At 49.6% G+C, this 71,166-nt stretch overlaps 1 long non-coding RNA gene and 1 other non-coding gene across 2 annotated transcripts; both read right to left on the minus strand.

Annotated features, from left to right (window-relative positions):
* Positions 1–5,042: 5,042 nt before the first annotated feature.
* Positions 5,043–5,145, minus strand: LOC117803221. The gene has a single exon (XR_004626914.1). It is a non-coding gene; the product is annotated as a small nucleolar RNA U13 (small nucleolar RNA).
* A 47,780-nt stretch (positions 5,146–52,925) lies between these two features.
* LOC117803072 lies at positions 52,926–60,261 on the minus strand. The gene is made up of 3 exons (XR_004626688.1): positions 57,406–60,261; positions 53,987–54,170; positions 52,926–53,281 (listed from the first exon to the last, which is right to left on the minus strand). It is a non-coding gene; the product is annotated as an uncharacterized LOC117803072 (long non-coding RNA).
* Positions 60,262–71,166: the final 10,905 nt, after the last annotated feature.

Genomic DNA, 71,166 nt, shown 5'->3' on the forward strand with positions numbered 1-71,166 from the left:
ACCTGTCCCCCCGACCCAGGACAGTGATTGGCTCAACTCTTCGGCCCTCTTGCTTTTTTTTTTTTTCTTCTCTCCCAGGAGGTTTTACTGTAAACTTGTAATTTGATCATTGTGTGTGTGTGTGTGTGTAGGGGCGACGCTAGATTCCCTTTACTTCTAGAACTTTCTTCCATGGTTCCCAGGAATATTAAGATAAGCTAAAATTGTGTGGAATCTAAGGGGGGAGAACAACAGTGTCCAAATAAAAACTGACCAAGAATTCTGTCTGTGCTGACAATGGACTATTTATTAAATATCAGCTTTTTGACAGTGATAGTAACTACATGTGAATAATATTTGTTTTAAGAATCTTGAAAAAAACACCGAGACTTCTTCTAAAGGTTAAAAACAGAAAGGCCCCTTGTGCTCCCATTCCATAAGTTCTATTATGAATGAGGCTGTATGTTTCACATTTAATAAACAGTCACTGGTTTGGAAGGATTTCTTTTCTGGATCTAGTGGACTGAAGGCCAGAGTTGTTGTGTTTTTTTTTTTCCCCTGTTCTCATTTACACCACTACTTATAGACCTACCACTTTCCATACTTAGAATACTTTCCAGAATGCAGGAAAGAGGCCAAGTGAAGTTGCTACAGGTCTTCTACCTTCTGATTATTCGCAAGAGGGGAACCATCCTGACAAGAAGGCCAAGTCCCTGAAGCAATGGTCTTTGATCCGGGCCATGTCAGCTGTCTCCTCCTTTTGTCCATACAAGATCTTCTTGGGCAGCCTGTTTTAGGGCTGCCAGATCAAATTACAGGACAGCCACTTAAATTTGAATTTAAGGTTTTAGAAAAATGAGTCATTTTTTAAGATCAATAGGTCCCAAGCTTTATATGGACAGATAGTGGTCGTTTATTTGAAATTCAAATGGAACGGGGCATCCTGTGTTTTTATTTCCTAAGGTGGCAGCCCTAGCCCCGGTCGGGGATGGGTGTGAAGGCTCCTCTGCCATGGGGGCCACTAACACCGCACATCTGCTATCTCCTTGGGCCTGCCCATCTCCGGTCACCTGCTTCCCTCAACCCATTTGGATCGCAAGTGGGCATTGTCACTGGAGGGAACAGCTCTCTCTTTACTTACCTTCCTGTATCTCAGTTAGACTCCATGGCTGTATTTAGGACATTCTCTCCTTCCCCTACAGTAGGAACCCTATAGCAGAAGCTATTTTCCACCCATTCATCCGTCCATCCATCCATCCATCCATCCATCCATCCATCCATCCATCCAAAAGGTATTTACAGAACACCTTTTAAGTCCCAGACACCAGGCAGCAAATCCACGATCTCCCTGGGAACATGTCATGTGGACAACTCATGTTCTGTCTTGGATCCAGCTTCCTGGAATTCCTCCAGAGCCTAGGAAGCAGCTGTTACAATGAATAAAACAGCTCTGAGCCCAGCATCTCTGGGCTTGTCCAGCTGAGCCTGTGTATCTCGGATGCCACCCGTCACCCTGGAACTAGCCCTGACCTGTGACATGTGCTACAGAGAAGCTGAAAGCCAGATAGGACGGTCCTGTTGTATCAATTAGGGAAGGCTACTTGTAACAGACTTCCACACGTATAATCACACTAGAAGTCTAGTACTTCTGGGCAGGTGTAAAGATTTGTGGGGCAACCCCCTCAGCACACTCATTTGGGGACTTGGACTGGCAGAGGCTCTGTCACCTTCACCAGGTCACTGGTCACTTCCAAGGTTGCCCAGGGCTCATCATCAATCCAGCCAGCCATGAGAGGACCAGAGCATGGAGGTGTGCATGGGAGATTTGACCAGGCCTGTAATGGCCCACATCACCTCCTCTCAGATCCCTTGGATAGCCACATGGTCACGCCTAGTTGCAAGGGCGGCCAGGCAGCGTGTGCCCGGAAAGAAGAAATGAACATGGATTCGGTTAACTTCTCTGAGCCTCAGTTCTCTCTTTTGCGAAATACTCCACTGATTGCCTTCCAAGGCCAGTTGGTAGAATCTCTGCTGGGACCCACCACTGGCAGGGGGCAACATTCCCTAGCTCCCCTTTCCCAGCATCAGACTTCCCACCCCCACCCTCGGGAGAAAGGAGACCTGATCCCTCTTCCGTTTTCCCATCTGCCTGCTTCTTGGTTCTTGCTCTTCTTAAACCAGCTGCCTAGAGCAAAGCCAACAGGTTGTGTTCCAATAGTTCACTTACTGCTGGTTACTTTGCAACTTGGAGTGCATTTCTCCATAAAAGCAGCTGTATGTGGATCGCTGCTGAAGTCCGGCCCCCGTCTTCTGGCTCAAGGCAACTCGAAGAGGGGGAGGTGCTGGAGGGAGGCTCTGGCACCTGGGCAGTTCCCCCAGTAGCTTCTGAGAAGGCTCTGCAGTGGGGAGTGCGGGTGGAGTTCCTCGGGCCCCAGAGGCTCTGTGAGTGGCTGGTTCCCATGGCAACCATGGGGTGGCCTCCACAGCAGTGGGGACTGAGTAGTCTTAGTTCAAAGCTGATGGAAAGCTTAGTGCTTATAAACCTGGAATTGCCTGTGGCTGCTAACCTGGAGCAGAGCGCCTTTCCAGTTGGGATACTTCGTTACCAGCATGCCCTATGCACTGTGGTGTCCATTTCATTGAAACAAACACTTAATTGATCATCTGCTTGCCAAACACTGGGGTGGGTACTGGGAACCCCAGGAATAAGACGCAGTCATGGGCCCTTGCATGCCAGCCTGGAGGGTGAGATGAACATAGATGTACAACAGAAGGGGACAGTGACCTGGGCAGGGAGGAGGTAGTCGGGAAGGCTCTGGGAGGAGAGACTTGGTCTGAGCCTTGGCCACAGCATGTGCAGAAACGTGGAGTGAAACTGCAAAGTACTTTGACAAGGTCAAGTGCAGAGTGAGTGTGTGTGTGTGTGTGTGTGTGTGTGTGCTTGTGTGTGTGTGGGGGTGGGGGCTATGGCATGGTTGCTGTTGGCAGGCACGGGATCAGGAGCATCGTAAGGACCTTGGTCATGACCTGAAGGCATGCGGACCTGGAAGTCTTCTCAGAGATGAGCATTTGAGTTGGGTGAGTCCACTGAATCCATGAATATTTTCAAAATTTTTTGTCTAGTTTTCGCTTCCTTGAATTCATATAAATGGAAGAAAAACGTGGGGATGTTTATCCAATGTTTGGTGTGTCTAACCCACTGACAAGTCCCATCTCTACCCTCCAGAGGATCCTGACTGTATTCTGGCCTGGAGACTGAAGCTGTAACCCTCTGCAACATTGGCAGACTTGTCATTACAGTGTCTGCCCTGCAGGGGGCGTCTTTGCACATAGGGAGCGTTCTTTCCCTTGGCTCAGCTCTCCCTGGCATCTACCTTCTACACCCGAGGCCCACCTTAAGGTCCAAGTGTCCCACTCCCCAGATGGCCAACTGTCCCGGTTTTAGCCCCAAAAATCCCACGTCCCATGAAACTTCTCAGTCTCAGGGTTAACCTCCAGGACAGAGACGAAAGTCTGAGCCCAGACCTCAGGTTTATAGGATATTGACTGGCAGGGAGGCCACCGAAAGAAGGGTTGGCTTTGGAGCCAGTCCTGCCCAACTGAAGCTTGCTTTCTCTGCTCAGTCTTTCTTTGTGTGATCTTGGAGAAGTTACTTCATCTTTTGGAACATTAGTTTCCTCACCTGTTTATAGTATAAAGAATACTTATCTGAAGGGAATGGAAATAATGTATGTCAAACACGGAGGAAGTGCTCAGTGACTGACGTTATTTTCTAGGGTGAAGGCATATCAAACAGTCATCATAGAATGTGAAAAAGTGTAGTGAGCTTTTATATTGAAGGTCGAGGACACAAAGGAGGAGCATATAAGTGCCTCTGGGGGTCAGGGAGGTCCTACAATTACTACCAATTGCTGACAAGACTGGGGGTAGAGGTTCTCCTGCCTCTCACACAACCACTGTGGACTGTGATTGAAAGTCAGAGAAAAAGGAAATGCAGTATAGTGAGAACATACTGAGTAGCAAAAAAACCTGAGTGGTGAGGTAACAGACATAAGTACAAGCAGTCTCTAAATTTCAGTTTAGTTCATGGTGGGGGAAGAATCTGTAGGTGGGACAGTCTAAAGTCTGCAAGGGCTCTGGAGGAGAGAGCTGGGTAGGCTTGGTCAGAGAGTACAGGCATTCCAGAATTCTCGGAAAGTTCTAGAACATTCTAGTATATTCTGGAATGCACGTCCTGTGGGTGAAGCCAGAGGGCAGGGAGAAGTTCACACGATTCTGTTTGTGAGTAAGAGATTGGGTTTGTTGACTCAGCCTGTGGGGTGCCCCAGAGAGGACCACAGCAGCATTGTATTCATGTCTGGAGAGTTCTGCCCCTTTAAAAAGCCCAGAACTCCAGACAGTGAAGCAAACTTCCTCCAAGAGTGTAGCCAGATCTAAACTGTACTGTGATTTTTTTTTTCAAAAATCCTGAATAATATTAACTGTGGAAAATCACTACCTTCCTCCTATGCCCCTCCACGCATGGATGTCTCCTCTCCAAGGTCGTCTTTTGTGCTAAAGCTGTGGAGAAGGCACTTTTCTTTCTTGTTCAGGAATCACAGCTCCTTGACACTCGAGAATGTCATTGACAATGACATGAAGCAAGATTAGTGATGTGCAGGTCTCCAATCTCTCAAGAACGCTTCATCTCTCAGGACCAATGGCTCCAGTAATGGTGATGGGCAAGATGATGTTGGAAGGAACAGCTGGATCTGGTGCGTTGCCTCATATACCATCCAAAATGGTGGAGAATTAATTACCAGCCTTATTTCCCACCCAGAGCTGTGTGAGGAGGCAGCTTATTATCAAGGTCAAGTCTGGATCTGCTGTCCTGTGGGGACCGGAACAAATGTTCTGCCCTGACTTCTCTGTTAAGCCCTCTTTCTTTCTTTCTTTTTCTTTCTTTCTTTCTTTCTTTCTTTCTTTCTTTCTTTCTTTCTTTCTTTCTTTCTTTTTTCTTTTCTTTTCTTTTTCTTTTTTTCTTTTCTTTTCTTTTCTTTTCTTTCATTTTTCCTCCGAGTTCATGTCAGATGGATAATGTGCCGAGGTTGTAACAAGGTTGGAGGGAGGCATGTGGCCCACAACTGTGTGAACACCCAATCATTACGCTTGTAGCTACAAAAGGATCCATTAAGCCATCTTTCTACCCTTCACTCTGCAAGGACTAAACATCATTACCGGGACCGTGTGCACCCTGTTAAATGTTGAGCTGCTACCTGGGGGACCACTGAGAGGTGACAGTGACCCATGGGCATTTAAAATGTGAGTTCCTGGGGTGCCTGGGGGGCACAGTGGTTAAGCGTCTGCCTTCGGCTCAGGGCGTGATCCCGGCGTTCTGGGATCAAGCCCCACATCAGGCTCCTCCTCTATGAGCCTGCTTCTTCCTCTCCCACTCCCCCTGCTTGTGTTCCCTCTCTCGCTGGCTGTCTATCCCTGTTAAATAAATAAATAAATAAATAAATAAATAAAATGTGAGCTCCTGGGGCATCTGGGTGGCTCAGTTGGTTGAGCGTCTGCATTTGGCTCGAGTCATGAGCCCAGGGCTCTGGATCAAGCTTCTCCCTCTCCCTCTACCTGCTGCTCCTGTCTGTGTTCTCTCTCTCTCTCTCTCTCTCTCCATCAAATAAATAAAATCTTAATAAAAATAAAATAAAATAAAATGTAAGCCCCTTCAGGTATAAATGTCCTTGACAGCAGCATCTCACTAGGGCTGTCTCTTACCAAAGTGGCTGTGGCAGCAGGTAGAGGGGCCTTCTGTATGCTTGGTGTTTCTCTATGCGTGATTTGGGCTACTAAAAAAACACAGTAAATTCCTAAGTAGGGCCCCCAGAATTTGGTCTCATAAAACGTGGGCTTGTGTTATAATGAGGTAGGTGGAAATGACCAGGGAGCAGGGAGCAATCACCCTCCCTGTATTTTCATCCAATCTTACGTGATTGTGAGTGCATTATCATGGGGCTTCATTATGTAGCAAACAGAAACATCATTTCCACCAAGTGCCAAGAGAGCACACTTTACCTGCATTTCCAGATATAGTTGAGAGATTTGCAGGCAGATACAGGTTATGGTTCAAGCTGGGGAAGAGGTCCAGGAATAGCTCTGTCTGGATGCTCTGACCCCAGTACCACAACCCCTTCCTGTTACCCAAGCAAGGAGTTGATGGGTGGGAGGGGGCTGACCTGGTGCACACCCGTTGAGCCCGGGAGCTGGGCAAGGAGCCCTTCAGAGCAGCGCCTGGTGCCCTCCCCTGAGCATGGCGGGGCTTCTGGATCTCATTAGGCCACAGCTGTCCCAGCCTGGACACCATGAGCAAAGCGTGGGCCTGGTTTCCATCACTCGAGTGTTGATTTGGCCTGTGATCATCATCAGAGGGCACATTCCAGGTTTGTGGTTTAAGAAAAAGCGTACTTTTGTCTGTCGTCGAGGAGCCATTTCGTCCCGAGCCTTTAATGCCTCTCCTGGCTCCGCCCGCTCCCTCTCTTATAGGAATCTGACCATCCAGCTTTGATTGCAGACGCAGGCCTGCATGAGGCTTGGCAAGGCACACAGGCCGCTTCTCTGGATCTTCCTAAGTGCTGAAGAGTGCCAATGTGGCCAGATAAATGTGTGCTGTGTTCCTGGGCTAGGGATTCCTCAGGGATGTGTTGGGCTCTGCAGCTTTGTTGGAAACACCCAATAAACCACGGGTCTCAAGGCTCTGCTGCTTTCGTGCTGGGCTTCCATGCCGTCTCCTCTGGGCTGCCAAGATACCTCTGACCAAATTGCTGCTTGAAGTCCCATACCAAGCGAGGCTTCCTGAAGCCCTGGCCCGCTCCCACAGAGACGGCTGGTTGGCTCTCACATGCAGGGATGAGATACGGTTCTCAACGCGGTAACTCACTCTCTTCTGCATCAGGTGACATCTGGGGCCGCCTATCATCAGGGACGGGGGAAGTGAGCGAGCCCTGCTCGGCCAGGCACCCATTCACCCCCGTGAGACTCTCAAAGCCAGCTGGCTTTGGCTCAGGGTGTATCCCGAGGGCAAAGGGACAGAGTTTGTCTCTGGGTGCAATGAACCCATCTTCAACATTTTTTTCTTTTTTTAAGTAGGCTCCATGCCCAACGTGGGGCCTGAACTCATGACCCTGAAGTCAAGAGTCAGATGCTCCCCATTGCTTTAAGTTATAACTAGCCCAGGCAGTAACAGCCAGCTCTCTGTTAATCAAGGACGGACAGGATTTCTATTGGCCAGATAATCAGAAAATTCAGGCTTTTGTTTTAAATAGCTTTACAGAAGAAAAAAAAATGCAAAGTTTAGCTACAGGCAGGTTCTGTTGTTGCTGAGCCCCCAAGGAGGTCGGCCTGCTGGCTGTGGGCTTGGCGGACTCACGGTGAGAGGGTGGCCTTCAAGGCTGAGCTCAGTGGCACACAGCAGATGACATGTGCGCAGAAAGCCAGCGCCAGCTGTGGGGGCCAAGGACGAGCAGGTCAGGGCTAGCGCCCTATGCTCAGGCACCTGGGGTCAATTAGGGATCCATGGTGTCAGACGATTTAAAACAATTGCAGCCAGCAGGGCAGGCTCTGGTGGCATCGACAGTGGAACACAGTAGGTGCAGCTATAATTGTACCAGCCCTCGGGGTACCTGGGTGGTGCAGTCATTAAGCATCTGCCTTCGGCTCAGGGCTCAGGGCGTGATCCCAGCGTTCTGGGATCAAGCCCCACATCAGGCTTCTCCGCTAGGAGCCTGCTTCTTCCTCTCCCACTCCCCCTGCTTGTGCTCCCTCTCTTGCTGGCTGTCTCTGTCAAATAAATAAATAAAATCTTAAAAAAAAAATAATTGTACCAACCCTAAATAAAGTCAACATTTCGCCCCTGGCAAGGCCTTTTTCTCAACAAGTGGGATCGTCCACCGCTAAGGTTTAACCACCTGTCAGGGCAATGACCAATGACTTGGTTGGTCACTTAGCCTTTGCTGTGGATGTCAAATTCACAGTCATTACGGGAGGTATGTGCCAACTTCTGGTGAATAATCTGTAGCCAAGCTACTCTGATTTCACCCCCACCTTACATTTTGAAGTTGTAGGTTCTCCCGAGTCTTTGACAACAATGTTAGGTCTTTTATATATAGTCTCTCTCATTGTTGTGCCTGCCTGATACAAGGTTAACTTCATGGCAAAGTTGGATTTTTCACTACAGGTGTTGGGGACTTCAGAAGACCCAGCGTGGAGGGCAAGTGGGGAGAAAGCCGAGGCTGACTCCAGGGGCGGAGGGGTAAGTGAGGTCTCTCGGCTGGCAGGAATCAGAGGCGCATAATCAGAGGCCAGACGGGATGGCCTGGAAAGATAACAGACCCTTCCCGGGCCTAACTTCACCACAAGCTGTGTGCAGATCCTGAAGCTTGTTTCTGGCCCAGGATGGTTCCTTAGTGTTCTTGCTGCCCAAGATCTTCTTTGATGACACTACCTTTTGTCCCCCAATTCCAGCCACGTGGACCAAAAGGGGGTTGTCATCCCTTTCCGTGTCTCTGCCTCCCTGGCCTCAGTCCCCTTGAGAGGAGGACATTGGAGACAGTCCCTCCCTGAGGTTGATTGGAACTGCAGCGGGTGGGGGAGAGGTGTTCCTTATTGGGAGGGGGAGAAGAGCCTGGAAACTGCTGGTGGTCATGTTCCCCACCTCTGGAGGAAAAAGGGTCCACTACCTTTTGGTGAGAATGAAGCTAACATTCTGGCAGCTTCTGTCTGAACTTGAGTCTCTGTTCCAGCAATTCCCGAGGTTAGGGTGTGTCTGCCATCATTTGGTTAGAAGAATCCATGTGCTCTTCCTTTCGCCCAAGCTCAAGTTGTGTTCCTTGCTGTGATGCGTGCTGACGGTTTCTTAGCATGCTCCATGTCGTGTCGCTACTATTATTTCTGGTGCACAGTTTCTGGCACGTTTTGGCAGCTGAGGCCCCATTCCCTTCAGCAACTCCCAACATGCAGGGTTGGCGTGGGCAGCAGTCACGCTATGCTAAGGCTTAGAAGCCAGAGAAGACTTTGCTTCTTACCATCGGAATCTGGCACTGAAATCACACTTCCAGCTCCTGGTTTATAACTGAGTCAATACTCAGTTACACTCAGTTATAAATAGTCAATACCCGGATATAAAACAGAAGCTAAAGGGTATCATTTCAACCTGCACTTGGCGGGACTTTTAGTATACACCAGGGAAGGTCAAAGGCAACAAGACTTCAGTCTGGGATGACTTACAACCTTCCGTGAATGTGAGGGTTTGTGGGGTCTGTGCAGGTGGCAACATTAGCTTCCGCCTCCAACGGGGCGTGAGCAAGGAGGATTTAGATCAGAAGCCAGATTTTGCCGTTCTTTCCAATCCATCCTACAAATGTCAGTTCAGCTCAACAAGTAACAACAGAACACGCACCCTGCTGGGGTCATAAAGGTAAGTCCCGGTCTCCTAGGCAGACCCACGAGTAGTTCTAAGGCACTGTTTCATCCTGTTACTCAAAGACCCTTCAGCAGACTCCCCAGACAGACTCAGAATACAGTGTTGACTGGGACGAGATGTCAAGGCCCTGCGTGACTTTCTACTGCTCGCCTGTCATCCCTACCTTCTGGATTTCTGTGGCTGCTCCCCATGCTCACCCAGCAGCCTGCCTCCCCTGCCTCCCGGAGGCCCAGCCTCCACGCTGAGAAGGTTCTTCTCCCTTCACTCCCTACCCACCTGCAGGGTTCGACTCATGTTCTTCCCTCTTTAAATCTTCCCAAGCCCAGTTCTTTTACATCTTTCTGGTGGAATTTCCCCACCATTTATTATTAAACTCTCTCAAATAGGGACTTCTATGGTTGTTTTAAATTGTGTCCTTACCCTGTATCCAGTTGTCCATATACTCTTTGAGGCCTGCCAGCGGCTAGGTCACGTGCGTGCAGAGTACCCCCAGAGCAGCAGCCAGGGTGAGGGCAGAGAGTCTAGGTTTGCGTCTCGGTTGTGGGGTCTTGGGCACCTGCTCCCTCCCTTCTTCTCTAGAGGGTTCCCTCTGTTCCCTCTGCCTGCAGCACACCTCCCCTTGCCAGCCTGGTGGTCTCTGCTGTCTGCAGTTCCTACCTCAAGGCTTCCCTCGTTAGAGGTACCTCCCCAGTCAGCCCCCTTCCCACCCGAGATCCTTCCCCCGGACTCCCAATCCCAGGCGGACCCCTCACTGAGTCTCGTCACCCCGAGCTGGCCTTCCTTGTTGAGATGTCTGCCTCCCTGACCTGCCAGCCCAGCCCTGGGCTCAGAAAGGCCATTCAATTCCTCTCGAGTTCCCAGAGTTACTGAGGACATGGTGTCTAACAAGGACTGAACACAGGCCCATTCAATGAAGATAAAGGAGGCCTGCCTACCCCACAGGGTAAGGTCTCCAAATAAATAACAATAAAATAATAATTCTGTGATAATGATGACCAACCAAACGGCCATGCGCCTGGCACTGCTCTGGACCATTGTCACCTGTCACCTAGCAGCACAGCCCATGAGGTAAGGACGTGTGTATTAGTTTCCTTATGTGTTGGTAATAAATGACCACAAACCAGAAGTCTGAAATCGAGGTGTCAGCGGGGCCACAGTCCTTCTGGAGTTTCTGGGAGAGCATCCTTGCCTTTGTGAGCTCCCGGGGGCTGCCTGCATTCTTCAGCTCCTGGACACATGGTTCCAACCATTTGCTTCCCTTGTCTCATCTACGACGGATTCTGACCCTCTTCCTTCCCTCTTATAAGGACCCTGCTGATGACACTGGGTCCGCCCAGATAAGCAGGAAAATCTCCACATCTCTGGACCCTTCCCTTAATCCCATCTGCAAAGTCCCTCATACCATGTGAGGTCACATATTGGCAGGTGCCAGGGATTAGACCCTGGGCGTCTTCCCCCGCCATTATTCTGCACACCGAGTGAAGACGCCGAGAAACACAGAAGCAATTCTGTGAAATGTGCTGAGGGCCATAAAGCACTTTATATGTACAGATCTTAATAACTTTCCCCGTAGCATCAAGCACTTGGGAGGTACTCAATGAACGCTTCTGAGTTGTTGAAGTGATTCTTTAAAAAGTGAAATAAATTGTCCCCGTATCTACTAAAATGCTGGCTCGGAAATGTAAAAATACGGTTTTCCAGCGTTGCTTATTGTCATTGTTTAGTTACTGGTTATTCCTTAGAAATTCTCCACGAGGCAGTGCAACCTTGTTTACCGTCTGAGGGAACAGGGTCAGACTGACTGACGATCTCTGAATGAGAAAGTACTGCACTCAGGTTGCAATGAAAACAATGACCGCATGATGCTCCTGTCCTCAAATATGGATTGGAGACACAAAGTTTCTATTCCCAGGCCACGATCCATTCATTCAGTCTGCCAGCTAGCATTCGTCTGGTGCCTTCCATGTGCCAAGCCCGGGACAACATCCCGGGGGGCCACAGACGGGCACAGCATCCTCTGAAGAGCCTGCCGTTCACAGAAGGGAAAAATGTATCAGCGCAGTTATGGTGTGGGGGAGTGGGACCCCGGCGAGAAGGAGAAGGCTGTGCCAGTCTTCTGGTGGCGTCTAGCGGGCCGAGGCACCGACTTGGGTAAGAAGGGGTTGCTGGGCATCCATGCGGCTGCCAGCAATCCAGGGAACAGAGGGTGGAAGGGCCTGCCATGGCTGGTGGGCGCCGAGGTCTGTGTGAGAAGCGGAGGGAGAATGCAAACGGGAGGTGGTTGGAGCTGAACGTGGGGCGGCCTCCCTCTCTCTCAGCGTGTGGCTTCCTGGCTTCTGTTCACCGCAGGTGGCACGGCACCTTAATCCTGCACCTGTTTGCTTTTGTCTCTGATGTCTTTCCATTCCCTTGAGTCTTAATATATGTTTTGAGATAAGACAGAACCGATTTACCCAGTGGGCATCCGCGAAGGGTTGGGAAGCGCGTTAGCATCTCCATAGTAGTGAAGCGTTAAGGCATCTCTGTAAACAGGAGACTCCTCCCTGCTCTCGAGGATACGCAGTCTCGGAGGGCATGTGACTGGCAAGGTTTCAGGGTCCAGAAGAGCGCTACTGGTCCCTTCTCCACAGTTACGGTTCCCACCCCTGGCTCCGTCCCCTTGCTCTGACACCGAGTAGCTCGAAGACTCCGAGGAGATAAGTTAACCTCTCTGAGCCTCTGTTTCTTGGTGACGATCACAGTCCCTTCTTTGGCTGTTGTAAGGATCAAAAGATTCAATATACATAAAGTTCCTAGCCTAGCGCCTGGAGCTTAATGGGCACACAAGATACAGGCCAATTCCCTTCCCTGGGAAACTCTGCCCAAGGAAAGCTTTAATTACAGTTGCTTTCTCTTTCTCCCAATTCAAGAATTTGTTTCCAAGACAATGAATAGACCACAGAATTCTGCTCCCTGTCAGCCACTGGTAGCCGACAGACTCCCCGTAGCGGCATCAGCACTGTCTCTCAAAGCTGGGACTTTTCGGCAGGTGTCCGTGTGTTGCTCCATGGCCCCTGGCGCATCCAGATCCGTGACCGCTATACAAGACACTTGCTTAAGTATTTACCACACTCGGAGCCACCCCGGCGCGGCAGGGCTCAGAAGAAAATCTGAGGAGCAAGACAGCTGTGGCATCATCCATCCCTAGCTTGGTAGAGCATATGTCTTGATGGGAGGTCTCATCACCAGACCGGGTAACCAGTTGCTTTCAAAAATGAATGATAATTATCTCCACTCAAACTCAGGCATATCAGGCATGACGGATCACTTGTCAACTGAGGCCGTTGGAATGGTTCCCTGGTTCCATCTCTCCCAGTGTCCAGGCACATGCCTGAGTTCCTGGCGTGGCCACACAGTAAGAGTGCTAGCGGCGGGCGGGGGAGGAGTAGATCTGTTTCAGCCCCTGCTGAGCACCTGGTGTGAGCTTTCATCTCACCCATGCCGCAGGAACATGAGGACTACTATTTTTTCTAATTTACAGATAAGGCCACCTATGGCTGAGAGACGGACAGGAATGTACCCAAGGTCACACAGCTGTGAAAGGCACGGCCAGGGTCTGGCTCCTGGCTCCTTGCCTCCAAAGGCATGGCACAGAGGCAAGAGGAACACAAGAAGATCTTTCCCAGCGTCTTTGAAAGGCTCCCCGAGGAGGCGGGTCCCAGTGGGTGCTGCAGGGGCCAGCATGCCCTGGCTTCATTTGATCGTCCGAGGTTGGGAATTCCTTTTGCCAAAGGCAGCCCTGATCCCCGTGCCTGTCTGTAAATTTCTTCCACCGAATATGGCTCACGCAGTGTCTCTCTAGGAATGTGAATAGGATAGGGCCAGACCCACATGCCAAACAGGCAGCCAGGGGGATGAAGGCCATCTCCAGGGTAACTGAAATCCACGCTCTCAAGCCGGAGACTCTAATGCTGTCTTGGATTCTACCCAGGAGCATTGAGGTGAAAACACCGACACACACAAGAAGGTTTCAGAGTCCGGAAGGCTGGCAGGCACAGTCTGCCAACCGTTCCATGGGGAGAGCAAGACTTGGGGGTCCCCTGTAGCCTCCAGGCAGTGTCCCCTCCCATGGGAGCCCGGCATTTCCACACCTGGAGGGAAAGCCTTCTGGGACCATCATGGGAGGCCAGGAGGGCTGTGTGCCTCAGGGGCCCCAAGACAGGTGCAGGAGGCCTTGTCTTCCCTGCCATTCCCCCCGACCTTCCTGAGAAATTCTGAGCTTGTAGGGGACAGTGCTGGTAGTGGGGGAGTGCCTGCATTTTTAACAAGTTTTGCCGGTGATTTTGGTGTGGGAGTTCTGCGGGCATATTTTGAAAACTGCTGCTTCCCCTGCCAACACAGCTGCTATTGGATTCTCCCCTGGCCACAGGGACACTTCTTATAGCCATTGGAGTCTCTAGAAAATGATTCTGTGCTGAAGTCAATAGGAGTTGGGGCGCTTGGGTGGCTTAGATGGTTGGACATCTGCCTTTAGTTCGGAGTCCTGGGATCAAGCCCCACATTGGGCTCCCTGCTCAGCGGAGGGCCTGCTTCTCCATCTTCCCCCTGCTCCTGCTCTCTCTCTCTCTCAATCTTTCTCAAATAAATAAAATCTTAAAAAAAAAAAAAAGACGTCTTTACCGAACTCATCGTGGAGTTTTGGAGAGCCCCATTAAGGCCCCAGGGACAGGGCTGTGCCAGAGCAATGCCCTGACTAGGAAGAGTGTCCCCTCTCCTTCCCCCAGAACCCAGGGTAGGTAGCCTGGGCTTGCCCAGAGGTGGACAAGCAAGGGCTCAGAGCAGGAGGGGGTCCCTGCAGGGTTAAGGCCCTGAAAGGGTTAACAGTCTCCCCAAGGAGTAATTTGAGCACTGAGCCTTTCAGCCTGGTCCTCTGGGCACACCAGCCAGCTCCTTGGTCATGGTGCCTGCCCCTGAGGGTGAGGGGGAATGCTGAGATCCTGGGCCTCCCCTTCCTCCCTTCCCCCCACACTGGGTGCTCCGCACCGACACAATTATCCTGACCTCTCAAGACAAAGAAGCTTTCCTTCGAGAAACAAACGCATGGAGGAGGAATGGATCTGTGTCTGCACACTTCTCAGTGTTCTGAAAAGGAGAACAAATAAACAAATGTGTGAGGTAGCGATTAAGGTATTCAAAATATTTCCCTTTACTGCCGGATAAATCTGACGGCTAAGAAAGAGAACCAATTTTGTTGTCCCCCCCCATCTCAGACCCCCTTCAATTGAGGTTCCTTATTGCTTTCTGGATCTTTCAGAGTTATAACCGCTATCTCAATGACTAATAGAAAACTCCATTAGGCCCTTTCTTTATGAAGGGAATTAATGACTTCGAAAATTTAGTGCTTTGTAAACATAGAAGGGAAAGCATTTCCCCAGGCTCGTCGATTCCTTGGCAGGGAGGGAAGCTGGTAAGAAAAGTAAATGTTTCCAGCTTGCCTAGAGGCCCCCTCACCAAGCACTGTCTGCTTCTTGTAAAGCCTGGCCTCACAACACTGGAGTGTTTCAAAGTCCTAAGAAAGGAGTTAAAGTAAAAGCAAAAGAAATAGGAGCCAGGGAGATTGAGACACATCCGTGGAGCTGAAAAAATACCAACTGGTGAAATTTTCTAATATAAATGCGTTTTTTTTCCCCATAAAAATGTGTGTCCCTGGTAAGTCCAGCTTTTGACCTGAATTAGAGAAATCAGTTGTTTACACAGCCTAAACCCACAGACTAATTACCCTCTTTGTTCTTTTAAACTTTTAGGCCTGGCCGATGACCTAAAATCCTCAGAAATGAAAAACGTCTCAGAAAAAAAATAAATAAAAATTTAAAAACATAAAAAAAACCTCTCAGAACAAACATTCAGAAGTAAGCTCAGGAAGGAAGGGGCTGTGGGATCAGGGCGTTGGGGTTTCATTGCTAGCATTCATGTGGCAAGTGGCTAATACTTGAGGGAGGCGAGGTGGTGGGACAGAGAAGGGAAGGGGCTCATTTTATTAAAAAAATGACATTCCAGGCATTTCCGCAAAGCTTTCCTAGTCCATCAAGTCTTTCTCCTTCAAAGCGGCCTTTTCCAGCGACCAGTCTTTTCCGGCCCGGTCCCTTCCTTCTCAAGAAAACCATAGCAATAGCTGTTCAGCAGATCCACACATCTTTGAGAGTCAGTCGGTCCCACTGAAGGACCCGAGTAGTGGAACTACCGAGGCCCAACTGAGGGGATTCATTCATTCTTCCCCAGCATCTTGGTTGGGTTGTGTTAACTCATTTCTTCATTTAACAAACAGTGTTGGGCATGTACCGTGTTCAGATTTGGGGTCGAATCTTTGAGATTCAGGAATTGAGGACTTCAAAACGTGTATCACTACTTGTCATAGCAACAGCAGCAAAAAAGTATATTGTGTTGGGGATATCTGAGCTTCCGAGTCAACCCACCATGACTTCCTCTCTGTTTCTTTAATAGATTTCCAAGGCACGGGCCAGATTGGTGAGACAATATTGCTGGTTTGCAGTACTTAGGTCTTCTGAGAGAAAAAACGTTTAAATTTGTAAACCGACTTAAAATTTTTTTTAAAAAAATCTGTGGATGACATGAGAAGTTAGAATATACTTTCTGAAATCAGAAAATCAGAAAAATAAGGCTTTGTGAATTACATACAAAAGAGAAAAGTCCAGAAGACACAACTTGGAGGTGTTCAAATCAACGGTTAAGCAAAATTAAGGGTGATGGGAAGTAGAGAGTATTGGCAAATGTCGCCACTCAGGAGTCTGGCAGAGAACTTTAAAATTCCTTCCTAGGATTACAGGTACCGAATAGTCATGAACCCCTTGGCCTAATACTGTGCCACAGAAAGAATGTATCTGATGTCTGTTTTATTTTATTTGCATTTTGCTCTGTTCCACAAAGGATTTAGGCAGTTTACAAAGAAGAGACAAAATATAATATACACTAAAAACCAGAGCAAGAGCAAGAGCAAAGATAAGAGTGGAGACATCACACGGAGCCAGGAGTGCGGTGAGGAAAAATACAAAGTTTACGGTGCAGGTTGGTACACCTCCTTTCAAAGGGCCACAAGCTGGGACCAGGAGTAAACGAAAAAGAGAAACAGATGAGTGTTGAAATAAAAGCAGATCAACTGCTTAGAAAATCATGATTTCTGGAACCAAGGAAAGATGGGCATTTCTCCTGAGGGCCTTTCGGACCTAGCCCTCTGCGTAATGTACTAAGCCACAACCTCAATAGCACCTTGGGTCTGACCATCCCCTCCAGCAGCTCAGAATTCACAACCGTGGCTCTTGCTTAAGATTTCAGTTCGCTTTTTCTTGGTGTGTTGTCTGCTCCTGAAAACCCCACCCAGGGACTTACTTATTCAATGAGGACCTGCTTTGGTCCAGATAATGGCACCTTCCAGAATCTAAGTAGACAGCATAGAAAATATCACCAGTGGCCCTATTTTTCAACCCCCACGCTGTAACCACATCCGGATAAATATGAGTGTCCATGTGGGGCTGATACAGAAAATTTGTATGAAGCCAGGTTACCTGCGGTGTCTGGAGTAGCTGTACACGGTACCTAGGCAAGCCCCCGACCTTCAGCCTGTCTGGGGAGGGGACAGCACTCCGCGGCATAGAGGCAAACTTGAGACCTATCCCAGGACCAGTCTACACACACCAAGGAGATGGGAATGGGTGGTTTGTTGTTTTTAAATGGTAGCAGCTCTACATTCCATCCTTCAGATGTTTTCCCACTCTGGTCACATTAAACGTGTTTAAGGGATGCTGTATGGAAGTTCCTTCACGTTACAGGATGAAGAAGCTGTTCCCTTTAATAGAAGCCTGGAGCTTGCCCTGGGAGGAGGGCAGGTCGGGAGCAGCCTGCTCCTTAAAGGGCAACGAGAAGACCGGTTTCATCACCCGCGCCCTCTCTGGCGCTGGGGGAGTAGGGAAGGGCGGACGCGCCCTCTAGTGGCCGCTTTCAGAACGTCCCCCACGGGCGCGCTCTGACGCTGCGGCCGCCCTGGGATGAGACGCCCGCATTAGAGGTTAACCGAGAGCTTTCGGGATGTCGCCTTCACTCCCTCCAGCCTGGCTGAGCCTTTCCCCGAGGGTGATCGCAGAGGCACCCGGGCTGATGGCAGGCAGGAAACCCGGTTAGTAAAGGGGCGGCATAACCTCCTTGTACAGGGCAGCGTGCCTTTGCCGAGGGGTCCCCTTGCCGCAGATCCCTGGGGTCCCCGCATCCCTGTGCGCTATGTCTCTCTATAACTAAGCCCCTCTCCCTTCGCTGCGGAAGTCCTGGGATGCCCTTGCACGCCTGGATTCTCTCCCACTGCTTCCGGCCGGCCGGCTGACGGCTGACTGATGCTGACAGATTTTCCTTGTCCTCGGCGCTGCAGGGGTCCCTGCACTACTCCGAGGAGCTCGGTATGGGGGGGTCTTCCGGCCTCCGATTCAGGATGACCCTTGAACCTCGCTGTGAATTTAATAGGTGTTCACAGATAAGCCCGGGAACCATTTCTAATAGGATTTCCATGAGAAAATGTATTCCAATGTTTAAACAACCATCGTGTATACAATCCATTCATAAGATAAAGACTTCCCTTTCTACCACTTGCTTCTCCTGCCCAGCATCCCCCTAGCTCTCTTCCTGAGGTCAAGTTCAGGGCCCGGGTCTCTGGGACTCCTATGTATGTAGGTCAAGGGTGAGGGGTCCCTGGCCTGGTTTAGGCTGGGCCACTTGTAGGATTGGGATCTGCCTGGGCAAGTCTGATGGACTGTGAGGTGGCCCAGCCAGGGGCTGTGTGCCGTGGCTACCCAGGGTACCCAGCCGGCACAGAGATGCACCACCCAGACCCGCTTCCAGAAATAGCTCAGGCCCCAGTTACAATGAGCATGGCCTGCGGACAGCCTCCAGCTGTTAGCTCCTTCATAGCATACCTCAGCTTTCAAACCCAGCCCTCTACTTAGGGCTGCCCAGGCCACTGTGAGAGCAACGCTGTGGTCTGGGGCCCAGCACTTCTGCCCAGTGCGGGACTCCTCTACTGGTGGTCTGTGCTCCAGAATTCCAGGGCGCTGCTCTGGGTTGGGTTTCTCGCCTGCCTGACTGCCCCCACCTTCTGCTTTTCCCGCCTGTCTCTCCCACAGGAGTTTCTCAGCTACCCCCTCATGCCCAGCTCCAGCTTAGGGCCTTTCCCAGAGAGCCCAACCCAGTAGATGGACTTATCCTGTGGAAGCCAGGGTCCCTGACATTGGGGGGATCATAAACCCCATTTGAGAGCATGCCAATAACCGTGGAAGTCTTCCCAGGAAATGCCCACACATACACGCTCCGTTTCAGACTTCAGACCTCCCAGGCATCCCAGGGGCCTTTTAAATCGGGTTTAAGAACCCCTGACTTGAGGAAGGTGGGGAGGGTGTGGGGGCTGGAGGTCTGGGGGAGGGGGAAAGGGAAAGGGGAGGGGAAGGGGAGAGATGATGACAGAGCTTCAAGCATTTGGAGAGGACTTAATTCTAATTTCTGCCTCAGATCTGACCCTCAGCCCAGCCTCCCATGAGCTCATGGATTCTGTGAGAAAAAATTGGAAGCCAATTCCCTTAAGTGTTCGGCAAGGCCCTGAAGGCAGGCTGCCCGGCTTGGCCCCATATGGCTCTGGCACAATGAGGGCTCAGAGAGCAGAGCTGGCTCAGCTTTGGAGTGCCAGGGCCCAGTTGCCCATCTGGCAGGGGTGGGGGAGGGCCACCGTGCCCACCAGCCCTGGAGGAGGCGGGGCTTTAGGCACCTTCATAGGAGTCGGCTTTGAAAGTGGGTGTCACTGAACAATGTCCAGCTAGAGAGATAGAGGAGGCAGCTAGGAAGTGGCATCTTCCAGGACCTCCTCCAGAAAGTCCCCCGTCCTGAAATAATTCACTTGGGTTTGCAGGGAATTAGATGTCTGCCGTTAACAGGTGGAGAAAGGAGCCAGCAACACAGGATTGTGCACGAATAGGAAGTGGCATCATGGGACCTAGAACAGACACACGGCACTTAACATACCAGGCACCGTGAAGGACTCGCATGCAGTAAGGGATTAAGTGCACACACAATCCTGCGTGATAGGTCCTATCAGTATTCTCAAAGCAACTGATGCACAGAGAAGTTTAGCAATCTGCTAAAATCACACAGCCAAAAAGCAGCAGAGGTGGGATTCGAGCCCAGGAAGTACAGACTTGTGGGTTTTTTTATCCCTATCTGTGCTGGCTCTAGGCTTGCTAGTGGTCAAGAACATAGACACGGGTGTCAAATGGCTTTGGGTACATTCCCGTTCCTCCTCGGACTGGTGGTGTGAGCTCAGTAGGCTTCCTACCCCTGTGACTCAGCCTCTTCCACAGAGCAGAAAATGATATTAATCCTACTTACAGAGAGGTGTGAGGCGTACGTGAGCCAGTCATGGAAAGGCTTTTTGCTGGCCCGCAGAGAAGCGCTCAGGATGAGTTGGCATGTATATAAGAAGGCCTCGGACTCAGGCCATCCACAGGACCCAAAGTGCCTTCTTTCAAGCAATTTGGGCCCAGCCTCCCCCGGCCAGCCCAGCCCAGCCCAGCCCAGCCCAGCCACATCAGGCCTTGAGGTAGCAGGCCTGAGTCCAGCCCTAGAGCGAAGGAAACCAGGCGGGGTTTTTTTCCACGGATTCCTTGCTGGGCGCAGAGCTTTCAGCTCTCCTGGCTGCCTCAGTGCTCTATCTTCAAAGAGTTCCAGGGCCAGAAGCCGGCCCCAGCCCCTGCACATTCCCACCAGCGCCTGAATTAATAATGCTGTTGTTCTCCTCGGAGATGAGGGACGTGTGGGAGAAGGCTGAGGGTACGCTGTCAGCCAGCCAGGCTGTCTGGGAAGCTGGGGGGAGCGCGGAGGAAGGGGAGGCCCAGCTGGGGAGCCCCGCGTGGGCACTCGCCACCCAACAGTTCTGGGCTGTGTCGCTTGCTTTGTGGAAGGATTCCCTTCCAGTGAGTTCGGAAGCATCGCATTCATACAGATTTTAATTAATACGGAACTTTTCTCCTCCACAGGTTCTGTGTGAGGCCGTACGCACTCACACTCGGGAACACTGGCCACCGGTCCCACAGAAGCGCGGCTACAGGCCCGTGAAAGCCAGAGTCTCGGTTCTAGGGCCGGTTGGGAAGGCAGGTTCGATGAAAGGGACTGAGAGTAGGGGCTCTGGACACAGCAGTGTGTGGGGGTGCAGGACTGCGGAGAAAGGAGGATTTTTTGGGAATGGATTTTCACCAATTGAAAAACATTACGTTTTTAAAGTATGTTTTTACAGGTTTGTTTTAAAACATGCTGTGGAATTTCGAGAAGCGCGACGTGATTTCCCTTCAGAAGCTGCGTTCCGTCAAACAGGACCCCAAATACTCAGGGGCCTGCAATGGAGGCTTTTCTTAAACGAGCTAAATGTCTATCTTTTACTTCTCATTTCAGAATTCATTAATCCTGCCTCCTTAGAGGCTTTTCTTTTCCTCTGGCATGACATGGCATTAAGAGCCGGAGAGTAGGGGCTTCTCATCTCAGGCTAGCCACCCCCCCCCCCACGTTAGCTGGGGCAGGAACTACTTCTAAGGACTAAAAATAGTCATTTCCTCCCAGACTTCTCTTTCTCTGTTTGCAGAATCAGAACTCAGCTCACTCAGGATCTTTCACGGATGCCAGTGTCTTTGCGCTGCGAGAGGTTTTGTGCCCCCCCCCCACCCCTGCAAATACATTTGTACGCATGTATTTTTCCTAACAAATGAGGTTTCATTAAATCAGTGAATTTAAAGATAAGTACACCAGGAAAGTTTATTTTAAAAAACTGCCCTGAAGTTAATACTTTTCATTTTTCTTCTTCTTCTTCTACTTTCTCGTTTGCTTTTTAAACTTGACAAATAGTCAGTGCTTATTACATGCCAAGCACCGGATGGGGAAATAACATGGAACAAAACAGACGAGGTTTCTGCTTTATGAAGCTTTGAGTTTAGGCCAAGCACATTTTTGACACGAATGGACTGATTGCAGTGTGTTTTGGGGAGAGCGGCTAGAGGCGGAGGGCTACCAGGGATGGGCCCACTGGGAAGAGCTTTCGGAGAGAGTGGGGCATCTGAGTTGGGATGTGAATGCTGGGGTAGAGCGGGCCTCATAGATGTAGGGCGTAGGCTGTCTAGGGGGCAGGATGGCAAGTGTAAAGGCCCGGGGGTAAGATCTGCTCAGTGGGTCCAGAGCACGGAAGGGCCACGGCAGCTGGAGCAGAGTGAGGAGACGCCAGCAGAGTGGTTAGCGGGCTTCTGGGTGCCACGGTGAGTGCAGGCTGTCCCTGCAGACACCTTGGGAAGCTGCGGGAGGTTTTGAAACTAGGAAGTGACTTGATCTGATTTGTTTTGAAAAACCCTCTGTTGTCAAGGGTTTGCTGCGAAACAGCGTGGGGAGAGGGCAGCAGTGGGTCGGAGGATAGTTACAACAGGACTGGCCAGGTGATGGCTGTGGCAGGGGGGATATTATGTGGGCCTTTGTTCTGCGTGTGCTTGAAAATGGCTATTAAAAAATTTATAAAAGAGCTCTTTCAACTGCAAAAGAAACAAAATGGAAAAAGAAGGCTCGAAACTGCAAACAGACAAAACAAAACAATAGCAAAATGCCCTCTCTGGCTGCCCTGTGGACAACAGATGACGTGCAGAGGGGCTGCGTGGGAGGAGGACACCCAGTGCGAGGACTTTAGCAATAGTAGTTCGGGCAGGCCACCGCGGGCCTCCGGAGGAGGACCAGGCTGTTTTGGAGCTAGAACGAGTAGGACTGGTTGGTGGACAGGATGCGGGGATGAAGGCGAGGGAGGGGTCCCGGCAAAGTCATGATCTCCAAGTGCACCTTTGCCGCTAGACAGGACTGTCGTCCACGGAACTGCATCAGCTGGCGTATGAGTTGGAGAAAGTGTATTAATCATGACTTTTATTTTCTGATGCTTTGATCCGCGGGGCCTCGCTGGCCCTGGAGGATGAGCCAATTCCTAGAAATAGTCAATGGCTTGCCCGTGAGCCTGCTTTTCAAATACAAGCCAACCCAATCCAGAGCCCACACCCCACCCACCTCTTTTATCTCTCAGGCCCTCGCACCCTGGGCCACTGCTCCCCTGTCCTGATGAATCAATCACCCCAGGGCCGGTATCAGACAACTAGGAACAGCCTGTGTTCCAGAGCCCACCAAAATGATTCAAAGGAGCCCATGCTAAGCCTGCTTACCCTGTCTTGCCCATCCCGCCCTGTGGAAAAACCACAGTGCTTCCCTGGGGGGCCTTCCTCTTGGGAACTGAGAGTCACAGACAGTCTTTCCAATGCGGCGGTCTCCTGGTCTGCTGGCCTCACCATACCGGAATAGTGACACAACTTCTATTTTAAAGCAAGGACAACTACCTGTTGCTATTTGAGGGACCTCCTCACCACAGTGGATGACTGTCCCCGCTGGCAGCCTGAAGGGGTTCCCTCGGGCTTGGCGAGCTTCCTGCCGTTCTGTCTGTGCATGTCTGTCTGCCACCGACCTCCTGCTTCAAAGGCAAGTGTCACAGAGGGTGTGCTGTCCATCCTTTATGACTGAGAGTAGATCTAGGAGGACTGCTCTCTTCCTGGCACCCAGTTAGAAGCCAAGTTAAGAAAGGAGAGAGAGAGAGAGAAGGATCATTTACTAAAGGGAGCTCTCTTGGGGACGATAGGCCTGGACATTAGGATCTGTCCAAATCGGAAGGCTAGGCTAGGCTAAGGTGCTGAGTGAGGGAGGCAGGGCCACGTGGGGTCACTATGGCCTGCCAGGGCCTTACAGAGAAGGGCCAGGAAGAGTGACACAGAGGACAAGGGAAACAGAAGGTATGTGAAATGTCCTTCTGGTGCTCTTAAACAGGGCCAGCACCCAGCACAGCTCTGCGGGTGGTCCTCTGGAATTTGTCATGCACTTGGTTCTTCCAACAGGGCATGGGGGGGGTGATGTGGACGCATTGGGGTATTCTTTCCGATGGCCCACCGCCTACTGCTGTGGCAGGGACCCTCATGCTCCCTTTGCGAGAGCTGTTGCCAGGAGAGGCTGCCCACCAGGGGTTCCATCTCCCGTCCGCCATGCCAGACCCCGTGTCACTGTGGGGCCGTGTGACTGTCCGGTGAATGACTGAGTGTAAGCTCTGTGTGTCACTACTGACCAAGGTGGGAGGTGTCCAGGTGTCTCCCCTGCTCTCCTGCCCACCAGGTGTTGAAGATGAAATGTCACACGACAAAAGGATCCTTGAATCACTCCTTGGAGGAGGACTGTGCAATCCAGAACATTCATATTGGGCTCTGCGTTGATTTAAGCTTCTGAGATTTGGGGGCTATTCGTACAATTAGCCTATTTGGACCCATGCAAATGTCTGCTCTGAGTGGACGGAAATCTCGTGGATAATTGAAACATTGAATAATCTCCAAATAGTTTAGTCCATAATTAGAACTCTGGTCAGACCAAGTCTTGGGTGGGATCCGTTAAAAAAAATCAAATGACTCCTTGTTGGTTTGTAACCTGCTGGGGGCGGGGGCTTCCCAGGTGACATCGGAACTGGCCTCCAAACACGGACGGCAGGGAGAGACTGACTGCAGGTCAGAGGGACAGTTTAAGAAGCAAAGGGAACCTACATCCGAGGCTTGTCTTGGGCAGCAGCGAGATGAGTGGATCCCTGCAGCCGCAAACCTTTAAAGTTTCTCGAGAGGCCTTCACTGGGTTCAGACACCTGTGCTATGCAGGGGCGCTCATCACCCCACCGCTCTCTCAAGGCTGTGTCCCTGGGGCGGCCTCTGGGAACGGGGAAGGCAGGCAGAGCCCACATTCCAAGGACAGGGAGCGAGGTGGGTGCTCAGGCCCAGCTCACAGGGCAACTGACCATTTCGAGGACCTTCCCCACCACTCCTTCTGCCCACTCTACGGTACGTATTGTTCATAAGCATCAAAACGACCAGAAGACCAAGCACAAGAAGGAGGGAGAGGAGAAACGAAAGGGCTTGGAAAATGCACAGGAGGAACAACTGAACCCTGAGAACATCACTTAGACAATCTATAGAGGGAACCAAGAACACGAAGGAAAACCCACCGAATCCGTCATCCGCTCATTTAGTAAACGTTTAGTGAGCACCTACTCTGTCCAGGCACACTGTACTAGGTCTGGGTATACTGTGGAAAACAAGTTAGACATGGTATTTGTCCCAAAGGGAATTAGTCTGGTTGTGACAGAAACAAAAATGAGTCAGTAGAATAATAAGTGAGAAAACTGTTAAGTTGTATCGGAGGCTCTGATGGAGTAAAACTACAACAACAAAAAGGCTGAGACAGAATATCTGAGGGGGGTGTAAGGAGCAGGCCAGGGGTGCTCTCCCCTGAGGCTCAGTGGAAGAGAAGGGGTGGGCTACAAGCAGGGTCAGGGTGGAGGTTAGGACTGGAAGAGAGCAGAGCATGCAGAAGGAGAGCATGAAGCACTCCAGGCAGCGGGGGCAGCACGTGCAAAGGCCCTGAGGCCGTGAGGCTGTATATGCCTGAGGCTTGAGCCACCACACAAGCCAGTATGAGACAAGTATGAGAGAAAGTGCCATGATGCGAGGTAGGAGGAAACAGGCGGCATGAAGCGGGGCCTGGGCCATGGTGAGAATTTTGACTTTTATTCTCATTTCAGTCTCTCACTGCTTCCTGGCCTTTTTGAATGAAAGGGCCCACCTCCAGCTTCACCCAGACATTATGGACATTTTCTAGATAGCCTCTTTCCAGTTCTGCCCTACGTCTGCTCAAGGCTGAGCAGAGCCCGCGGGCTTCGTGTTCTCCATCCCCTCTACTTCCCCGCGGAGGGAAGCTGGCAGCAGACGCAGACCATAGCTTCCCGACACACCATGGGCGGGAGCCAGGCTTGCTGGGTAACTGGACCTGCTCGTGGCTGCTGGAGCTTTCCATCCTCATTCCCCAATGAGCCAAGGCAGCCAGGGGCTGCCAGGAACCTTCACAGCCCGTGCTTCTGGGCTCAGAGGGAGCACAGGCACACACACACACACACCAGCACCAGCCTCCCAGGGCGTGGGCGTGAGGCCAGCGACCGTGGGGAGGAACCTACTGGGGAAAACAATCCAGTGATTCCCTGGGCGCAGTGCAGAGCGGCCGTGGAACCTCCCGCCTCGGGCGTGCTGCCAGGTGAGCGGGCCCTGCCAGGGGGTGACAGAGGCCATGCCAGGGCACCACCCAGGCCTGCCCCGACATTCCCTCTGACACCAGCTGGCAGCAGCCGCGCTCTGCCCTTAGGAGCACTCACACAGCAGTCCAAACCATTCCCTGCCGCGAGAGCCACATCGCTGGTGACAGGAGGCCGCCCCAGGGCACGCGCCGGCCACCAGGCAGGTGTGCAGGGCTCCATCCTGCGGCTCTTTTCTGAAGCACAGCATTTCTCTTCCCCACCCAATTAACTTCCCAGAGCCCCATCCTGAAGGATTGGATTTGTCATGAGCACCGACAAGAAGGATTTGTGGAGCCGGCCGTGGAGCAGAGGCTGGAATCCGAGGCGGGGTATCCTATCGGGTCATTTGCCTAGTTTGCCTGACTTCAGCAGAAACGCGTGGCAGCTACCCCGGAGCCGCGCAGGCACCTGCAATGGAAGAATTCAGAATCACAAGTAATGGGTCTAAATTGGCAGGCTTTCACGAGAGTCCCACCAATCTTCCAGTATACAGCTGCCATGGGTCACGTAAAATGTACGTAGCTTTAATATACAGTTTCATTTGCTTGAATATCAGCCTGGGTGCAGATCATCAAAGAATGGCTTGGGGTAGAGAATTTAATATGAGAATCCAGCCGGGGCTGCCAAGCCATATATGTGCTAATGCTGCAATTTCGACACCGTACTTAAGGTCAAGATTAATTCAGTGAAAAATATTATTTCACGATGTAATAGACACCTTCTGAGTGGCAGAGCAGGAAGCATCCAGGAGGACAGATGAGGCATGGGGTGTGTTTCGCCAAATGGCCAAAGTGGGGAGTTCTTTGAGAAAAGATTCGTTGGACAGCCATATTTTCCTTTGCGTCTATAACTCAGCTCGGCTGTTACAGCACAAGGGCAGCCGTGGACAGCGCGTAAATGGTGACACTGTGGTGTCCAAATAGAACTTGATCTGTGGACACTAACATTTGAGTTTCATCTCATTTTCACATCTTATGATATGTCCTTCTTTTAATTTTTCTCTAACATGTCAAGGTCACCTCTGACACTGTCAGGCATTCTCTGCTAAAATGTCAAGGTCACTCTCTGCTCATCAGCAGGGCAAAAAGAGTTGGTTTTCTGACCCTGCAATGATGTAAGGATTCCCTGCAGCCATCATGCACCCATTTTCCCCCAAAACTAACACCCAGTTGATCCTGTTTTACCTATCCTCCTATCCCTTTTTCCTCCCCGCTGCGGTCTTGGAAGCGAACCTCTAATCAACAAATTATTTCATCCATATCCATACTTCAGTATTTATTTCTAGAAGAGGACTCTGATTTGAAATGCAAACACACAATGCCATTATCACATCTGAAAATATTGACGATAACTCCTTAATATCATAAAATATCCAATTAGTATTCAGTTTTTCCAGCTGTCTCATAAAGATGTATGATTACAGGTTTTGTGTTTTCTTCCCTACAGTTTGTTTGGCTGGGATCTAGACGACATCCTTAAATGGCAATTGCTTGATCGGTCCCCTAAGCCTCTTTATCTACGAGTTCTTTTCTATCTGTCTTGTTTTTCTTTACAAGCGATTTGTTGAAGAAATTGTGTTTTGTTCTGCAGGGTTTCCTATAGTCTGTATTTCTGATTGCACCCCTGTGTCGTTATTGGACATATTTCTTTGTTCCAATTTCCTACAATGCAGTGGTGTTTTCTGCCATTGGGAAGTGAGAGGTAAGAGCTTGATGAGATTCAAGTTTTCTTTTGTTTTTGGTTCGTTTTGTTCGCTAAGGTTACTCTGTGGGCGGTATTGTGTTCTTCCGTCCGGGGGTACGTAACGTGTGGCGGTTTCTTATTTTGTGTGTTAGCAACTATTGACGATTATTGCCTAGATCAATTCTTATTTTTTAAAAAAGACTATGTTTTGAAAAAAGGTTTAGATTTACAGAATAATTGAGCCATTAGTATAGAGAGTTCCCATACGCCCCCTACTTGCCCCTCACCCCCCAGTTTCCTTATTATTAACATCTTGCTTTAGTGTCATATGTTTGTTACCATTGATGAACCAGTATTGATATATTCCTATTTTGTCCACAATTTACATTAAGAGTCACTCTTCGTTTTGTACAATTCTATGCTTTTGACAAATGCGGTGATGACATGGACCCACCATTAGAGGGTCATGCAGAATAGTTTCACTGCCTTAAAAATCCTCGGGGCTGCACCTCTCTATCCACCCCTGCCCCTCTGCACCCCTAGCAACCACTTGTCTTTTTACCGTCTCCATAGTTTGGTCTTTTCCAGAATGTCACACAGTTGGAATCATACAGTATGTAATCTTTTCAGATTGGCTTATTTCACCTAGCAACATGCATGTGTTTTTTCCATGTCTCTCTGCAGTTCGATCGCTCATTCCTTTTATGGCTTCCTAATATTCTGTTGTATGGATGTACCACAGTTTGTTTACCCACTCAACTACTAAAGATTCCGGTTTGGGGTGATTATGAAGGAAAATGCTATCAATATTTGTGCGTAGGTTTTTGTGTGGATGTAAGTGTCAACTCACGTGGGCAGATACCAAGGAGCACATGGGTGAGTCATGTGGTAAGAATACGCTTAACTTTTTAAGTAAGTGCCAAGCCGTCTTCCCAAGTGCCGGCCCATTTTCACATTCCCACCGGCAGTGAATGAGAGTGCCTGCTGTCCCATCCGCTGGCTAGCTTTTGATCTCGTCAGTTGTTTGGATTTGGGTCATTCTAGTAGAAGTGTAGTGAAATCTCACTGTTGGTTTAGTTTGTGATTCTCGAATGAGATGGCGTAGAGCACCTCTGCGAACCCTTGTCTGCCGTCCCTGTCTCTTTTTTGGTGTGGTGTCTGTTCAGATCTTTTGCCCATTTTTAAAGCAGATTGTTTGTTTTCTTACTGTTGTGTTTTAAGAGTTCTTTATGTGTTTTACATACGAGTCCTTTATCAGATACATATTTTGCAAATATTTCTTCCCAGCGTATGGCTTATGTTTTCATTCTCTTAACAATGTCTTTCTTGCAGAGCTGAAGTTTTTAATTTAATAAAGTCCTGCTTATTGACTTTCCCCCCATGGAGCATGCTTTTAGCGTTGTATCTAAAAACTCATCATCAAACCCGAGGTTGTTTAGATTTTCTCCCTTGTCGTCTTCTAGGAGTTTCATAATTCCGCATCTTACATTTGGAATTAGAATCCAATTTGAGCTCATTTCTATGACAGGTGTAAGTTCTGGGCTCATTCTTTTGCATGTGGATGTCCAGTCATTTCTCAGTGTAATTTGGGGAAAAGACTCCACTCTTCACAGAGTTGTTTTTGCCCCTTTGTCAAAGATCAACTAGCTGTATTTACATGCTTCTATTTCTGGACACTGTGTTCTGTTTTATCGATCTGTTTGTCTATTTTCTCCCCGGTATTGCACCATCTTGATTACTGTGGCTTTCTAGTACATCTTGAAATCAGGGCACATCCGTCCTCCCACTTTGCTCCTCTACAGGACTCTGTTATCTACTCTGGGCCTTTCACCTTTGCACACAACCTTGAGCATCAGTTTTCGATATCCACAGAATAACGTGCTGAAATTTTTATTGGGATCACACTGAATGTATAGATCAGGCTGGGAAGAATTGACTTAATATTATTTGATTCTTCTCACCTGTGGACCTACATTATCTCTCATTTATTTAGATTTTCTTTGATTTCCGCCATCGGAGTTCTGTAGCTTTCCTCATATGGCTCCTGTGCATATTACGTTAGATTTGTTTCTATTACATTTTCCTGGCTGCTAACGTAAATGGTATTGTGTGTTTGTTTCAAATTCCAGTTGTTCATTCAGCCATTCTTTTTTTTTTTTTTTAGAAGTTGGAGAATGGTGGTATTCTGTCATTCTTCATTTGTTAACTGACACAGCTGTATAGAAAAAAATTCCTCTCATCGACCCTTTCGTTATTCAGGGGTATTGGTCATTAAAAGGATAAATGCTGATTCTTTCACTTGATTTACCAAATTATTCTAAAGTTTTGGATTGGTTCCCTAACACCTCCAGTGTGAACCAATGAGTTTTTCTTTAAGCACTATTATGAAAAAAAATTTATGTGTTTCAATCTGTTACATTTAGTACTCTTACTGGTGCTCAAAATGTTCCCTTACGGCAGGGGCGGGGGCGTGTCAATGGACTATATGACTTGATACCTTGGTCTCTGATAGTTCTCTAGTTCCTCATGTGACAAGATGGTCCTGGCTTCTCTCATACATGTCCTTCCTCTGACGTGTTACTTGCCGTTTCTCCAAGGAACTCAGGTTCCTTTTACTAGGAGACGGTGTTTAGAAGCTACCAAGATATGTGTTCCTGCCTTTTCAGTGGTCAAGGCCAGGAATTACACATTTTATTTGTTTAAGATAAAATGTGTCATGAGTTTATACTGATACATTCATATTAGAACGATGAGGTTTTAATCTCATTGGTTTGTAGATGACTTTCCTTTCTTCCATGCTGAAGTTGCCTTATCCCACAATACACATGCTTAATCTCAGAACAGCAGGGTTTATTGAAAACGGTTTGGGTTGCTCTTTTCTTTTCCAGTCCTTGCGCTCAGGGTATATCCCATCAGAGATCTACAAGAAAATAATAGTGGCTCAAAGTTTGCTGGTATAGTTTCTCTTTGTGTGGTTATGCCATCAAGTGGGTATGGAGTTAAGTTTGTTTCAATATGGTTTTGTTTTTAAAAAATTCAGGTATTTAAAAAGTAGTTACGTGCATTTGTCTATTCATATTTTTTTAAAAATATTTTTGCCAACTGATCTTTGGAATGAATTCCTAGAGTGGGATTGCAGCTCCAAAGGGCAAATACATACGTAATTTTGCTCAATACTGCCAAACTCCCCTCCGCAGGGGTTGTACCATTTTGCATTTTACTGGCCAAAAGAAACGATTTCCCACCTTCAAGTTTCATCCTTTACGTTTGGAAAGTGTGTTAGGGCACATTACGTGTTTCCTTATAACATATTTTCTTTTATCCTGGCAACAACTCTCGGAGTTAGGTATTACTCTCACCCTGACTTTATAGATGGGGAAACTGAGGCTCAAGAGTGCTGAAGTGTCCTGTACACCCCCAAAAGGAGCTCATCATAGCCTTGATCATGTGTGTAGCCACAACGGACCCTTGGGCAAGACACAGGGTCCTGCTGTCTACTCGCCTGCCTCCTGGAAGCTGTGGGAATTTGCCAAATATGTTCCAGCACAGTTTAGCCCTGTGGCGTGCCTCAGCCAATGGGAGCCCCGCATCTTTCAGAGGCACGACTGGGACACCCATCCATTATTCCTTGGGGGCCAGCTGTCATAGCGGTAACCTGCAATACCTCACCTTTAGTGGCGTTGCCTTCCTTCCTGTCTCCCTCCCTCCTTGTTCTTGGGACCGCCTTCCAAATCAGTGAACTGGACCCAACTCTCTGATGTAGGCTTTCTTCTTACCAACAGTAAGGCCATCTATCCAGCTCTGAGCTGTGCTGAGCTGTGCTTCTGGCACTCAGAGGTCTTGGCGTGTCGACTGTAGCTTCGGCTACCCTGGGATGCAGCCTACCAGTCCTATGGGGCCACCCCATACCCAATCCGTGGTCCTCTCCCCTTTACTATGGTCAGAGGTATAGTCACGGTCTCATCTTAGATGGCCTGGCCTGCTTGGTTCCCTCTTGGCCATATACCCAGGGCCCTTCATACTGGCAGGGTCTTTTGGTGATTTAATTTGTTTCTTCATGTATTTCCCAAATGGCACTATGCAAGAGGCATAGACCGTGTGGTCCCATGGGGGGCTGACCCAGACCTTTCGGCATAGAGGGGATACACTGAAGTTAGAACACATTCACAATGAAGTGTACGTTAGGACGAGGGGAGTGGAGGGTACCATGGAAACAGTGTGGGAGGAGCTTTAAAGAATGAGGGGGCCCAAGAGAGGTTCGGGAAAGTGAGAGCTGAGGCTGGAGGAGTAAGATTGAATTCCAACAAGAGGAAAGACAAGGGGAAAGAGAATCCTGGACAGAGAAGCAGATGACACATCTGGAGATAAGAGAGGAACCACAGGGCATTGAAGAAATCGAAAGGATTTCCGAAGGACTGTAAATTGTAGTCTGTGTAAATCTAGTTATCAGGATTGCAGATGGCTTCCTTGGAAGTCCAGCAGCAACTTCTGGGCTACCAGGTTTTGGAAATTCAAATCCACGATGTGATTGTAAATATCTTCTGTTCCACCACTTTCGGCGCAGTGTTACCCACTGGGATGCTCTGATTTAGGGAGCAATATCTGTCTCTTCACATCTTTTCCACTCCCAGCCTGATGTGAACCCCTACGGGCCAAAATTTGGTAGTGACTGGTGCACTGGGAATTCTGACTACTGCTCTACCGGTTAGAAACATGCAGATTACACAGCAGTCTGATGATAGAAAACTCTATCTGGGAAGAGAGAGGAAGGTAGAAATGCTTTTCAAGAGTGTTCAAGAACCTGAATTTGCATTTGTTTACTAGAACAAAAAGTTGGCTGGTGAGTTAATGGACTGATAATTATACTGTACCTCGATCAACATGTTCTCAGGGGGCTGATAAATAAAAATAAAGATCTTTGCCCCAAGATCACATGTATCCTGGACTTGCTTGATAGAGGTTAATAAAATTAGTGAGCAAGATAAATGAGCAGAGAGACTGGAGCATGCTTCTTTGATTTTGTATAAGAGAGCCATGAAAATAAAACTCTGGGGTCCATTCCATCTTAATCACAGCAGACACTGAGCCGGCCTCCTACTTCGCCACGTCAGCCTGATTGCTCAGAATGGCTCAGGGCACGAGTAAGCATATTTGACCAAAACTTTGTGATGAATGACTTTCAAAAAACTGGAATCCTGTGTGATTGGTGGTCTGCCATAACTAAGCCCTTTTCGTAAGGTTTCTCCAATGAAGAAATAGCAATGACCCTTAAATTTAGCTGTGAAAATCATAGACGGATTGTGTAGACCAACGAATTGGTGTGAATATTAAATTTAGGAAGGTTGATTTGAAGTTCATGACTCATATCATTTCTACATTGCAGAATCATTTTTCCAGAAACCCTAGGTTCCTTCTATTCTCTCTCGGCTTACTTGTTCATGCCCATGACGTCAGTGATCAGCTAGATAATGAATTCCAAGTGTCTTCTGGTCCACATCTCTCTTCTGAGTGTCTCCAAGTGGCTGTCCAACATCACCACTCAGATGCTTCACTGCCACCCCATCCCTCAAGTCTGGTCCACTTCTAGCCAAGGACACCCCGTCCCTCACATTATGCAAGTCAAGAGTGTAGGAGTTGTTAGTGACCCCCCACTCCTGACATCTGATTATTCCCAGTGCCTGTTCTACCTCCTGTATAACTCTTGCATCGGTCCCCTTATTTCCAGCTGCCCTTCACCCCATTTTCTAGTCGGATACCAACTGCTCATAGCTAAGCTGCCTCCCTAAGTAGTCTCCCTGTCTTCCTCTGCTTTTGTACTTCTTCGGTGGTTTCCTCACATTGCCACCTAAACATTCTTCCTGTGTGTAAATCCGATTGTGTCACCCCTTCTTAGAATGTTCAATAGGTTCCAGTTGCATTTTTTAAAAAAGATTTTTATTTATTTGAGAGAGAGAGCGCACAAGCAGGGGGAGCAGCAGAGGGAGAGGGAGAAGCAGGCTCCCTGCTGAACAGGGACCCTGACGCAGGACTCCATCCCAGGACCCTGGGATCACGACCTGAGCCAAAGGCAGCCGCTTAACTGACTGAGCCACCAAGGCACCCCTTCAGTTGTTTTTTGGATAAAGATGGAGTGCTTGAAGGGGGCTCGCAAGGCTCCATCCCATGAGATCCCCAGCTGCACCTGTCCTGGCAGCCCCTGCTCGGGCCACACCTGTCTTCTTTGCCTATCACATCGCAGGGCCGTGTCCCTACCCCACCTGCTCTTTGCCCATGCCGCTCCTATGGCTTTCCTGATCCTGTCCGTCCCCCGTGTCTGAGCTCAGGCACAGCCCTGTCTTGTTCACACCTTCCCGGACCCTCAGCCTAGGCCAGGTGTCCTGTCGCCTGGCTCAGAGAGCAGCTCATTTGTGCTGATACTTAGCACAACTTCTGGTCATACAGGCATCTGGCATTACTTGATTTTCCTGAGTCTCCCTTGCTAGCCTGGGCCTTCATGGGACTAGGAACCATGTACCCTCAGCCACTTGCAAGGTTCCCCGCACAATGTGCCTACTCAATACATGCTCATTGAGTGAATAAAGCCACCAAGTCACCTCCAGAAAGGGCCTCTGATGTCTGTGCCAACTCATCAGAATGATCTAGCATAGGCAGCTCTGGAAAAAAAGTCTATATTTGATGCCACAAAGAAGAATTCTAACAGAAAAGAATGCTCTGAACCTTCTAAGGCACATATATGAGGGAGACGGAGTCTAGCTTGTCAGTTTAATGATGAGTTTGATGTTTCTTCTCCTGTAGGATTGTGACTAATGTAACCTGACTGTAGATATAATTAGACCTGGTGTTTGTGCCTTACCTTTTGCACTTATCAGTTTTTGTGGAAGTAAATCTTGAATCCTAGTCTATCATTAAAGTAGATGCTAAAATTGCAATGACATCATAGCGATAATGATGTGGGATATTCACGGTTGAGGTTTTTGGTGTGTGTGCTTGCAACGTCTCCTCTGTTCTGTGTTACTCTAACTCCGCGATACTCATCGGGCTGGTTATTTGTTAAAACAATGTAGAGACAAATTCCAGGCAAGAATTGGGTGCCATCGCATGATAACCTGCTCTAAGCAGAAAATAATGAATACATTGAGATTTGCTCCCAGCGATTCAGAACTAATCCTGAACGCATAATAAACTAGGTCATACAGTTAGGTCTACAGAGAATAAGTACATCCTCTGAGCCATTAAGACCTCTGAAACCAGTACTGCTGCAGAATGGGAGAAACTAGTTAATTTCCACATGCAGGGATGACCTCGGGGAACCTCAGTCAGATTTTAGAAATGTCATAAATAAATTGAACGCTGGTGTCTTGGATTAAGCAAGGGTTAAGAACACAGTGGGAAGAGGAGGATTGTGTGTGTGTGTGTGTGTGTGTGTGTGTGTGTGTGGTGTGCATACGTGTGTCGGCCAAGAAAAAATTTGCAGGTAGATTTTAAGCCTTCAATTTGAGCACATAACTCCCGTTGATAGCAACAGGAATTGAACAGCCAGACAAAGAAAGAAAAATGCAAACCAACCCCCAATGCAGAGTATAAATTAGCTACATAAAAAAGAGAACCAGGGATTTGCTAGGTGATCTAAGAGGAGGAACACATCTTGAAACATTCATAAGCATCGCCTATTAAAGAATGGGGAGACGGAGACACGGAACACGGCAGACGAGGGCCGAAATCATCCTCTCAACACTCCTAATGCTGACAGATGCGGCACCGTTCTCCACGCAGTGCGTGTGACCAAAGAGAGACGCTGCTCCTGATTTTTAGGCTTGGAACACTTTTCTGGAATTGGAGACACACCAGTGGACACACCAATGGACATTTTTCTGGAGTTGGAGGCACAAACTGACATAGCCAAATAAGGAAAGTGAGCACATTAATCTCCCATTTGCTCACAGCTTCATCCTCCTAATATTTTAAATAAAAAGAAAATCTCTCATTTTCCTTCATCAGGCTGTGCCTCTGCCATACAAGCAACACGTAATTCATTTTAGCCACATGTTGACCATTTGGACTCATTTAGGAGGTCAAGGATGTAGAATGTGTCGGACTGAGTTCTTTCCCCTGTTACTTCCCCAGGCCGCCTATTACAAGGTTTCGCAGATAGAAGTCGTATCTATTTCCCGGGCTATTAGACGCCTTCCCTTTTATCCTGAAAGGGAATGTCTTTGAAATAAATCTAAGAGAGTAGTTCCTAAACCAAGCTGATGAATAGAATCACCTGGGGGAACTTTAAAAACATACCTGGATCTCATCCCAGAGTTACTGAAGCAGAGACTGGGGCGGTGGGGGGTGGGGGGTGGTCAGGAAAGAAAATCCCAGGTGGTTCAGCCTGGGCCCGCAATTGGAGGAGGCCTCTAGCTTCTCCCCCAGCAGAGTGGCCTGAAGGAAATAACCAAAGGGTCGTGTTCTGGCATTTTAGAGGAGGGAAAATTAGCCTCGGTAGCAGCAACTGACTATTGTCTCTAGGTCCACTTCAAGCTCTACTAAACCCTTAGAACATTTTCCAGCTCTTTAACTGGCAGCGATTCCGGTCCAGTGTATAACTGATGTTCAAGGCTTCAGTTTCCTTGGGTGGCTACCAGGTTGCTAGCTCCTGATAGGAACATTCCACTCTAGCCACTTGGCTCTGCTTCCCAAATCCAGAGTGTTCTTCAAGGCCCAGCCAAAGACCCACCTCTTCCATGAAAACAGCAATGACTGCATTAGTGTCTTCTCCCTCTGAGAATACCCTGGGCTGGTCAGAGGCATATAATTTAACACTTAATTGTTTTCTAATTGCTTCTGATCTGCTCTGTTCCCTCACCCTATTATAAGCAGCTCAAGGGTGGAGACCATGGTTCTCAGTGACTTTAACAAGGCTGGTTGCCTGCCTGGCTCACCACTGTGGCCCCAGAATCCCAGATTGGCATGAAGCAGATTCTCCATGAATATTTGTTGAATTAATGAATTTGGTGATGGAATGATTACTGGAACATTTAGTCAGAAAACCAAGGCCTGTAAGCAAATTACCCCATGACATGCTCTGTTCTGTTTCATTAAATCAACTTTTAATAGATATGTACCAAATGCCTCCGGTGTGCCCAGCACTGTCCTAGGTGCTGGGGATACAGCAAGGAATGTCCTTTATCATGCAGTATGTGCTACCGTTTAAAAGAGGGCAAATTAAAAGCTTTTGAAAATGGAATTGTGCTTCCAGCTGCTGGAAGTTGTGAGAAACAGGGCTGAGATCAGCTCAATAATAATTAAACGCCCCTCGGGAGTCTGTGGTCATTAAAGTTTATGGAAATACTGACAGAAAGCCAAGGGAGTTGGGGCCTGGAATGGTGGGCATTCTGGGTTTGAGGGGCTTGGGAAAATCGGAGTTGTTCTGACCACAGGAAACAAGGGGAAAAAACCCCAGGCGTGTATAGGGCAGCCAAGTAGCATGAATGTGGTCAATTTTTAACTATCCATTTGGAGGATTTAGGGGTCCTTTAATTCCTGTGTTCTCACTGAAACTCAGTTATGATATCACAAGATCCCAAAGGCTTTCTGGCTGGACATTGGCATTTCTCTCGCAACATTTCCCCTAGTTCTTTCTGAGAGCTGCCAGGGCTTCCTTGGTGGCCTTGTGGAGAGGGCTCAGGTCCCCCACCCCATTTCCTCATCCGGCCACGGCGCTGCCACCTGTTGCTGGGGCCCCCTGTGGGACCACTGTTCCATGGCCCGGTAGTTACCTTACTCTGACCACAGAGTGGGTGAAGGGACATTGTTCTCCTGGGTGTGGAGCAAGTCCTTGCCTTAATGCCTCTTTGTAGAGCAGAGACTAGGCTGAAATTATAAACAGGGCTCTGCCGAAGGTTGTGGGACAAATGGAAGGGAAGCACAACACAGAAAATATCACCTTGTCTTACGGACCCAGACCTACCCTGGCATTTCTTACTGGGCAGGCTTCCTGCCTTCTTCCAGACTTGCCTCCGAGGGACCATCATAAATGTCCCCCAGATCTCTGTGCCTCGGAATGAGGGCCAAAGTGGACCTCTGGCTTGGAAGCGAGGCGGACGTTTCCTTTCTTGTCCGGGGTTGTGTTGAGGTGTTCTGAGAAGCAGATGCCAGGACAGGAGGAGATGTGCAAGAGATGTGTTAGGGGAAATGTGTGTGAAGCACAAGGGGGAAGGAGTGAAAGTGGCCAGAGCCTGCAGATGGAGACTCAGGTCTGACACCTGCGGAGAGACAGGGAAGGAAGATTGGCTGCAGGGTCTCCAATTGCTGTGCAGTTTTGAGAGAGTCTTTTCCAGGCTTCTGGGGAGATGTCAAGCACGGGAGATCTGTTGGAAGAGTCCTATGATGAGCTGCAATGGCCTGGCCCTAGTAGCCACTATGCTTCGGCATTGGCTAGACGCATCCAAGGGAAGTGAAGGCCCTGGAGGAGCCAAAGGTGCAGGGAGCCCGCCATGCTCCCTGCAGTGGGCTCTCTCCAAGGCCGAGAGCACTCCATAGTCGCCACAGTCCATCCCTTGTGCCAGTCTGAATTCCTTCTCCAAGCAGGTGTGGGGAATATGGTTCTTGTGGGCCTTTCTACCCAAGGAGAAACTTGGGAGAAGGAGCTTAGTGGGAAGAACTACCTCTGCATTCATTGCATTGGGTCTTGAACACTACCCCTGTCAATGTCTTCCTTCTTTGCTCTGTTTTTTTAAGTTCCCCTCTTGCTAAGCTATCACCCCAACAGGTCTTGTGGCCCATACCCTCATTCCTAAGGCTCTGAGCTCCTGATGACCATATCCTCTTGGGTCAGGATGGACGCTGCATGTGTTCATTCACAGTTGCGATTGGGCAAGGGAGTAGTAAGAGACACCCCAGGGGCTCATCTGCGTTCCTCACATATTCCAGCCCACCCGTGCTGAATAAAAGCAGTCCCATCTCCTCCTGCTGATCAAGGTTCGTTAGCCTTGCCAAGATGGCGACTCTTCTTGCCTATTGGGCAGTGGACACAAAGGGTCCAAAGTGCCCTGGCTACAGCCTTATCTTGTACTTCAAAGGGACCCTTGTGGGGTACCCTGGCAAGAGTGCATTCCCTTTAGGATCCAGGATCTCTAACCCCGCAGAGCCCAGAGTGGTAGGGACAGGAAGCACAAAGTCTCTTCTATGACCTGAATGTGTCCCCTCAAACTTCGTGTGCTGAAGTCTGCTAGGGGAAAACACTCCCGGGTCTCCTCTACTCTCAGTACTCAACAGTGTTACTTCACCTCTGACCCCAGACATGTGGGGTTCCCACACATGAAGCAATTCTGCAACACCAGCTGGGGGTCCTACAATTTAACTCGATTCTGACGCCGTCCCCCTGGAGCTGGCGTCCGATCCCACAGGTTGTGGGCGTAGTCCCACATGACTGCCCCCGCCTTCAGACGTCCATCACAAGTCCAAGTTGCTGCCTGTGTTTCTGACCAGTGAGCTGGAAGTGAGAGGTTTTCACGACTCCCTCCTTGGGTTTGATTAATTTGCTAGAGCCGCTCCCAGAACTCAGAAAAAAGTTTATTTAGTAGATTACCAGTCTAGTACAAAGGATATTAAGGAATACAAATGTACCACGTAGGGACCAAGGTCAGGGTGCCCCTAAATGTGCCCCCTTTTGGCATATCAACTATATTTTTAAAGATTTTATTTATTTGAGACACACAGAGAGAGAGATAAGATGAGGGGTGGTGGGGAAGGGCAGAAGGGGGGGAGAGAGAGAATCTTAAGCAGGCTCCACACTTGAAGCCCAACATGGGGCTTGATCCCAGGACTCCAAGATCACAACCTGAGCTGAAGCCAAGAGTCAGACACTTAACTGACTGAGCCACCCAGGCGCCCCAGGATTTTGACTGTTTTAAATAAATGTTACTTAAGAGACAGCCATGCAAAAAGGACACCCACCCTCTTCAGTCCCCCAAAAAACAGGAAATAAATCCCCCATGTGAAAGGTTCCTTTCCTGTACCAGGAGGGACAAGATACCCTTATCACCAGAGGTGAGAAATTTAGAGCAGAGAAAGTTATATAAACAACTCCTGTTACTCTTACTAGTTTACTGCCCCAACCCGAATTCTGTCTAGCATTCCTTACTAATTGAAGCCCCCAAAGTTAACTTTTCTTTGTCCTGTCAATTCCTCGCAGATTTATTGTCTCATTGTCTAAAACATGTAAAAACTGCCTGCTTTGGTCATTTCTTTGGGTCTCCATTTCATTCTTGGGCTTCCTTGTGCATGTAATAAAACTTTGGTTTTTTTTCTCGTGTTACCCTGTCCCATGTCAGTTTAATTCTTAGTCCAGCTGGAAGACCTTGAGGGCAGAGGAAGGATTTTTCCTTCCCTTCAACACCCAGGTGAAGAAATACACAGGGTAAGAGCCAGAAGGGTCCATGGGGCACCTGGGTGGCTCAGTCAGTTAAGCGTCCGCCTTCGGCTCAGGTCATGATCCCAGGGTTCTGGGATCAAGCCCCACATCTGGCTCCCTGCTCAGTGGGAAGCCTGCTTCTCCTTCTCCCACTCCCCCTGCTTGGGTACCCTCTCTCACTGTCTCTCTCTCTGTCAAATAAAAAAATAAAAACTTTAAAAAAAAAAAGAGCCAAGAGGGTCCAAAGCACCTGAGCTTCTGAGTTGGGGTGCACCACCCTCCTGACACGTGGGTACAGTCTTCTTGCTCACCAGCCCAGAAGCTCCCTGAGCCCCATTTGTTTGGGGTTTTATGAAGGCTTGTTGCATGGGCGTGATTGATTAAACCATTGGCCATTGGAGACTGAACACAATTTTTAACCCTCTAATCCCCTGGCACCAACCCCCTCCTTAGGGGCTTCCCAAAAGTCACCTCATTCACGTAAGCTCAGGTGCGGTGGAAAGGGGCTTGTTTTAAAGAGCAAAGACACCCATTTGAACATTATCTCTTTGGAGCTATTTTAGGAGCTGGGGACAAAGATGCCCTTACTGCTCTTATCACTCAGGAAATTACAAAGCTGCTAGGAGCCATGGAAGAAGACCACACATATATTTCTTATAATAAATTACAATATCATAAAAACCTAATGCCCAAGCTAGGTGTTAGGAGGTGAGGTCTTCGGGGGATCATTGGTCATGAGGCTGGAGCCTCATATATGAGATTAAAGCCCTAATAAAAGAGGCTCCAGAGAAATCCTTGCCCCTCCTGCCACATAGGAACACAATAAATAGTCTGTGAGCCAGAAGAGGGCCCTCACCTGACCATGCTGGCACCTTGGACTTCCGGCCTCCAGAACTATGAGAAAGAAGCCTCTGTGGTTTATAAGCCACCCAGTTTCTGGTATTTTGTTCCAGCCCCTGAGACGACTAAGGCAGTCCCTGCATGGATCATTGGGAGTAATGTAAGCGGATTTTCTATTTGCCATGACTAATTACAGCAAACTTAGTGGCCGAGAGCAACTCAAATTTATTATCTTACGGTTCTGTCAGTTAGAAACTCAACACAGGTCTCACTGGGCTGAGATCAAGATGCTCGCAGGGCCGCACATCTTTCTGAAGGTCCTAAGGAAGAATCTCTTTCCTTGACTTTTTCACCTTCTAGAGGCCACTCACATCCCTTGGCTTGTGGCCCCTTCCTCCATCTCTAAAGTAAGCGACACAGCTCTCTCAGACAATTCTTCCACAGTCACATCGCCCTCTGACCGTAGCTGGGAACCACCGTTCAGCTGTAAGGACCCAGGCGACCACGTGATTATCAACTAACCCAGGACAATCTCCCCATCTCAAGGCTCTTGATTGAATCACATCTGCAAAGTCCCTTTTGCTATTTAAGATAACCTATTCACAGGTCCTGGAAATTGGGGCAGGGACATTTTGGGGGGACCCTCTCTCTGCCTGCCACAGCGGCGTGACTGTGAGTCCTGCTCAGCGTCCTGCCCCTGGGGGGATGTGCCAGTTCTCACTACAGAGAGCTGTAAGCACAGAGCATTCGGGGGTCTGCTGAGCTGAAACCCTAGAGGACATCCCAAGTTTCAAGATCCCATATTTTTCCAAGCATGGCCCCCCAATTAGCATAACAAACCCACTTTGGCTGAGCAGGCTGACCTCACTCTCTGTTCTCTGATCTGCCAGGGCTCTCAGTGACCACACCCAACCAAAGACCAGAGGGTAAGGGAGCCCCTGCTGGGGTCAGACAGGTGAGCTTCCCAGGACAGGGAGCGGGGTGCTGAGCGGTTTGGGGGTGGGGACAGCAGCTGGCACGTCCCCTGATTGTAAGTCAGGTGCAGCCCAAGGTCACACAAACAGCTGAAGAAAGGAGATAAATAACAATTCATCTTTCATTGGTCGACTCAGCAAATTGTTTTTGGAGTCAGCATAGCACTAGTGCTGGAGATATAAAGATAAGCAAGTAGTAACTTTGTTCCTCGTTGGGCATTCGGAAGAGTTAAAGCCATGGAATGAAGGAAGGTCCGGAAGCTGCTGCAGTGTTACCCTGGCCCCCAACTGCTGACAGATAACTGAGATAGAAGTTGCAGGTGCTATTTTGAGTAAGAACCTGCCTACTATGTATAATGATTGAGAGATGCTGGGAAGGGTCTACTGACCCACTGGAGACCGACTCCCATAATTTGAGGTCAGAAATGGGTCTTAAAGGATTTTTTGCCTTTAAGTATCCACTACGAAAATGCAAATCCAGCCCCAGGAATAAGTCATTCCTTTAATCCTTGGCTCTTAACCCTGGCTGCGCTTGACAATCACCAGGAGAGCCTTTAAAAACACAGACACCTGGGGGGCCCCGTGAGTGGCTCAGTCAGTTGAGCGTCTGACTTTTGATTTTGGCTCAGGTCATGGTCTCCGGGTTGTGAGGATCAAGCCCTGTGTTGGGGGGAAAGTGCTCAGCAGGGAATCTGCTTGAGATTCTTTCTCTCCCTCTGCCCCTCTGAGGGCTCACACACTATCTCTTTAAAATAAATAAATAAATCTTAAAAGAAAAAAAAAAAGAACGCAGATAAGTGCGCAACACCCAGAGCTCCTGTTCGATTGACCAGTAAGGCCCAGATTGCTGCGTGTTTAGTGTCCTAGGTGCAGTTGGGGCTGAGAGCCGTGAGCGCCACTGCCTGAAACTTTCCTAGGCTGCCTCTGTTCGTGGAGAGCCAGCTACGTGCAAACCTGGTGTCGGGGGAGAGGCAGACATTCGAATTGAGAGGGGTGCTAAATGCCAAAGATCTTATGGTTTTGTCCAGTGCTGGCCACACTGGAGTGGAGGAGGCTCGAGAACTTGCAACAGGTCTTATGAGCTAACGGGCGTGAGAGGTGCGGTGAAGGGATCCCTGTCTGTTGGGATGAAGTTGTTCTGGACGATGTGTATCCGAGGGTGCACGTTGTTCCACCTGGGAGGAGCCACCTTCTGGGGCAGGGCCAGTATAGGGGGAGGTGAGGGGGAGTGACCCTCCGGCTGCACACATGTATGCTGGATCCTGTCTTTAGTGACAGTTTTGGTATTTTGTGCAACATAGATATTTTGCATTAATTTTTATTTTTTTAAACATATTGCATTAAAGGGGTGCCTGGGTGGCTCAGTTGGTTAAGTGTCTGCCTTCAGCTCAGGTCATGATTTTGGGGTCCTGGGGTCCGCTGCTTAGCGGGGAGTCTGCTTCTCCCTCTCCCTGTGTTTCCTCCCCACCCCCTGCGTTGTGCACACACGCCCTCTCTCTCTCTCTCAAATAAATAAAATATTTTTAAAAAGAAAAAAAATATTGCATTAAAATATTATTTATCCTGATTACTACGTTTTTTGGCGTTCTGTTCCATTTCGCCCCAGATGCCAGGGAGACTCACTCTTTTTCTCACCTGGCCCAGCTCTGGGGAAGGGAAGTGGCATTCATTGCAGCATTAGTGGGTGTGGCTTGTGGCCACGCGAACAGGCTCTCCGGTGGGGGTGGGGAAGACTTGGAAGGGAATCTCTGCCTCAACTGTGTGACCTTGGCCAGGTCATTAACCTCTCTGAGCCTCCGGTTCATTCTCTGTAACCCGGGGCTAATAAATTGCTGTTGGTACGGTTTGCAGTGAGGGCGAAATTAGCTAATGCGCTGTGATCGCGAGGGCTCACCAGGGCCTCGCGCAGGGCCCATGGTCAATAAAGGGCTGCTGTTTCCCGACGCGGGGGCTGTGCCAGAGAAATGGGCTAACACATCAGGCTCAAAGGGCAGACAGACAGGGCTACCGCGCCAGGGTCCCTGCCCTGGGCCTTTGGTTCCCTGTGGCTCCCATTCTGCTTCTCCTCTTTTCAGGTGTGAAGGATGCTTCGCAGCCCAAGGACGGCTCCGGGTTTCCCCTTTCATTGGCCTGGGGTGAGGGAGGGTGAGGGTGAGGGCGAAGGTTCCGCCTCCCCCGCCCCCTCTCCCTGCCCCCTCTGCTCCCCGGGCCGCCTCCCCCAGGCTTCTGCACACCATTGTCTGGCTCCTCAGGCATTCTTGTCCCCGCAGCACACAGAAGGCCCCTTTGTCTGGGCCGCACCTGACTGCAGCCAGCGGAGGTGGTGACTGGCGCTCCTGGCGCGCAGCCAGGGCACTTTCAGCAATAACAACATTAGTCATGCCTCTTCCAGAAACCTCCTCGTAAACCGTTTCTGGGTCTGGGTGGCCCTGGGCAAGTGTTTTTCATTTCCTTTCCATGTTGATTTTTAAATGCAGGCGGCTTCATGGTCCCAGAGACTCTCCGGGTCAGTCTTGGGTCTGCTCGGTGAAGCTCTGGTTCTTTGGGAGGGTCACCACGTTGGCCTCTGGGCAGAGCTGAACCTGAGCTGCCACAGCCACCCTGGGGGAACCGAAGACTCCACACGAATGCAAATCTCCAGGGTCCCCCTTGGGTTCTTTGGAGAATCAGCTTGGAGCCAGCTCCTTTGTTCCAGGAGCAGGCTGCCCCCTCCGCTGGCGCTGGCAGCTCTCCCTAGCTGCAAGGGCGCTCGGTGCCCCCGGGGCCCCTGGTCATCTCTAGGCTACCACCAGGAGCTACTGGCCCAGCATGTCTGAATGTGACAGCCCAGGGAGCTAGCCTGGGGAGGGGAGTTGCTCTTGGCATTGGGTACAGGGGCGGGGTGGGGGGTGGCAGGAGCATTTGAAGCCAGGCTGTCAGTAGGACTGGAAATTGGAGCACGCTGACTGAGAGCGTCCTTAGGGTTGTTCCCAGAGATCTGTGTTTTCCTCTTCTCCCAGGCATGTGGTGGGGTGGTGCTTTCTTGTCTCCTTGAGCTCCGGCATTTGCATGAAAGTGAGTGTGTCGCTTCTAAGCCTAAGTTTTAAAAGCCTATGCTTTGCTTTGCAACATTCTTTCCCTTTGCCATGGCAACTGGCAATGTCCTAGATAGTGGCCTCCCCCTCCTGCCTCCCCCTCCTCCATCAGCCTGGGTCTTGAAGAGAGGACATGAGAGGCTGATGCTGGGGTTGTTGGCTACCTCAGCATGACCCAGCCCTTCGGGACTGCTGCACCAACCTGCCCCTCCCAGCAACTTGCGGGCCATGGTGACAGGCAGCAGAAACAAAATTTCCTGTCCTCTTGTAAACCCGCAGAGCTTCCCTTTGCGAGTGTGCTGAAGGAAGTCTCTGCAGTGGGTCAGTGGGCATCCTGAATGTGTGGCAGGTGTGGCTTGCCACACGTCCCCGTCTTGCCCATGTTTGCAAACTTAGATGAAATATTATTTACACCATGAAGTCTTCCATAAATAGGGGAGACGGGTTTAGCACATAAAAACCCAAGACACACAGTTAAATCTGATTTTCAGATAAACAATGCTAAACAAGGCATAATTTTTTAGCATAAGTATGTCCCAAGCAATATTTGTGACGTACTTATGCTAAAAAAAAGCATTATTTATATGAAATGCAAATTTAACTGGGCATCTTGATTTTTATCTGGCAATCCTATCTAGAAACCTTTCTTTCCTCTAAACCACATACTATTTTAGCTCTATTTATCACTTTCTATCTGTGGTAATCACAGCCCCATTTTATCTGTCCCATTGGACTTTGGGCTTCTTGAAGGCACACCCATGTCTGAGGACCCGTTGTTTCTCCCACAGCCCCACACCCCAAACCTCTCACACACAGCACAGGGATTAACTCAATGAAAAAGTGGCTTTGATGTGGCAAAAGGCTCTTAGAGGTACTGAAAGAAAAAAAAAATCAAAAGTACAAAGTATTAGACATTGGTGTCCTTTTCCATTTTCCTGCTTCCTTTCAAATGTTAGCCGAATCTAGCATTTAACATCTTGCTGTGACCGTGGTTCGAGCATCTGGAATGAAAAACCTAACTTTTTTTTGACGTGGCGCTCATCGTTTCCAAGCAGACCCAATGCAGGAACTGGACTCTTTCCTGCAGGGTCCTTACACTGCTCTGGGAAGGTGCCCTGCAAACCCCGTGTCCCTGGGGGTGGGAGGCACCCTGGGAAAGTGAGAGGCTTTCCTGAGCTTCCAGCTCCTAGATTGACTCCCAAGACCCCTCTGCTGACGCAGGTCCTGCTGGAGAACCTTGTGAATGAAGCTATCGATGACCACAGTGGGCAGACTCTAACCAGAGCAGCAGAGCCTTGGGTGGGCACACGACTCCCCTTTCAACCTTGCAGACTCCTGTGGGGGTCACTGAGGTTCTGTGCTTGGAGCGTTGGCCTTTGAGCCCTTAGAGAAGTGTCAACGTCCTGAGAGCAGATGTTTCTCCCTTCTCACAGCCAAGACACGGCTTCGTCTGTATCTCATTCTTCCTTCTCAGTCTGGGCTCAGGGTGAGGAAGTATGTGCCTCTTCCGAGCTGTAGCTGTTCCTCTCCCACCATAGAAGCTCTAACGGGGGGTCGGAGCTTCTCTCCCACCCCTTCCCTTGCTAGCCCTGTTCTCCCACAGTTCCTGGGATAGCGTAGGGAAGGAGAAAACTGGCCCACCTTGCAGAATCACCTGAAACCTTAGACCCCTAACTAGTGCAGCTAGTAGCCAGCACAGTGCCTCCGACCCCACTGAGAAGAGTCAACTTTCATAAAGGTTTATACAACCAGTATGTCCCCAGATTCATTCCACGTCAGTTCTCTCCCATCACCATAACAACCTGTATCCCAGAACAAGCAGAGAGCCATAATCAACAGAACTGGAATGGGGTGCTCTTGGTATTTCTGTATGGGGGTTTCTTATCATCTTCTTGTAGGTCCTTGAGGTTTGACACTTGCATATGGCCCCCCAAAGGAGCCCAGATGGATCTAGGGGCTCCCAACATTCTTGGCACGTGGATCCCTATGATAACATCCCAACAGCTAGGCTCCAACAGCCAATACGCATGCATCACGCAGGCGCAAGGCAAACAGGAGGCTCCGCAGCCCTACAAAGAGAACGTGGGGAAGGTGAGATCAGGATGTGGGTGTGAAAAAGGGCACCAAGGATGGCCATGCCTCACATCAAGGCTCTGGATCTTCCCCGGTTCCAGTTTCCAGTTTCGTCTGAATTTTGCGTTTCCTCCCTGCATAGTGCAGATGGCCCTTGACCTCTGTCCCAGAACAGCTCAAGCACGGGACAGACCCATCCTCCTTGATTTCCCAGTAGCATCCACCCCTGCCCGCACCCCGTGATCAAACACACAAAAAATTCTCCTGAAAATTAAGGCCAAAAAGGCCTACATGGCAGCAACACACATCAGATAATTGAAACACAAATATGATTCTTTCTGTGTTTAAAAGGTCTCTTGGGCATTTCCACCACTGCCTTCTCTAGCCTTCCACGGTGTCATCCCCCTGTTCCAGCGTCCTCCCCTCTAGTTTTGCCCTGCCCCAGACTCCTGCTTACAGGACATTGTGACCGGGAGGGGCTCTTGAGGGCTTTTGAGATCCTGCTTATGTTCTGTCTTGACTTTGGTGGTGGTTACATGGGGATTTGCTTTTTAATTATTTTTTAAACTGAACATATATGACTTGCTCACTCTAGATGTACACTATATCTTACATTAAAAAAAAGAGGGGGAAAATTCTTGTTCATTTCTCCTGTAGTGTGGTTCAACTACCTCTTGTTTATTTCCTTCTAACCGTGTCTTAGAGCCCCATCTTCTATTCCAAAGCAGTTTATCTAGGTATTTTGCTAAGTGTAAGCAGTTCTTCCCTGAAGAGGAATGTCTTAACATAAGATAAGAATAAACTTCTTAGCAGGATGGGCACCACAAAGTTTTGACAACTGCCAGGGTCCGGTACAGCCAGAATGTGGGGTGTGGGGGGCAAAAGGCAAGAGACAAAGATGGAAAGGTCAGCTGGGCTCAGTCTGAAGGGCCCTGCGGGCCAGGCTGTACCACGTGCGTCCTAGGGGCAGAGGAGCCATGGATCTCAGCGCAGGTCTGCCCAGTCAGACTGGATCAGAGGCTAGGATGGGCTGAGTGTAGAGCCTGGGAGGCTAGTTAGGAGGGGATGCGATGAGCTCAGGTGGGAGAGTGGGCATGAGTTGGCAGAATGGGGTGCAGAAGGGGATGGACAGGACTCATGCTTTGGGGAGAGAGGGTGCAGGACCGAGTGACACATTTGGTGTGGTATGGAGGGGAGAGGCAAGAGCCTGAGATACTGTCAGATTTCTAGCTGGTCCTGTGCCTTTCCGAGAGGGAGAAGGTGGAAGGGGGCAGCCTGCAGGTGGGCACACACACACAGAGCGCAGAGGAGACTGGGATTGGAGACTCTCCTTCAGACCCCCCAAGGCAAATAGTGAGAACAGACTTCTAGCTCTCTCTTTTCACTCATCTTGAGATCAAAATCTACCATCTGTTTAGTTAAGATGGCAAGGCAGTCCTGCCCCCTGGTCTCTATCACCATCTTAGGCAGGGACGAAAGTGGAGAAAAGGCAAGAAAAAGAAGGAGAAAAGAAAGGAGCCCGAGGCAGTACAGGCAGAGGAAGGGGTAGGAGTAGGAAAGGAGGCTGGAGAGGAAGTGGGGGAGGGGATCTACTCCCTTGGGAAGTGTTGTTTGAGTGCCTATTATGTGCAGGTTCTGTGCACAGGCCCAGGGGAGGTTCCCTGATAATCAAATCAGATAAGGTTCCAACCCAGGTGGAGTGTATAACCTGGTAGGCAAGGCAAATAATGAGCAAATAAATACACATTAAATATATCATTACAAATTTTGATAAAGGCTATTATGAAGGAAGAGTAAAGAAGGCAATGGGAGAATAATGGGGGGACTGAATTTGGGGAAGTGTGTGTGTGTGATCCTTTAAGGCAGAGTCAGGGAAGGCTTGTTAATGGGAGGATGAAAATTTCCCAGCCCAGCTGTGATAGTCAAAATAGGTAGTACCAACCAACCCCAGAACTCTGTGGCTTAACCTTAAAATTTTACTTTTCACTCACATTCAATTGGCGGAGGGTCCAGGTAACTTCAGGGCAGCTGCCTTCCACATGTGGCTCAGTGGGTCTGGGAGGCTTTGATCTTATGGCCCCTCCGTGTTAACTCGTCTTCTAAGTGCATTGCGGCAGGGAACAGAGCGTGGAGAAATGCACTCCAGCTCTGAATGCTTCTGAAGTGACATGTGTCAGTGGTATTTCACTGTCAAAGCCAATCTCCTGGCCATGCCTGATTTCAAGGAGATGTGAGCCCGGAAGGAGAGAGAACCAAAAATCTTGGTGAGTGCCAGTAACGTCTACCACCTAGGCCAGGAATGGGGAGAAGGACATTCCAGGTGGGAAAAGAAAGGTGGGGGTGGATGGAGGATTGTGAGCAAAGGTGAAGCAGTGAGAGTTGATTGAAAACATGGTCAGGCTCAGATCTTCTACAGGAAGGACTACACGTTCTATTCTAAGTACACATGGATGTTTTAAAGGAAGGAATTCTGGGTGTGTGATCCATTATTTTAAAAAGTGGTTTGAACTATTATATGGAGAAATGGAGGGAAGGACTATTGAAATAGTCCTGGCTAGAAATGATAGTCGCTCAGAGTAGGGTGACAGAGAGCAAGAGAGACAGTACGATGGGGAGATATCTTGGTGGTAGAACTGGTGACATTGGGTGGTAGGTTGGAATGGAGGAAGAAGGGTCAGGGATGACGGCAAATTTTCTGGCTTAAGCAACTTAGTGAATGGAGATGCCAGGTATAAAGGCAGGGAGGCTGGGGGAGGAAGAGAGTGTGTCTGTGTGTGTGTGCACACGCGTGTGCATACATGCACATATTTCAGGGAGCTTTAGGGTTCCATCTGGTACAGTGTGGGTAGGGCTGCCTGTGGAACATCCAGCAGAGATGCTGGGTGGGCAGCTGGATATAGACTCTAGATCTCTGCGGTCTCAGTACAAGGAGAGCGAAACCTCCCCGTTGCACCCTTGGTGAAGCCGGAGACTCGAACACAATGCCGGATTCTCCGCTCTCACTCAGGGGCCAGGACACATGTTACTGCCTGTCTTCAAATAGAGCGTATTAATAGGAAATCCGGGGCACAGTCAGGCCGACGGAGATGACTGCCATTGAAAGACAACTTATCAGACCCAGGTTTCAGGAAGAGGGGGTGTGCCATACCATTCAGGGCCACACAGGGAAGCACCAGGGTCTGTCAGGAGACAGAGGGAGGAGGGGAGAACTGTGGGCAAGGGTGTTCATGGTAGTTTCTACGGGAAGGAACAGGTGAGGCAGGGAAAGCAGATTTAGGATTGGCTAGTTTGAGTAATTTCAGCAGGCCCCGGGGCATACGGCTGTCCCCAGTTGTCTGGTACCTGGCTCTGGGGTGATCAGTGCAGGTGGGTAGACCCCGGGGTGTAGGAGCCCAGTAGCAGAAGGTGAGGGGATGTGGGCTCTCATTAGCTGGTTTGCATTTGAGAAGCGTGTCCCTGGTCCAGTTGTTCCCTAGCTCTAGGACTTGATTGACCCTGGGGGCGGTGGGGTCAGTCCCTCTAGGGCCAGCAAGGCCCCGCAAGTCAAAGCATCAGAACGCAGAAAAATAGAAGACACAGTTAATGAACTGCCACCTTGTGTAACAGATTTCCACACAGCGTGCCTCAAGGTGACCTAAAGTTCAGCCATGCCTACAGGAAAGACATTCGACATTTTGAAAAGCATTTGTGAGCAATGTTGTTAATAGATATCCCAACACATTTACCACCCAACACTTTCCGTAGTCATCTGCTCTAAGAGCTACATGTAATGACAGGGTATACAGAGCTCTCTCCCCCGACCCCCTGCCCACCCCCCTCCCCAGGCCATGAAACAAGTACCTCTCTTGGCCTCAGTGACTCTGTAATGAAGTCAGCACAGGCCAAGCACATGAATAGGAGGCAAAAGCCTTGGTTTTATATTTAATTCTAATGTGCTCTTCTGAGAAGCAATATATGAGAGAGAGAGAGAGAGAGAGAGAGATGGGTTGCCTGGGAGATATGGTTCTCAGGCCAGAATCTCCGTTGTCTGAGAAGTAGCAGGGACATTATTTAAAGTTACCATATAATGGGATGATTGGAGGAGAGATCACTTGACCAGATGAAGGTGCTGGGGAGGCAGAGGCATGGGTGTGAGCGCGGCTGCGCGTTCACACTGTGAGGGCCGGACTGCGGGGCCACCCCTCTCCTGAGGCCGCGCGGCCCCTGAGTAGTTACAGACACTAAGTAGGTCAAGGTGCATCCAGCCTGATTACTGTGCAACTGTTCACTCCCCAGGAGGAGGGGGGATGGCTTGTCATGTGCTTGCTACAAGGGTTTCTGCTCACTCAAGAAGTGCTGACTTGGCCCTGGGTTCCTCTGCTGCTGTGCCACCCGGTGGGTCCTCATCACCCACCCAGGCCCATCACGTTGCACCGCAAACTCCGGGCGGGGAACTGGCGCAGAGATGCTGATGCTCTGTGAGGCGAGGCTGCTGTGAATAACAGAGTTTTCTCATCTCTGATCCAGGGGACCCATGTCTTCTGTCACATCCACGGAACGTTTGTGGTTGCGCAAGGAGGTAAAATCGCAGGCGCTCCACGGGTCTTGACGCGAGAAAGCAGCTATTGTTCTCAAGTGTAACTAGTGTGTGCTACAAAGCCGTCCTCAGTCCCCTAACAAGGGAACTTGTGCTTTGCGAGAAGGACACCTGATAATGAACACTAAAGGCTCTTTTAACAAAGGACATCAGCTTCTATTTAAATTGGATCTTGGGCTGTTGGGCATAAGATGACATTACTCTGAAAGAAAAAATCAAAATGTAGTCAGAACACTCTTCTTTTTTAAGTGTTTCTTGTGATTACAATGTTCCTGGCAGAATAATGATGCTTTGTTTTAAAAATGAAAACTCCGATGGCAAGAAGGTGTGCTGGAAAGGAAGAACTTAAGCTTAGGAACTGTCCGTGGGGTGATTTTCCAGAGATGCAAGCACTCTTTGGACAGGTGGCTGTTTTTAGGGTGAATTCCCGTTGAAGTCAGGACTCACGGCTTCCTGCAGTCATCACCCCACCTGGGCAGACCCCCTCGCATCTGGGCAGGTTCCTGGAGGGGGCGTTGGCAGTGGCTGGACGGTGGGCTAGCCCAGAGCTGACCTGTACCCTTCCTGTCTGAAGCGGCTGTCGGTTAACAATGACACGGTCTCTCTATCTCAAGGGAGCGTGGATGACGCCCTGTTAAGTACAGTGGCAGAACACACACGACCCCTCATTTCCCTGTGTCTCTTTCAAGCACTTCTCTCTTGCACCTGAATTTTAGCCTCAACATCTGTCCTTAGCCACAAGCGCCTCCAATGCTCTTCCTGTGGGCATTTGATGATTGTGACAGAGAGACGAGCCCTATGTGAAGGGGTGGTTCCCACGCTTTCCCTTGACGGTTTCAGTCTCTGACCTGCTAGTAAGTGAGTCTTGACTCGGCTCGTCTTCCCCAAGTTCAGACTGAGGGCAGCCAGGTAGGTGTCTTGGTCTATTCGGGCTGTGATAACAAAGTCCCGCAGCCTGGGTGGCTTAGGAAGAACAGTTCTGGGGGCTGGAAGTCCAAGATCAGGGTGCAGTATGGTTGGTGGGAGCCTTCCTCCAGATGCCAGGCTTCCGGCTGTATCCTCGCAGGCTTACGATGGCTAGGGAGGTAGGTAGCTCTCCCGACCTCTCCTACGAAGGCACCCGTCCCCTTCCTGAGGGCTCTACCTTCGTGACTTAGGCACCTCCCAAAGGTCTCACCTTTAAATGTCATCTCCTTTGGGCATTAGGATTTCGACCTATGAATTTGGAGGGACACAATTATTTTGGCCACAGCAGTAGGAGACTGAACGTTTGTCGTCCTTCTATGTATCTTTCCTGGGGAACAGACAACCCAAAGCCCGCAGAGCCCCATGAGTCTGTACTGTGGCCCTCGACTGCTGGGGAGACCAGAGCTGCGGAATCGAAAGAGGACGGGTATGGCCGCTCCAGCGGGACTCCTGAGACATGGTAACTGGCATGCAGCAGGAGCGGCTTTGTGTGGGCCGGAAATGCAAAGCGTGCTTTCGCTGATAGTGCTGCACCCAACGTGGTCTGTCTCTGTCGGCTTTGTCAGGCTTCTCCTATCTTCCCGAGTGTCTGGGTCCCCATCCTGGGGCTCCAGCCTGCCGACTCGTCTTGCTCAGGAGCTCTGCTTCCTTCTTAGTCACATCTCCCATTTCTGGGGCTCCATTTCTGTCCTTTTGTTCTTTCTATTTCTTTTTATGGTCTGGTTTGAGTTCCTGGTGCACCCGTGTATATGTGTGAATCATAAATTTAAAAACAATTTTCTTTAATTTAATGCAATGGGCAAAAAGCCCCAGAGTAGCTTGGAAACATACAAACATACTCGGCTCATTGCCGACTCAGTATCTTACCTAATCCTGCGACAATCCTCTGAAAAGTTAGCAGACTCATTTTACAGATGAGAAACTGAGGCTCACGGAGGTGAAGTGCGCTGCCCAGGGCCACACGGTGGTGTACGTGGAGCTGTGGCTGGCTCCCAAGCTCACAGTCCTCATCCCTGAAGAATGGCAGGAGGGACGTGAGCAGGCAAGCAGCAGGAACAGCGTGGACACTCATGAGTGTGCCCTGACCCCTTCACATACTGGCTCTGTGACTTAGCCTCTCTGGGGTTAACAAGAGCAGATGTCAGAGGGGCATGGCAAGATCCTGGTATGGAACAGCCAACACCCACACGATGTGCTCCCCACCCCCACCTCATCTCCTCTGTTCTCCCCTTGCTAAGCTCACCCACCTTTGTCACCTCTTTGTGCCTCGACGCACCAAGTAGGCTCTACCTGAGGGCCTTTGCTTGTCCTGTTTCTCTGTGTCTGGGACCGCTGCTCCCCAGATGCACAATTGGCTCACGCCTCACTTCGTCTAGGTCTGTAATCAAACATCACCCTCTTGGCAAAGGGTTCCCTGACCTCTGTCCTTAAAATCTCAAACCTTCTCCCAGCAACACTCTCAGTCTTCATTCTCTGCTTTGTTTGCTTCATAGGATACACAGCTTTCCAACATCACACATACCACACTAATTCTTTCTGTCAAACTTTCCCAGCTAGGAGGTCACACAATTTTTTTTGCTCGTTGCCGTATCCTCAACTCCTAGAACACCACAGACAATAAATATTTATCAAGGAAATCAGTATTATTACCATCTCTTTCTTTTTGGATAGTACTGGATCAAGACCCCTCAAAACAACAGAAACAAAACCAAAACTACCTCTTCAGTGACCGGTAGGTCCTCAGCCACCTCACAAGGGGTTCAATGACTTCTCTGTGAGTAGAATTTCTGCAATTTCATTCTTTCCCCTTCTTCTCTCTGATGTATTTCAGTGGTGTGTGTTGGGTCAGTTGTTTTGAGTCTTAGAACTGTTTTGAAGCAGAATGGAAATTTGGAGCACAGACTGCGGATGGAAAGACAAATCACAGGGCACTGCAGGATTGCCTGGCTGGGCCACCTCAGTCTTGGTGCTGCACGTGTCTGCATGTTGTCTCTGGTTTCACTCCTTCCATGGGCCCATTCTCTATATCCAGCCAAGTCCCTGATTGCGGAGCTCAGCTGCCCACGAGAAAGCTTAAATCTACCTGGTTTCTCCAGATCCTGGTCCTCAGTTTGGACCAGAATGTTCACAGGGCAGCTTTGGGCCCCTGAGAGAGAGCATTCTCCTCAGTTAACAATATCCTCCAATGAATGCCTTTCCAAGATTCTCATATTCTTTTTATGGTAACCTTTGATTTCAAGCATGTCTAACTGACTGTTCTAAATATTTCTAATCACTGATGTGGCTTTCCTACTGCCAGTCAGATCATTTTCATTTGTGAGCTTTGCTCTGGTGAATCAGCTTTCTTTCTTTCTTTCTTTTTTTTTTTTTTTAAAGATTTTATTTTTAAGTCTTCTCTACACCCAGTGTGGGTCTCCAGCTTACAACCCCAAGATCAAGAGTCGCAGGCTCTGCTGACGGAGCCCGCCAGGCACCCCATGGTGAATCAGCTTTCTTGTTTCTTTTTATCCATGTCCCCTCTGAAATGTGTGTGTGTGTGTAGCATTTGGCATACAATTCCCTTAGAAAACACACGTCCTTCTTCACTTTTGTTGGGAGGAGATATCTGCCCTTCCACCCACGCTCGACCCATATGGTTCTGCTCAAGGGGGGTCTTTTCAATGACTCTTGCAGTAGATGTTTTCCTCTTCCTCCACTGGCAACGCCCCTCCTGCCCGGGATTATGCATTTCCACGCTATTGTTCTCAGGCTCGGCCACGGAACCCGGGACCAAATGTGACCAGGGCCACTTTTTTTTAGCAGCAGCTTTCGGCCGACTGGCTGGTCTGCCCGGCTTCTTTCTCTCTTTGCCGTAGCAACAGGAGGCTGCTCCTTTAGCGACTCCCTGGGTGACGAGGATGTGGCCACAGCCTAATGCTGATGAACGTGTAGCATGAAAGAGAAGAAAACCTGTATTTTTTATCAAGAGAACAGAGGATAGAGAAAGGCAGAGGGAAGAAGGATGAGAACATCCTGGGCACCCTCTTTCCTGAGGCTCCTGGAGCTGCCCTGGCTTATGCCTTCCTAAAGCCTAATCCTTGCATTCTATAAAATAACTCAGTGTTTTTCTAATAAACTTCCTGTGTTGTGGGTTTGTTTTTTTAACGTTTGCTTGAGTTGGGTTCTACTACTACCAAGAGTAGTGAAAAGAACCCTAACGCTAGTCATGTAGTTCAGCTAAATACTTACCGTGGGCCCAGTACTTCCTACTGAGAGGACTGCTATTCCTACAGGAACCCACTTTACAGGTGGAGGAACTGAGACACAGAGAGGTTAAGTAACTTGTCCAAATCACCCAGCCGGTAAGTAGCAGAGCCAGGATTTGTTCTTGAAATCGGACCCCAGATCCGTACCCTTGACCATAGGATACAGGACCTCTCTCTAAAAGGATTATGGAGTTCCTCTCCTGAGCAGCCTCCCAGCATTCTTCATTTAGGGCAAACCTTCTCACATCTGTAACTTGTATGTGGCTTTATATTTGCTCTGACCTTAACCATGGAGGAACCATGTAGAAGAAGGGCAGACATCATCTGTCCCCCCCTCCCCTGCCAAATATCTTTGGATTCTAGATCAAGACATAGAAAAGGAAAGAAATTCCACGCAAAGGACTTGTGGCCACCGTTATTGAGCCTGTTGTTCCAGAGCCGTATGTTCTTTTGGTGATGGGATACTGGTCTACCGCCAAGTCCTACTAAAGGCAAAGCCATAAGTAAGGTAAACTCTAATTAATTTCTGGTTTTACATGCCTCTGTTGCTCTAGTTCCCACCCCTCCTCCATCAGCCAAAAGTTCTTGTAGCATTGAAGATAAGAGGAGGAAAGGAATTTCATCAGACAGGAAGAAAAAAGACACACCTCTCCTTTAAGGTATTGAAGAATTCTAATTCATGAGACTACTCATAAAGGTCTTGGTTAAAAATAAAAGCCCTCACATTGGCTGTAATATGGAGAGACGTAGTCCTGAGCTCCCCTCAGTGTCCAAGTGAGGATTAGACTTCTGGCAGCGTTTACAGAGCTCTTTATTAATATCTTCCTGTGGCAGTGAAGGTCGTGATGAAGAGATACCCTCCGGCCAGTACCGGGAGAGGCTTTCAGAGGCGCAAACAGTCAGGAGCTGGCTCGGAGGGGGGTATTGGGTCTGGACACCAGCTTCGGTAGTATTTGGGTGTACCAATATTCTCTCATAATATGGGAGAAATTAGATGGACTTTTGCCAGGTGCCCAAACACCTCTGAATAAACTGAAAATAAGAATCTCTTCAGTATATTGAGTACTCTCTGTGGCAGGGACTGGGGTAAGCGTTACACTTACCTTACCTCATTTTCGTGCTCTGTGATGGTTAGTTTTATGTCTTAACTTGGCTAGGCTATAGCACCCAGTTACTTAATCAAAGACAAATCTAGGTGCTGCTGTGAAAGTATTTGGTAAATGTGGCTAACATCTGCTATCAGTTGATTTTTTTTTTTTAAGAGAGAGTGAGGGGGAGGGGGAGGGGCAGAGGAAGATTGGGCGGGGGCAGAGGGACAGGGAATGAATCTCACACAGACTCCATGTTGACCACGGAGCCCGACATGGCGCTTGATTCCACAACCCTGAGACCATAGCCTGAATCGAGATCGAGTCAGACGCTTAACCAACTGAGCCACCCAGGCGCCCCTGCTATTAGTTGATTTTAAGCAAAAGGAGATTACCCTCCATAATATAAGTGGGTCTCACCCAATCAGTTGAAAGGCCTTATAAGCAACAACTGAGGTATCCCGGAGAAGAAGAAATTCTGTATCAAGACTGGCAGCGTCAACTCCTGCCTATGTTTCCAGCCTACCTTACAGATTTCTTATTTGCCAGTCCCTAAACTCTATGAGCCAACATCTTCAAATAAATCTCTTGAAATACATGAGGGAGATAGAGAGAGATAGAAATAGATTCTGTCTTTCTGGAGAAGACTGACTGACATATCTTCTAGAAATCCTACGATTATCTCCATTTTGAGTCTCAGAGGCCTTGGCATTAGGGAACCTGCCCTGTCACCCAGCTACCGAGAGGCAGCGCTCAGTCTGTTTCCTGAATCTGTGGTTTAAATGCCCCAGTACGTGGTCTTACCAGGCTCCCTGAAGTGAAAGAAGTCCAGCCAGTGAGTTCTGGAGAAATGAATGCTGAAGGAGATGTCAATCCTATAACCATTTGCCCAAGGATTTCCAGGAGTTAAGGTCGAAGACTGACTCTTGAGTCTCAGAGGACCAGCTTCTCCACAGCCTGATGTGGCAAACAAACCCGTTTCTGGCCTCTGTGTTGGCACCTTGGACTTCTCCTGCCACAGCTAACTTCATGTGCATTCTCACCAGCCTGGTCCCCCAGCCCCTCCATCAGTACCTGGGCTGCGTGCGTCCCCAGCTCAGCTGCCCCACAACTTGTCTAACTGCTACTTGCCTGTCTTCTCCGCATTCCTGCCCTGAGACCAGACCATGTGTCAATCTTGCTCTCCAGTAAATTCCAGGCATGTAACTCAGGGCTTGCCACATACTTCTACTCGATAAGCATGTGTTGAAGGAAGTCATGACTGGCTGTTGTGAATGTTGCCACTTTGCAGGGTGATTTAAACTTGTCTCCAGCCTCCATTTTGGGGGGAATGCTGTCAAGGGTTCAATGGCCTTATGACCTGCGGTTCTAGATCAAGACCTCGGATCTCCGCTGTTGGATTCGCTGTTAGTGAATGAATGAACAACGTGCTGTCCATGATCAGTGAAGCGTCGCTCTGTGCCCGCCCTGGGCAGACAGGCACAGCCCGAGAACAGAGGCTGCCCCTGGGGGTCCTCACACAGGAGATCCATGCTCACTGTGTGCCCCTTGGGAGCATGCTGTCAGAATCGATAAGCTAAGGAGGGATTTGCAAAGTCTTGTCACTGACTATATAATGAGAGCAAACCTTTAGAAAACGAGCATTCCTTTAGACTGAGTCAACAGGCACGGGACAGGCAGAAACTGGCACTCAGGAGAGAGAAAGCCAGGCCAGGCAAGGATGGGGGGAGCTGGGTGTTAATCATATGACTGTCAGGCTGTCACCGAGAGCCGGCTGGGAAAATCCCACGGAGTCCAGCGATGTGGTGTATCATGCACATTCATGATGTAGCGAAAAGAGCACTGGCTTGGGAGTTCGATGACCCGGGCAAGTCCTTAAACCCTCCAGGCCTTAATTTCATTATCAGGGTCATTGGTCATTGGGGCCTCCCTGGATTTTAGGATAAGTTTGCATCAAACCTGCACTCGGACTGCTAGGATGTCTCAAGTCCCCACTGAGTTTGCACATCGCCCTGGACCTCCACTCCCGGTTCTCTCCTGCTCTCCCTTCCTGAGAGTGCCGCCTCCCTCTCACCAGACCTGGACTGCGATCTCAGTGTCTTTGCTTGCTTCCCCGTGCAATCCACTTTTGCAAAGATCTGTTGACCATGAGGTGGTGGGCATGTGGGTTCCAAGGCAGAGTCCCTTTTCTCCCGGTCCTGCTCTCAGAACGACTGAGGCAGGGTCTGTGAGCTCCAGCAGCCTCACATCAATGCCATTTTCACCTCCACCCACTGCCAGTGTCCCACCTGAGACCCTGGAACTCCCAGGCGCCCCGCAGTTCCTCATGGCCCTTTTTGTATTGCATCCTGTGTGGGGCACCAGGGCCCTATCTGTGTGCTCATGTCTTCCAGAGAGTGAGGCTAAACAGTCAGCCCCCTCCCTGGACGGCTCACCTGAGAGACAGACCTGGTGTCCATCACCACCTTGCGCAGAGCACATGCCCTTGTTTCCCTCTGACCACAGAGCCATGCAAGCCCCTCTGGCTTCCCCTCATCCGAGGTGGATCTCCATTGCCTCCGCGAATGTGGTTTTGGTGATGGTCTTGTTCTCCCAACGTGCTGGATGAGTCCCAGGGCGGACTCCTCCCCAGGTCAAGCTGGGCTTCGGAGGCAAAGGAGTGAGTGACTGTCTGGCTCAGGCATCAGGAAACTTGATTGTAGAGCAAGTTTCAGAATGGACCAGCTGTGGGACCTCAAGGCAAGTCTCTGACTTTTCTGAGCATCAGTTTCCACTTAAAATGGCAATGAAGTCATGATTTCCATTTCTTCCACAGCTTGTATGAGGCTCAAACGAGCAAGCATATGTGAAAGAACACACTTTATTTCACACGCACTCTCCATATAAGGTGTTACAAAAACACGAAATATACAGAGGGAGCTTATCTCGAGGTTTTCAGATTTAGGATTCTCCCCCATCTCTGCCTGGAATGGAGGTGTGTTGGAGATGAGCTCAGTTTTTGCCATTTTTATTGAGGGAGACTTGGAATAAAATTTCAAAATTGCTCACATAAGAAGGAAGCTGAAAATATTTCTCCGTAGTTCGTGCTCAGTTAGAGTCTTATCTTAAAAAGCATTTAAACATCGTGCCTGAGTTGGGGTGGATTTTTTTGAAATGTTTAAATGACATACACTTGGCGTTGAGTGTCGGTGGGGTTTGTCACGGTGCTGAAGTCTATCCTTTCTCAGCCAGGCTGTCCTTGTGTCTGTCCACTCGACAGTGTCGGTGCAGGTGATGTCAAAGTTAGCCACTTCAGCCAATCCACGTGACTTCGTGGGATAATCGACAGAGGGTTTGATTGAGTGTTCCCCTGAGTTGGGGTGCCCACCCTGCATCCTGTTGTTTTCTCGTCTCACAGGCCTGCTACTTCCTGCCATGAGATTTCTCCAACCCCTGACCCCACGCACTATCGGCAGCATGGTGCTTCTATTCCTGTCCGTGATGCTTTAGCAGTGACATATTCTATTCTCTCTCCTCTGAGGATAGGAAATCGAGATTGGGTTTCAACGTTACATTTGAGAACTCCTTTTGAAGTCCGAGTAGATAATTACATATAATATTAGTTATCTCTTGCTGTGTAATGCAAAAACAACAAACATTCAGTATCTCACCATTTCTGTGGGTCAGGTTTCTGGGTATGGCTTAGCTGGGTCCTCTGGTTCAGGGTTTGGGGTCTTTCATAAGACCGTAATCAAAAAGCTGTGTTTTCATCTGAAGGTTCTATTGGGGAGGGCCCGTTTCCAAGCTCATTCATGTGGCTGTTGGGAGGATTCAGTTCTTTGTAGCTACAGGACTGAAGGCTTCAGATCCTCACTAGTTGCTGGCTAGAAGCAGCTTCTGGTTCCTGGCCATGTAGGCCTCCACAGGTCAGCTCACAGCATGGCAGCTGGCCTCCACCATGGTGAGCAGGAGAGAGAGGAAGAGAGGGTCAGCAAGATGGAAGCCTAATCTTGGGTCAGCAACAAACCATCACTTTGGCGGTCTCCTATTTGCTAGAAGACACTGGATTCAGCCTACACTCAACAGGAGTCGTGAACAACAGGCAGTGGGGATCGCTGGGGTCACCCTAGAGGCTGCTTTCCGTAAGAAGCAAGCCTTGTGTTCTGGGAAGAGGGCTGGGCTGCACACAGACATTCACGAGCTGCCAGGCCGGTTAGAAATGAGATATCAGGGATCAAGTGTTCAGACTGGAAAAGAGCTCTGAGCCCTCCAGTCTTTAGGAGTTGCCATCTGGGAAGAAACAAACAAGAGTAACAGAGGAGGGCCAGGGAGGTCAGATAGGTGGCATGGGCTGGAATGGACTAGAAACAGACACAAAGTGGAAATGGGAGGGGTTCCAAAACCATACTGACATATTACTCAGGAGGTCGGGGGGAAGGGGGGCAACACATGATACCCAAATCCTACTCCTGGAGTTTTGTTCTTAAAGAAGTTTTTTCCTGAAAAGAGGATCCTTTTCCCAATCCTCGGTGCTCAGCAAACCTTCCTTCACCCTCCCTATCCCAAGCAAATTAAATATTGGAGCCATGAGGTGGCCATGACCTACTATTAACCCCAATGGAAGGCTGGCAGGGAGATCCTGAAACCCCTGGAAAATGGGGAAGGAATGAGAGGCAGAGGGCAGACCGTACAAACCATCTCTACCACAGACTAAGGTTAGCTGCTTCCCAGGCTTTGATCAGTGTGTTTAGGCCTCAGCAGGCAGAGCTGGTTGAGTCAGCACCAGCAAGCTGCGGGAGCAAACAGTTTGACTTTGCTCCCAGTCCCCCAGAGCTGAATTCCCAGCCGGGCAGTCAAATGAGAAAAGGTGCAATTAAGCAAATAGAAACAAAGAAGGGAAATAATGACAGCCAGGCAGTGCGCTGGTTGCAGTATGTGGACTGTTTCCTGCCTTCCAGGGCATTCCCCTTGCTGAGCTTCCTGGGCCTTCATTCATTCATTCATTCTTTCTTTCTTTCATTCATTCGTTCATTCCTTCGTTCAGGACATAGCTATTGAGCACCTTCTATGCTTCAAGTCCGGTGTAGGTGCTGGGATGGGACGGCAAGCAGAAGCTGGCAACGGCCTTGTCCTCGAGGAGCTGATAGTCTAGAAGAGGAGGCAGATGTGAATCATGTGACAGCACAGACACATACAAATTAGAGGAGTGTTAAAACTCTCTCCTGGACCCAGTTTTAGCCAGGCTCTCTGAGCCTTCTTCTTGACTAGGATTTGACCTGGCCCTCATCCTGTCCTTGCTGGTCCTGCATTGTCCAGTCTTAACAAGAATCCTGCTAAACCAGTTTAGGGAGAATCCCCCCAGCCTACCTCGAGATCTGCTCTCCCTGGCTTGCCTTCAGCTCAAATCTTATTAAGTCAGCATAGCAAGAATCCCCCCACCCTTCATGTGTCCTCTTAGTAGCTTTCCATCCCCTGCCCCCTCACTTTGCTCATCGGCTGTGAACTTCCACTTGTCCTAGTTCGGGGCATCGAGCCCCATCCCTCTTCCCTATTGCGATTGTCTTGACACCTATTGCTATAGTCCCAAGTAAGTCTTATTACCATTGTAACAAGTGTCAGAATAATTTTTTCTTTCCCCTAACTGCTGTGAAGGTGAAATACTCCGAGCTCTGGAAGCAAATGAATAAGGGGATCTGACCTTATCACAGAAGTCAAGGAAGGCTGATGGGAGGAAATGATGCCTGAGCTAAGATCTTCCGTCCTAAGGCGGGATGGAAGACGAACGTTAAGAATCATCCGAAACTTGGAAATAGAGCAAGAGGATGACAGCATGACCTTCCAGTGCCAAACTGGAACATTGTTAAAAAGGCCCACGGAAGAACCATCCAGCTCTCTAAAGGAATGTACCAAGTATGACCTACTATTAACTGTTGACCAAGGCTGAAGCTGTGTGAAGTTAGAAGTTATCTTGTAGACAATTGCCAAGGGGCAAATGACTTTTTGTCTAGTAGAGAGGCAAACGGTTCTGTCCAGTTGAGAAGATAGCCTAACAGGTTACAGCTGTATTGCCCCATAGGCCATTAACTTGCTTTGCGTCTAACTTAGCCAACTTCTTTCAACATTCCTTTCCCGAGAGAGCATATACATGTCTGTTCCACAAATGCTCTTTGAACCAGTTTTACCGTCCTGCTGGTTTCCTCATTAGTGTGTAAAAGATCTCTTCAGCATGTGCTCGGTATGTATTTGTATGAGAGCCGCACTTTTAATGATTTAGACATCATTAAAAAGTCACTTGGACAGGGGTGAGTGGAGGACATCAGAGAAGTGTGGTTGGCACTTCGTTACTGGCGACCCAGACCTGGCCTTTGAGGACTCTAAGAAAATCGGGCGAAATCTAGAAAGTGGTAGTTGCGTCCTTGGAGTTCCCGGATTTGTGAGTAAAGAAGAACATTACGAGGCTGTCTACTGAGCAAGGTGACCGTTGCCACACTGTTTCCTGCACAGCAGTAGTTCCGGGGCTCTTGGCTTGCATCCCTGGACACAAGGTCGTATATCCGCACGAGCTCCTCTCATATCTGTTCCCTTTCTATCTGCTGTTTCTGTTAGTGAGGTGTTTTCTCTCCATCCCCAGCTTCAAAGCCTCCATGTTGCCCTTGGGTCGTCCTTCTCCCTTTCCTTCCTTGGCTACTCCGCTACTAAGTTCCATCGACGCCTCCTTTAGCCTGTCTCTGGAAACTGCCTCTTCCTCCCTGTCCCCATCGTCACCACCCACTCCAGGTGCCTGGAGCCCTGAGGACCTATCATAGGATCTTCATGATTCTCCCAGTTTCCAAGCTCTTCCCTCTCCAATCCATTCTTGTTATGTTTTTGCCAGATTCATCTTTTTGTATAAAAATCCTGCTTTCCCTTGTCCCGTCCTGTTTGCAATCCTTGGGTGCATGTGCAGTTGTAACTCAGATTCATTTCTGGCCTTTCAGAAGCTTTACGTGGAGGACAAGCCAAGTAAGGCGCTGGCTGGTTGTGTTTTCTCCTCCCGGGAATCTTCAGGATGTCGCTCCCCCTCCCCCCGCAAGTGTCCCCAGCCAGGGGGCTCAAGGCGTAGCTTGCCAAGCCCTGAGATCTACTGGAAATTGGTTAGCCCATGAGTGGGCACTTGATTTATGGGTGGCCAGCGTGGGTGGCCTGGCGTAAAGATCTGTCTAACTGGAACAGCTGGTGCTGGATGGAGGCCACTTGGCCAATCTGGCCCTTTCCTGGGAGTCCCACTGCAGACAGGACGGTAGGGGAGAGTCAGCAAGGGGCGGGGATGAGTCACCCAATCCGCACTGGAGTAGCAGCCATAGGGACAAGATGACAGCTTTGCTCGAGCCACACTGTGTCCTGAATGATCTCTTGGTGTCTTAACCATGTCTTTCATTTTCTGTGTTCTGATGCCTTGACATCTGGGGCCTTGCTGGCCCTGGACGGACCGTCCTTCCCAGGGTGAGCCAAGACCAAGAGCTAATACACGTCTGGGAGCGTGCTTTCCCAATACAAGCCAACCGGTCCAGAGCCCACCCCCTGCCCCCCTGTTCTAGCACCCTGGGCCCCTGTCCACCTGCACTGATCGTCTCAGGGCCAGCTACCAGCAACTAGGGGCAGCCCTGTGCCCCAGAGCCTGCTGAAATTATCCAAACAAGCCAATCCTGACTTGCTTACCCTGCCTCATCCATTCCTTCTCACGTACATGGCTCTTGCTCCCACTTCCCTCCTCCTTCTGCCCCCGACTGGCCCTGTGCTTCCCTGTGTGGCCCTGTGTGGTATGTTATGTCCCCTTCTCTTGGGAATTCTAAGTAACCAACTGTCTTTTCAGTAGCAATCATCTTCGGAATTGCTGGCCTTACAAACCTCAAGTTTTCTATTAATATGCTATATTTTCAAACATTCTGTTCCCACACTACACTCCTATGTCTAGGGAGCTTGGCAGGGTGGCTGTCCCTGCTTTTCTCTGAAGTAGGGCTGTGGTTTCTTCCTCACCTCTCCTGTCTTGGATTCAACCCCCTTGGCTTAAGGTAATTTGAGTGGCTCTCTTCCTTGCAATCTGAAAAAGTCAGCTACAAGGATTGCGGACGGGACCTGTACCGGCTTCTCCCGCCTTTCTCCTACTGTTCTCCTCAGACCCTTCAGCTTCAACCACATGCGATGTCTTTTTATCCAGAAATGTGCCTGTCTTCTGAACCTTGCTCCTCCAAGCTCCACCTGCAGGAACGCCCTCCCTCCCCCCCATCTTGTAGCACCGTTGGCTGATCTACCCTTCCCCCAAGATCCAGTTTGAGTCTGGCCTCTCCTTTGAGGCTTACCTGACGTCACCATCATAGAGGCCGGGCCTTTCTCTGGACACCGGCATCATTCCTGCCTGGGCCGTTCACGGGACAGCATCTGCCCCCTTCTGTCACTCAGCATTCACCTCTTAACATTCAGGAGCTCTCTCTCCCTAAGCCTTTACATTCTCTTGGTTCAGGAACCACATGTCTGGTTTCGTGTGATGATAGGCTGAATTGATACTAAGTATGGCCTCAGCATCTTCCTCTCCATTGAGCCGGGGTATAAAATCTGCAGATGCGACAACAGTTGTGGCCTTATTGAGCCAGGGTCTGGCCAGGAGGGGAAGCGGGGATCTGCTCACCTCTCTGTCTAGGCTTAACCCCTTCTGGGACATGAGGTTGGCCTGCCTCCAGCTTTTCTGCATGGGCACCTACATTCATTTCCTGCTACAGGCTTCCCCCGCTATCTGAAAGTAGAGTGGTCCTATGAAATCTTTTGTAAGCCAGAAAGGAGAGAAGCAACAGCCATTAATTTCTATGGAAAAAAATTTGAGCGCTCTCAGTCACCCAAAATAACCTCTCTTAGGCTTTTCCCATATCTTAAGACACATCTGGCTAGTGGAGGCACAAAGTAAATCAAGATAAAGCCCAGATGCTCACAGACACAGTTCAAAGGTGTGGCGGCTTGAAGCTGAGATGCCCAGTGCGGCGCCCGGGGAAGGAGCTTGGCCACAGGGCTCTCAGCTTTTGGGGTCCGTGCTGTCTCTGTATGGCTCACTGCAAACATATCCTGAATGCTATTCTCACTTTACACCTTTTTGCATCAAAGCAAAAATCCTCTTCTGAGTTCTTGTGGTCAGTGGAAACAGGGACTCGTGAGGGTCTTTTATGAAAACCTAGTGGCTTAATGCAAACTTTCGAAAAGGGAGGGACACCGGACCCTCCCGATACTTAGGGAGATCTCACCTTAGTTGCCTGTCTGGCCTGGAAGGGAAGGTGTATAGCTTGCTGGCAACAGCAGAGGAGCTGGAGAGGGGGCCTGGCCCCTGGTGGGATTCCGGGGCCTATTTCCTGTGCGGAGGCTGGCGCTGGGCGGGAGGCTTGGAAATCAAACCGGTGCTTCACAGTTTGGTCTTGGGCTGACTTGTTTATAATGAAAACATTTGGTTTGACTTCCACAGAATTCAACCCATGATGTAAATGCTGAAGCGTTCAGGCCACATTCCTTTCACTCCCCAGAGAAGTTCTTTTCAGAAAGCAGGAGGGTGGAAACAAATAGTTCCTGGGCCCATCTCCAGTGTGAAACATCGCGTTTAGAGTTTGGACCATGCAAATGATTCAGATACTCAAATCCAAGCCCTAAATAAACCTTTAAATGACAGGCAAATATTTGTGTCCAAGTAGACGGACAGTGTCTCTTTAAATGTTCTTTCCATTCCTCATACATGCTGTAATCAGCAGATGGCTCTACCTTCCCCCACTGCCCCCCTGTAAACAGACCCTTCTAATAGCTAATATCCTGCAGTGACCAAAGCCATTAGGAGGATTAGGCCATTACTATCCTGTCCAGCAAACACATAATGCTCACGAGGATTGCCTTTTTTCCCTTTGGTTGTTGTTTTTATGGATGAATCGAGGCCCAATGGTCGGTTAAAAAATCAAAACGAGGAGGGCAGAGGGTTATGGCCATTCTCTTCAAGGACACCTCCCAAACAGCCTTAGGATTTTGAGATTCCTTTGTTAGAATGATGGCAGATGTCAGCTTTGTGGCTAGAGCAAGCTCTGAGTGCACACAGACAGTACTCAGACCTCTGTCTCTTGTTACCATAATATCTAATACTCGATTTCCCCAGCACTACGCGAGTCCCCCTTTGCTCTGCCTCTTCCCACAGCCCTGTTTGTGCTGGAAAAGACCAACCACCAGCCCAGCCCAGCCCAAGGCCACGTAGCCGGGCTCGGGAATGCTCTGAAACACTGCCACCCAGTGGCACGTCCCAGGCATTACAGCGCATCGGCAAGGGAGCCAGGAGCCCAGTTTTAGAAGCTGAAGGCTGAAGAGCGAGAGGGGTGTGAAAGCTGTCCAAGGACCCCGAGGCCAGCTGCAGAAAAGCACCCTGCATGGCACGAAGACAAGTAGCTAGTTTGGAACTGGCTAAATAGGGCAGGTGACGGAAACCAGGAGAAAGGAGGCTGGATTATAAAGAGAAGGATAAAGAAGGTAATGGCATAGTACATCTGAGCAGTCTTTTTCTAAATGGAAGAAATACACACTTTCTGTAAGAGAGAGCAGGAGAAAGATGACGGGAAGATGAGTCAATGGTACTCTTTTTGGAGCTGGCCTCAATTTGAATGACTCAGTCTCCCACATGTCTGGGTTCTTAAGGATCCTCGGGCTCCACCGATCTGGGGGATGTCACTGGACCCAAAGCGACTGATCTAGACCTCTGGGTCTCCTTTCAGCCCTAACATTGTGTGGCTTTATTATCTGAGATGCTGAATGAGCAAGCAATGCAGAAATGCAGGCAACGTAAGCCGTGGGCAATCCTTAAATCATCCATGTTCGACTTCCAAAGGCTGTAAGTGGGGACATAAAAGATGCATCCATTTTCACCTACGCTGGGACAGTATCCCCACAGGACTTGTGTGATTCTCAGAAAGAACCTGCAGTCTCACCTTCCAGCATCAGCAGAGAAGGGCCAGCTCCCTGGGATCTGGAACCTTCCAGCACTTTCCTGTAAGGGGGGGAGGGGTTGAGAGGGAATCGGCACAGAAGGGAGGTTGTGCCCCATTAAAATTGGAGTCAAACCAGAAGCTAATGGGTTAGTAATTGAATAGGTCACCCTCTCCAGTAATATTTTCATTTTTAAAAGAGTCGAGTTATTCCACAGGAATTAGATTCTGCTGGCTGAAATGTTACGAATCCAGGCAGGCGGTAAGGGAATGCTCCTCCGATCTTAACCTGAGAGTTCCCATTCTGCCTCCATCATCAATATTTCTTGGGAAACAGCATCTGTGATCACGACTGTTAGAATCACTTTCCTAGCCAAGGTCTAAAAGGTGTGGGTTCAGGCTCCATTTGAAGAAACCCAGGTTGTATGTCCCCCAGCATTTAGGGTATGATGGTTTCTGCTTATCTAAAGTACTCACATTGCAAAGATGAGCAGCAGAGCTGGGGATTTAAATTCTGTCTTGATGGGAATTTGAACTGAAATACTCTGCCCACTGCCACTTTATAAGCCGGGAATCATCAAGCTAGCTACAAATACCTCGAGGGGTCTTTGCAGTTGCTCCACATAAATCAGCAAAATGACAGGCAATTGACTTTGAAGACAGCTCTCACATGGCTGAGTGGCTGGAGCTGCTGGAAGCCGATGAGGGCATTTTCCTGTAAACATGATTGTGATTAGCACCAGAGTAAACAGCCGATTGGGCCCTATCTGTCAGACTCCAGCCTACTCTAGATTTCTCATTAGGCAGAAATCCACACGTGACTCCATGCGGCAAAGTTGGCAATTCTGAGAACGAAGTTTGCATTTCCACACCTGGTAAATACTTCTGATTTTCTCAGAAGGTAAGGAGGAAGATAACTTGTTTTGGCTCTATTTTCGTGGAGATGTAAAACGGGAGTGTGGGAGTCGGGCCTCTGATGCAAAACCAATTCCACTCTTAGGCTGTGCTCTCATGCTGTCTAACAACGTTTGGCATGGCTCAGATGTTGGCTACGTGGAAAGGCATGCATTTGAAAGAGTGACCTTACCCGTGTCATCTGAGGTCACCAGCTCCCCATGCTAATGAGGCCAGGAAGGTAACATCAGTAGCGAAGCTGGCTGGACCAACTGGAGTGTGCAGGCCCTGTCCAAGGAGGCAGGCTGACCCTCCTCCGTCAGCGGGTTGTTGCCAAACGGGACAGAGAGCCCAGAGCTGTCATACCAACTGATCTTTCAAGAGAAGCCAGAATCGGGATTTTCATGAAACACTAGGTGTGCCAAACCAAATACGGGTACAGGCCAAAGGCAACCTCTGGTATACGGTGGTGGAGCTACCTTCATTCTGGATTCTTCCAGAACTCGTTCCAGCTATACCAGGTCTCTGAGCCATTTGAAAGGATTTCCCGCAAGAGTGTGAGAGAGGTTTCACAGATGCTCCTAGCCAGGAAGGGCAGAGTCTCCCAGCTCTCCAGATCTAGAAGGGACTCTTAAATGTCTAACTTAGATCTTTCATGCTGCGACTTATACAAGTTCTTTTTCTTTGCAATTGATGGAAATTCAGAGCAACTGTTCATCACCGCTGGAATAATTGTCACTCACACAAGAATGTTAAACTCAGTTGGCACTTAACAGAAGAAAGCGCTGTTGAATGCCCCGGAAGCAGTTCCTCAAAGGCTTGAGAAGAGTCAGAGAGCCCTGATGGGCCCCGGACAGGTCTCCCATGGCTTTGACCTTGGTTTTCTCCCGTATCCAATGGCTTCTCTCTACCTCGCGGTCCTCTGCTGTGCAGAGCAGGCCCTGGCTGACTGCAGGGACATGGGTTCATCTCTTCTGGGCTCAGCTCTCAATGCCGCCACTGGCCATTTGTGGGCTTTGGGGCTTGTTTGCTAATCTTTCTCCATCTTGATGTTCTCATCTTTAAGGTAAGGATTAAACGAGTGTTTCCTCTTGAGTGTGCTGGGAAGTAAGTGGAATGCTCTAAGTGCTCAGCTCAGGCCCTGGCACGTGGTGGTTCGGACGGTCCACTTCAGTGACGGACTGGGCACCGTGGTGACAATGGGAGGGAGGGGGTCAGGTGGCCCCAGGTGTCTGGGTGACTGGGCGCAGAGTGGGGCAGACAGATGACACGAGAGAAAGAACAGGTGGAGAGATAGGTGCTCTGTTTAATTCATTACGTACAGAATTCAAGTGACCTCAAAACCGTGAGGGAGAGAGGTCCAGCCGACGTTGACCTGTGGGTTTGGCTTCTTGGCTGGAGAGTCTCCGCATGGGAGCAGCCATGGCAACTGAAGGTGGGTGAGGTTGCCCAGAGAGGGTAGCTTCAGGGGAGAAGGGACCACAGGAGGACTGAGACTCCAGACTGGAGGTTCAGGAGTGAGGAAAGTCAGGGAGGAAAGTGAGATGGTGCGTCAGCAGAGCTGGAGGGAGGACGCTGCACAAAGGAGTTCATTCTAGAATGAGGAGGTTGCTCTTAGGGGCTCCTTGGGGTTGTGGAGAAGAGCACTGTGTGAAGTCACGGAGGTGAGCCCCTTTGGGAGAAGGGAAAGAGTGACGCAGAGGTCTGGCAAACCCACGTGGCTCAGTGACGCACTGGGGTGAGCTGGGCGGGGGGGGCTCTGCAGCTCTGTGGCGTCGGGGGCCTGCCTCTTGTCTCTGGCAAGTGCGCTCCAGGCTGGCATCTGCTTGCTCTCAGCTGGGCGTTCTGGGGCCTGCAGTGGGAAGCAAAGCTCCAGGCTGCTGTCTCCCAGGGAGGCTGTGGCCTGCCTCTGCCTGTTTCGTGCTGACAGCACCTGCTACAGAGAGTGGAGAAGAGGGGGTAGGGGTAGCCCCAAGGACCGGGGGGAGAGCCATGGCCTTGGCATCACTCTGTGGTGCTCCTTGAATATGAGGGGACCAGAGAAAGGGCCCAGGAGGCAGAAGGATGGTGGAGGCTAAGGGATCCTGGCAGATGGATGGAGGGATGCTGAGATAGAAAATCCTGGAAAATGAAGAGAGAGATGTTTCAGAGCGGAAACATCACTGTGTTATGGGAGCCCGAAAAGGAAGGGAACCCATGAGACAGTACTGGGGGCTGCACATGGGTCACCGAAGGCTGGCCAGCATGTGCATGGAAGCCCGAGCCTGCTCCGGCCCTTGCCCTTCCCTCTGGGCAGCCAGGATCAGCTCTACCTCCCTGGGGAAGAAGTCAGCGACACCACACTGTCCCCCAAATCTGGGTGCCTCTTTGTGGGCCCTGAGCACAGGGCTGGGGACGAGGGACAGGGTCTCGTGGCAGGGACCTGACGGTGCCAGGGATGGTCGGGCCCAGGGAGGTCTCGGCCAGACAGCCCGGTCCTTCCCAGGCTGCAGGGAGGCCTTGGCCGGGGCTGCATCTGTGTCACTCCCCGTGGCTCCCTTTGAACAGCAGCCCTGCAAAGCACAAGCAGGAAGCAAACCGCGAAGGAGCAGGGGCTGCTGCCAAGGGCAGGGGCCAGGCGGCGGCTCCTCTTCCCCGGCTGGCCTGGAACCTCTGGAGCGGCCGTCTGCGTTTCTACGCCTTTGGTCTCCCTTTTGCCACATAAAACTGCTCAAGACCC

Source organism: Ailuropoda melanoleuca, chromosome 7 (genome assembly GCF_002007445.2).
Source record: "Ailuropoda melanoleuca isolate Jingjing chromosome 7, ASM200744v2, whole genome shotgun sequence".
NCBI lineage: Eukaryota > Metazoa > Chordata > Mammalia > Carnivora > Ursidae > Ailuropoda > Ailuropoda melanoleuca.